At 36.9% G+C, this 72,089-nt stretch overlaps 1 protein-coding gene and 2 non-coding genes across 10 annotated transcripts; all 3 read right to left on the bottom strand.

The window, feature by feature from the left end:
- Nucleotides 1–30,136: 30,136 nt before the first annotated feature.
- Nucleotides 30,137–66,942, bottom strand: LOC131154038 (nicotinate-nucleotide pyrophosphorylase [carboxylating], chloroplastic). 8 transcript variants are annotated; one of them, XM_058106506.1, is made up of 13 exons: nucleotides 65,410–66,928; nucleotides 62,328–62,394; nucleotides 59,493–59,621; nucleotides 56,868–57,002; nucleotides 56,648–56,790; nucleotides 56,259–56,392; nucleotides 56,114–56,177; nucleotides 55,943–56,025; nucleotides 55,361–55,444; nucleotides 55,108–55,260; nucleotides 32,226–32,402; nucleotides 31,674–31,741; nucleotides 30,137–30,409 (listed from the first exon to the last, which is right to left on the bottom strand). In XM_058106506.1, the coding sequence occupies exons 4-13, from the start codon at nucleotides 56,924–56,926 to the stop codon at nucleotides 30,313–30,315; spliced, it is 1,062 nt and encodes a 353-aa protein (XP_057962489.1). In that variant the 5' UTR covers nucleotides 56,927–57,002; nucleotides 59,493–59,621; nucleotides 62,328–62,394; nucleotides 65,410–66,928; the 3' UTR covers nucleotides 30,137–30,312. The 8 variants fall into 8 exon arrangements, with proteins under 8 accessions (XP_057962489.1, XP_057962490.1, XP_057962492.1 ...); XM_058106507.1 differs by lacking the exon at nucleotides 62,328–62,394 and having other exon boundaries at nucleotides 65,410–66,942; XM_058106509.1 differs by lacking the exon at nucleotides 62,328–62,394 and having other exon boundaries at nucleotides 56,868–56,999; nucleotides 65,410–66,931.
- LOC131154703 (U6atac minor spliceosomal RNA) lies at nucleotides 34,370–34,496 on the bottom strand. The gene has a single exon (XR_009136618.1). It is a non-coding gene; the product is annotated as a U6atac minor spliceosomal RNA (small nuclear RNA).
- Nucleotides 34,539–34,664, bottom strand: LOC131154704 (U6atac minor spliceosomal RNA). Its single transcript, XR_009136619.1, has one exon. It is a non-coding gene; the product is annotated as a U6atac minor spliceosomal RNA (small nuclear RNA).
- Nucleotides 66,943–72,089: the final 5,147 nt, after the last annotated feature.

Here is a 72,089-nt window from a genome sequence, read left to right as displayed (position 1 = left end):
CAGGAGGTAAGCCTCTAAGAATCTTCCTAATCATCTCATATGTGGGATAGGTCTTTCCTAATGCATGCAGTGAGTTTATGATGTGTGTGAATCTGGTGTACATGCTCTGAATGGACTCACCTACATTCATCCTAAATGCCTCATACTCGATGGTTAACATATCTATCCTACTATCCTTCACGTCTCTAGTACCCTCATATGTGACCTCTAACTTATCCCATATTTCTTTTACAGTAGAATATGCCATAATTCTATTAAATTCATTCACATCAAGACTACAGTATAAAATTTTCATAGTAGTGGCAATAAGACTAACAGCTTTCATATCATCATCATCATACTCATCCTCAGTCTTAGAACCTTAACTGCACCCTCAGTTTTCATAGGGATATAGTTTCCCTTCGAGACAATCCTCCACACCTTCCAATCAGTATTCTGAAGGTATATGTGCATCCTTTATTTCCATAAGGTGTAATTAACACCACTAAAAACAGGAGGTCATGTGGAAGATGGTCCCTCAGGGAAATAGGTCACGGAGCTATAAGCCATAAGTGATCTTTTAGCAAAATAATGACTAGTCTATGCTACGAGATTTTGATACCAATTGTCAACTTTACTGTGATCCCAAGAGGGGGGTTGAATTTGTATTTTTTAAAATTTAATCCCTAGGTCAATCTCCTAACACCAGTATATTTACAACCGTACGGTCAATCTAGTGCAAGTAAAGTAAATTTATACTAGAAAGTAAATAAAGCAATTTAATCAATCACACAAGCACTAGAAAGGAGTAAAGAAAGGGTGACACGTAGAAATGTTATCAAGATTCGGCCAATTGCCTACGTCCCTGCCTTGGCTAACAAGCACAAGGATTACTACTATAATGCTCACTTAAATAGGTGGAGCGGTACCTATACAAATCAGGTCAATTCAAGGGGCTGACCTCAACCGATACAACAATCCTTATCAGGCTGGATTACCGCCCCCTCAGGCGACGCCTCGAATCACTAAGATTTACAATCAAATGGTACAGATAAAAGTGCTTTCAAGTAAAGCAAATATGTACCCAAATGCGTTCCCACAAATAATTTAATACGTAAGCTCAGTGTGGTCTAAATAGTTCAACTCTCAAATGTATTTTCTATCAGTGTAATGCGTACGTGAGAGAGTCAGCAATCAATCTTTGTATTTCAAGATATTCCCAATCAAGGTTCTCAAACAAAGATATCACTCAAGTTTCAAATATTCCAATGTGCAGAATATATCAATCACGTGAATAGTGTATATGCTTGGTTTGCAAAAGATATGCAATCTTTGTATTCAAAAAATGATGTATACTTCAATAAATATTACAACAAAGATTAATATTACAAACACAAATATTTTTTCACAAATATGTCGATAAAAATACCATAAGATATTTGAGTAGGTTTTGAAAAACGTCTTGCAACCCAAAACAAATACAAACTTTCTAAGTTATTGCAATAAGAATGCAACACTCGGAAGTTCAACACAAGTCTTCTTAGGATAGACTTATGAGCAAAGCTGATTATGCGTCAAAACTGCGTAATTAGGCAACTTAACCCGAACTTTATGGTTTATATTTTTAATTAAATGTCTAAAATTGTCCAATATTTTAATAAAGTGCCAAAATTATCATTCTTGAAATTTTATTGCATTATTTATTAAGTTTTGGTAATTTTTTGTCGCAAGAAAATTCCCGGAAACTAAAACCGATACCTGTTCGTATTTCATGCATAACTTTTCTGTCCAAGCTCCGATCGAGACGATTCAAATTTCTGGAGAAAGAAAAAAGGATTATCTACAACTTTCATGTTTTGAGTTTTGTAAGATACAGGCTCCAGAAGAGTCAGATTTGCGATGAACAGAAAATGAAAAAAATGAAAAAATAGAGCAATTCGGGTCAACTCCAATTGGGTCAAGTTGTCGGGTCGGGTCTCCTATCCGGGTCTAGGGCTTTCCCCCTTATCCTAGTTAACCCTTCTCTTCCTCTTCCTGCATAGGCAGCCCCCAGGGCTCCCCATTCTCCTCTTCCCCATTCTCCTCTCCTCCTCCTCCTCCTTCTCCTTCTTCTTCTTCTTCTTCTTCTTCTTCTTCTTCTTCTTCTTCTTTAGTTTGTTTTTTTTTTTTTTTTGTTCTTTTAAATTCTGCTTTGCTCTCTTTCTCTTTTCTCTATTCTCTGTTCTCCTTCCCTTTATCCCTCTCTCTCTCGCTCAAACCTATTTTTCCCATTGTTTCCGCAGCACAAAAAGCTCCTGCTGCACTTTGTTGCTCTCTCCGACGGCCGCCAACAGCACCAGCAGATCCGTGAGCCACTCTCCTGCTGTTCCTTGCTCCATGCCATAGCCGCAAACCAACCCACACACAGCCGCAGCTGCTGCCATGGCTCCGTGGATTTGTTTCTCTCTCTCTCTCTTTTCCTTTCTTTCTTTCTTTTATTTACTTTTCTTTGAATCTTGGAATATTGAAGAAAGTTTAGTTTTTTTTTTTAATGTTATTGGAGTTTTCTTTCTTTTTTTTTAAGTTGAGTAATGTTAGGTATTTCATTATTGTTAAATTAATCTCTTTTTTTTATCTAATTGATAGTTATTTTAATTTAGCATTCTTAATTAAATTCAGATATTTTTTTTTTTCGAAATTCGATTTAGTTAGGGTCTATGATTAGTAAAGGTTGTGTTTTTATTGTGTTCCGTTATTGTTTACGTTTTTTAAATTTCCGTTGAATTCATGTTTGCATTTAAATTGTGAGTCTTGATTTGATCTCTTAATTGTGCTAAAGGTTCAATTTTTAGTAGGTTCGATTTTTTTTAGTATGAGTCTAGTTTAGTTTCCATTGTGTGTTTTTAATTCCATGTTCTAGGTTGCCATTTTTAATTAACGCGTGTCCCAGTGTTTCCTTAAGTAGACTAGGGTTTCCATTATTGTTATTTTAATTCCATGTTTAAAGTTTCCATTTTTAGTTAGTATGATCTAGTGTTTCCTTAAGTAGACTTAGGGTTTCTATTCTTGTTTTCTTTTATTTAGTGCATGTTAGTTTAGGATTTTAAATTATGTGTCATTTAATTCATCAAAAGTGAAATTGAACCATCTTGAAAACCCGAATCTGAACTGAGTTCAGTACCTTTTTAATTTCAATTGGAAGAAAGTAAAATCTGAGATTAAAACGCATTCCCTAAGGAGACGATCTAGCCCGTGGGCTTAATATTACACGATAGAACTCCTATACTTGGGATAGCTTCCGAGCTACTCATTTTTCGAGTGAGTCAAGTTTTTGGCGTCGTTGCCGGGGAATGTCGGTCTTAGTCTCAAATTTGCATTTTTCCCGTCATTTTTGTTAGTTTTATGAAAAATAAAAAAAATAGAAAACAAAAACAAAAAAAAAATTTTGAGTTTTGAAAAATGGCTGCGCCTGCATCGCGCACAATAATGGATTTTTTGCAGCTTGAATATGCCACTGCATCCTCTTCCACTGTTTTGCCTTATAACGAGCTTAATTTCATGATGCAGCGCGGGAGGACGTCGTTGCTACCCAAGTTCTACAGGACAGAATCTGAGTGCCCATATCAGCACTTAGCAGAGTTTGAATTAACCTACAATATGTTTTTCTCTCATGCTAAAACTGATGAATCTATTCGACTAAATTTATTTCTTGCTACTTTGCAGGATAGGGCACTGATTTGGTTTCATTCCTTGAGACCTCACTCTATCATTAATTAGATTGATATGGAGCATGAATTTCTGCATGCATTTTGTCCCTCACAGAAAACTCAATTTCTGCAGGAACAGATTCTTAATTTTGTGCAACAAGATGACGAGACATTTCGGGCTTGCTGGGAGCGATTCAAGGATTTACTAAGAACTTGTCCACATCATGGGTTTGACTCATGGAGGTTAGCTGATTGTTTTTATACTGCTCTTACCCCTGATTGCGAGTGTTTTGTCCAAACTATGTCTAATGGAGAGCCCGTCAGCGAGGATCCAGATCAGGTATTATCATTCTTTGATTACTTAGCTGAAAATGTCCCACAGTGCAACACACGATGCACTCAGGCACCCATAACTGCACACCCTATCAGCACAATTTGTGGTGGAGATGTATACGATCCACCAAGCTGCCCAAACAACCCTCCGCCTCAATATCAGCCACAACAGATCTCTCCGAGTTGTACGTCATCAGACCTTTTCGAGGATAGCATAACACAGATGACAACCATGCTCCAACAATTCATGCAAACTCAAGTCGATCATAATAATGAATTGCGGGATACCATTAATACGATAAGCACGCAGTTGGACATCTTAGAAAACGATGAATTGGCCGTGGAACCTCAGCCTAGTCCTCAAGAGTACTAGAAGCCACACCAACAAATACACGATGTTTCTCTTGAGACAGTAGCGGCCACCACTAATTCGAGAAGCGAGAAAGAATTTCCCCAACTTGAGATGCTCATCGTCGGACAACCAGTTGTCCCAGAACTAGAAGTCACGGCTGAACCAGAAGAGGTCAAAGAAAAATCAGAGGAAACAGGGCTAGAAGTGGAGCAGTTAGTTGATAAGGAGACTGATACTCATATGGAGTACCAAACTGTGGTACCTCATACTCCGAGCTCAGAAACCATGAAACCGTCACTCCCGCCTGAATCAGATGTTAAGGAGCCTAGTGTGGAGGCAGACTCTTGCAGTGGTATGAAGATATGTACACCCGATAAAGAGGGTGACCAGTCTGGTGAGCATATAATTTTCATAGAACCAGGTAAAACCTTTAATGTTAATGCTTCTGAAGAACTGCAGGTAATTATTCCAATAACTTCCTATCACACATTAGTTCGTAAAGAAGCAAATTTCCTAGAAACGATGTTGAATAAAGATCCTTTCTTGTCAACACAAGAGGGTCGACCTGCACACAAATTGTTTGGTATTTTGACACGTATTAATTTATCTAAGGTTGATTTTTGTGCAGGTATAAAGACTGTTCCACTGTCGCGGCTCAAATTTGGAGACCCACCGATGCAATTTATAGACCTGCGGCCACCAGACAAAATTCCTCCTGAGCCTCCGCCAGACAATTGTGATGTTTTTCTTTCCCTTATTTTCTTTTTATTTTATCTTATTTTATTTTTAGTTAGTTTTCAGGACCATTTTCTCGTAGTTCGATTTTTGTTATTTCGCCACTCAGGTACGCTTTACTTTTCCCGTGCACAATATTTTCTATTTCCCATATGCTTTCACATTAAGGACAATGTTCCACTTTAGTTTGGGGGGGGGGGGGATGAGCGTTCACATGTGACACTATGCACGTACACGTACTGGGTTTTAAAAAAAAAAAGATCAAAAAAAAAAGAGAGAGAGAAATAAAGGAGGAGCACTGAGGAATTACACTGTACTATGTCATGTTTAACACTTTGTATACCCTTCGCATACTTGCATATAACATATGAATGACACACTTGAGTCAATCATGCGTAGTTTCTCTCTATATGATCTTATGACTCCATGAAGAATTGATTGGTAGTACATTCATGTTAATTTGACTATATAATTTCCTGTATTTATACAGCATCTCACGAGGCTGAATAAACACATTCACGTGATTCATTGCACTTAGGGTTTCCTGTGAGCACTGAGAGAGCACCGTGGCGACTATGACACCTTGTGAGATATCCTTGAGCTATTTATCGTCCTTTTGAGCGTTAATATCAAATCAGAGTTCATGGAACTCAATTCTCTTTTTCTAGATGATTCCTTTGTACACTAGTCTATGTTTTGATTTGCTAGCCTAGAGGTGACACCTAGTGGGGAGATAGAAACCTAAGTCTTGTAACCTACTCAAGATGTGAAGGCTGAGCCACCCCTAGAGATAAACTTAGTTCATAGACCACTATTCAAGCTTAATTCTCATTGATAGTATGAAGATTACATAAAAAGTGTTATGATTGTCCTAATTGATCAAGAAAAGAAAAAAAATGAAGAATGAGCAGAAGAAAGAATAAGCAACACACATGGGCATGAAATGAAAAGTCAATGCCGGCCCAAATACATATCACAAAAAGTCAAGGACGACACATATTTTCCACGTATGAAGATGCTTCAACCGGTTAATGCCTCAGATGTATTCACGGCAAGTTTGTGAGTAAGTTGATCTAGGGTGGTCTCGGTTGGATATGGCGAGTAGGTGAGAAGATGCTAGGGTGAAGGACCCGACACCTCATAGATAGGCTAGATCCTTTCCAGACTAGTCCACTCCATATACTTAGCGTTTGTTCCTTTTTAATATATGGGATGTTTGATCGCGACACTCCTCCTCACATATAATGAGTGAACCCATTTTCTTTGAGTGTTCTCGAGGGTATACCAGTTAGGCCGAGTTAAAGCGACCGTTCTGTAGGTATCCACTGGCGTCCTAGGTGTACTGAGTCACACACATCACACACACCTCGAGAGTTTACCTGTTTATATTCGAACTTATATGATTGCATCAACTCTGAATGTGCCACTGATTAACTTCATGTGAGTATACTGCTCTCAAATCACATATAAACGATGAAACTTGCATGAGTAACGTGCTTCAGAGTCGTGTGCATTGAATATGAACGAGCTTGTGTGAAATTCAGTTATTTTCTTGTATGTGAAGTCGTATAGTTATATCGCATGTGCATTGATTTCATGATTACTGGAGTATGTAGTTATAGGCACCACCCTGAGAATCATTCACGTCATTTGCTAGAGACTAGCAAAACATTAGTTGGGGGGTGTGATTACTTGTCAAAACTGCGTAATTGGGCAACTTAACCCGAACTTTACAGTTTATATTTTTAATTAAATGTCTAAAATTATCCAATATTTTAATAAAGTGCCAAAATTATCGTTCTTGAAATTTTATTGCATTATTTATTAAGTTTTGGTAATTTTTTGTCGCAGGACAATTCCCGGGAACCAAAACCGACACCTGTTCATATTTCATGCATAACTTTTCCATCCGAGCTCCGATTGAGACGATTCAAATTTCTAGAGAAAAAGGAAAGGATTATCTACAATTTTTGTGTTTTGAGTTTTGTGAGATACGAGCTCCAGAAGAGTCATATTTGTGATGAATAGAGAATGAAAAAAATAAAAAAATATAGCAATTCGGGTCAACTCCAATTGGGTCAAGTTGCCGGGTCGGGTCTCCTATCCGGGTCTAGGGCTTTCCCCCTTATCCTATTTAACCCTTCTCTTCCTTTTCCTGCATAGGCAGCCCCCAGGCTCCCCATTCTCCTCTTCCCCATTCTCCTCTTCTCCTTCTTCTTCTTCTTCTTCTTCTTCTTCTTCTTCTTTTTTAGTTTGTTTTTTTTTTTTTGTTCTTTTAAATTCTGCTTTGCTCTCTTTCTCTTTTCTCTATTCTCTGTTCTCCTTCCCTTTATCCCTCTCTCTCTCTCACTCAAACCTCTTTTGCCCATTGTTGCCGCAGTACAAAAAGCTCTTGCTGCACTTTGTTGCTCTCTCCGGCGGCCGCCAACAGCACCAGCAGATCCGTGAGCCACTCTCCCGCTATTCCTTGCTCCATGCCACAACCGCGAACCAACCCACACACAGCCGTAGCTGCTGCCACGGCTCCGTGGATTTGTTTCTCTCTCTCTTTCTCTCTTTTCCTTTCTTTCTTTCTTTTATTTACTTTTCTTTGAATCTTGGAATATTGAAGAAAGTTTAGTTTTTTTTTTTTAATGTTATTGGAGTTTTCTTTCTTTTTGTTTAAGTTGAGTAATGTTGGGTATTTCATTATTGTTAAATTAATCTCTTTGTTTATCTAATTGATAGTTATTTTAATTTAGCATTCTTAATTAAATTCAGATATTTTTTTTTTTTGTCGAAATTTGATTTAGTTAGGGTCTATGATTAGTAAAAGTTGTGTTTTTATTGTGTTCCGTTATTGTTTACGTTTTTTAAATTTCCATTGAATTCATGTTTGCATTTAAATTGTGAGTCTTGATTTGATCTCTTAATTGTGCTAAAGGTTCGATTTTTAGTAGGTTCGATTTTTTTTAGTATGAGTCTAGTTTAGTTTTCATTGTGTGTTTTTAATTTCATGTTCTCTGTTGCCATTTTTAATTAACGCGTGTCCCAGTATTTCCTTAAGTAGACTAGGGTTTTCATTATTGTTATTTTAATTCCATGTTTAAAGTTTCCATTTTTAGTTAGTATGATCTAGTGTTTCCTTAAGTAGACGTAGGGTTTCTATTCTTGTTTTCTTTTATTTAGTGCATGTTAGTTTAGAATTTTAAATTATGTGTCATTTAATTCATCAAAAGTGAAATTGAACCATCTTGAAAACCCAAATCTGAACTAAGTTCAGTACCTTTTTAATTTCGATTGGAAAAAAGTAAAATCTGATATTAAAACGCATTCCCTGAGACGATCTAGCCCTTGGACTTAATATTACATGATAGAACTCCTATACTTGGGATAGCTTCCGAGCTGCTCATTTTTCAAGTGAGTCAAAAGCCTCCTAAGAACACTTAGGTTATGCTCTCGTAAAAATCGATTCAAACACTCAACAATAGGAAAGCAAACCTATGAAGAAAGACACTCAATCAACTTATAGAGAATATGAGCAATAGGAGAAAGTAAGTATGAGTGATTTTAGTATGAAAAATGAGTAGTAGGATATTTTTGGTTGAGAGAAAATTTTTGGATTTTGTATGCTCATCAAGTTACTAATTTTCCCAAATAAAGGGATATTTATAGACACCCCAAGAATTATAACCATTGGGGACAAGATTGGGATTATTAGAAAAGATTAATGATATTTTCATTATTTTAACCCTGTTTAAAAAATTTAGCCACAATAAAAAATTCACAGCAACCCGATAGGTTCGGTCGACCAGAACACTTTCGATCGATCGAAGTTCATATGCCTCGGTTGATCGGAACATTTTGAACTAGGGACTCGATCGACCAGACGTACATGTCCAAGGCAATTTTATAATTTTACAGAGGTTCAGTCGACTAGGCTATTTTGAACTGGATGATTTGGTCGACCAGACAGTTGGGATTTCTCCCAAGGACCCTCGATCGACCAAAAAGTTGCAATGTAATTTGGGCTCAGCCAACCAAGTGGTCAAAATGTTAACCTCATGAGGTTTCGATCGACCGGGGGGTTTGAACTATAATGGTTCGGTCGACCAGGTTGAGGTCAAATTGTTGACCCAGACCAGATTCGGTCAACCGGGGCAGAATGAACTATAAAGGTCGGTCGACTTAAAGTACACAAAGTGTGCATTTCGGTCCTGATTCAATACATTTTAACCCTATTCAAGTGCCTATCAATTATGAGTGCAAATGTGAGTATCCTAGGGTCATTTCTGGGTCCTTTTGAAGACACCAAAAAAATCTGGTGGTAGTCGACCTAAACCCTAAGGTCATTTGTATTATGAACTTACGTATTTTACCATGCATGTGATGTGTGTGATTATTACATACAAAAAGCCCTAATTACTATTACAGACCCTTTACATGAATGAATTATATTACAAAAAAAGAAATTTGGTCTTCAAGCTTCACTCTGACCATGTGCATTATGATTTATCAATTTAAGTTCCTGCACAAAGTCTTAAACACTCATTAGATACAATAAGTATTTGTCAAAATCAAAACCGGGCGTGACCTATAAGGTCAACATATGCTGAGTGCAGGTTGCAGGGCTTAAAATCAAAATTCAAAGAAGACACTTGATTTTATAAAGTACGTTTCAATTAACCATTTGTGGAAACCCGCAAGGGAGTATGTTGGTTAATTTTCAGAAATCTTAATCAAGAGAAACGCAATAAAATTCCATCTAAAGCAGGGTTTGCAAATAAATACAGGGCTGCTACCAAAAAAGCATAAAATTCTTGAATGATTGATTGATTTTCATTTTTTTGGTTGATTGGATTGTGTTTTTAAATTTTTAGTACTTTGAGGTGTGATTTGGTTGTGATCATAAGTTGATTGATTTACTTACATTCTTGTTGTTGCATTACAACAAATAAGAAGTTGACAAAGAAATTAAATTTTTTTAATTAATCCAATTCAACCCCCCCCCCCTCTTGGGAATACTATTCTAGTTTCATCTATCTTGTTGTCTAATTCATCCACTCTTTGGCCCATTGACCTAGGAGCCTCTGGCCATATGACAAGTTCTTCGCATTTATTTGAATCTTATTTCCTATGTCCTAGAAGTGAAAATGTTAGAATTGCATAAGGTAGTTTTTCATCTACTGCAAGTAAAGGCTTAATAAAAATATCAAACAAAATAGATCTTAAATATGTTCTTCATGTTCCTAAACTTGCTGCAATCTCTTATCCATAAGAAAATTATCCAAAGATTCTAATCTATCGAGGAGGATGATTGGAAGTGCTAGGATGAGAAATGGTATTTACTATTTTGATGATAATTTATCTAGTAATAAAAAAAATCAAGGCTTAAGTAGTATCCGTTTTATCTCTGTTTGTGAACAAATAATGGATTGGCATTGCAGATTAGGCCATCCTAGTTCTTCCAACCTAAAACATCTATTTCCACAATTATTTAAGAATATAGTGTAATGACCCAAAAATTACACCATTTATATATACCCCCGTAATACCTGCTATAACATCTTAGGCCCCAAATAGGCACTGAGGTATTCCTGTATACAAATTGACACACCTAAGAAGCGTAAAATATAAAGTCATAAACCCTTATCTAGAATACTAGAATTCAGTGTTTCCAATCCATACATACATATTTACACATCACCCCAGTATCGTCTACTTAAAAATACAATCCCCTGAATACACTTACCCTATAAACAGGGCAATACAGAAGATCTCTCTATCTACGAGCCTAATTTGCTCGCCTAACTGGATAACCTAAAAAATGTTAAATCACTAGGATGAGACAATGCGCAGTAAGAGGAAATATGCTATTACTAGTGTGTAGCGACTGAGTTTCGTAAATACTATACTGACAATATCTGAAACTATAACAGCTGGTAAATCAATATACAGTATAATTTGCATCTATCATAGTTTAAAGTATAATTGTAATATCTGAGTTTTATGCTTTTTCATACTTCTAGTATCATACTATATCTACTGATATTCTGTAAATCTGTGTATATATATGTATATACATAACTGAGATGTTTACCCTAGAAAACTGTACGTCATGATTTAACCCCTCATGATAGGGTTGTGCGGTCCGTAGGCGGGAATTAATTCTAGTTGGCCTACTAGGTAAGTCAACTGTAACTTTACCAATCCTCTACCAAGCCAAATTACAACCTCTCCTAGGCACGGAACTGTTAACTACCTTGTCAAACTGGTCACCTCAACCCAGCCTTCTGGGGAGTCTGCAATCCCTCCAAGCACGGTTGATGGAAACCATTCATACACTATCGAAGATGTGTGGTTGCACTATGATCTATACTAGCAATGGTACCATGCTCTGCTAACTAAACATAACTTGATTCATCTGGGTCTGATATTGTATATACTATTTCTATAGATATCCTACTATTTTCATCATAATTCCAAAATAACCATAACAGTATAAATCTGATCTGAAAATACTATAATATCTTACTAAAATAACTATAATATTTGACTGTAATATCTGAATGAAATAACTATAATATCTAACTGAATAATCTATAATGTCTGAGTATTATAATTTTGGAAATCATGGCATTCTGTAAATACTGTAAAATATTTGTCTATATAATATTTGTAAAATATTTTTCTGGTAAATATCTGTCTATAAGATATATCTGTCTATATATACACTATAATTCATAATTCTATAAAATCTAGTAAACCATGTTTCTATGCAAAAACACCGTAAATCACGATATTCTGAAAAACTATATAAACTCTGTACTAAACAAATATCTACTTAGTCCACACAATTAATAAAACTCATGTTCTAGAATCTGTAAAACTGTATAATTTATACCATGTACCTTAATAAACAAATACTATAATTTATTGATAATATTTTTGAATTTACTACCATAGCATATTTCCCTTACCTAACTAACTGGGAGGCTTGCCTCCAATTCCACTCTCATACCCTCAATGTACTATCCTCAAAATCTTGAATATATATATATATACCAATTCCTCAGTAAATCACTAAATTCCCAGAAGATCATCTCACTCACGTTTTTTGAACCTGCATACCCGTAATTTTCTAAACTATACTTTACCTAGCCTCGTGGAAAATATCTACTGGGATCCTCAACCCATGCTTGCAGGGTCCCAAAAACACCCTAACCCTAAAAACATAACACCCTAATTTTACTCCACAAAACACTAGTATACTCTCATATAATACAAAATCTGAACTCAAATAAGCCTGATAATACTGAAAATACCTAAATAATCTACTTACCAAAATTTTGGGATGGTGCCCAAGTTGCCCAAATCAACAATCTATTTCAGTAGATTTGTAGAGAATCTAGCCAGGATCAACGAGGCGACTTCTGATCGTCGAAATGGGGAAAAATGGGGCAAGAATCACAGAGAGAAGGAGAGAGAACTGAGTTAAAGAGAGAAAGAAAAGAGAAAATGAATTTCTCTTGCTGAAACCTGAATTTGGCTATATATAGAGTGCTCTCCATGTGGACTCGTCGAAGAGACCAAGAAGGAGGTTCGTCAATGAACACATGACTCTTGTCGACGAAATTCAGGTTTTGAAATCAACCATTCGGTAAATTCTCATCGACGAGACACGCGTCCACGTCGACAAGCCCAAGAAGACTATTAGTCAACTAACGCTCTGCGTTTGTCGACGAGACCCTGCTGAGTCCCCCTTAAAATTTCCTTTTCTTCCTCCTTTTTTATTATTTATGTTCTATAATTAGCCGAGTTACTACATTCTCCACTCCTTAAAAAATTTCGTCCTCGAAATTTACTATCTATATTTAACATCATCCTTTGAGGAAAATAGGCTACTTATTTTATTACTTACCCTCACTTATGGTGGAGGAATACCATGGTTACAACTACGGTTCCAAGAGATTACAAATATACTCATAAAAGAAAATTCTCCCAAAACCAAAACACTAACTATTACTATATCTCGTAAAACAGGTGGGAGTATTTCTGTCTAATCTCTTCCTCGGCCTTTATTTGTTGGCATGTCAAACACTGCTTTATGAATTCAACAATCTCCTTCTTCATGCCGCTCCACCAGAAGGATTCTCGTAGATCCCGATACATTTTAGTACTACCTGGATGCACGGTATATAGAGATCTTTGTGCCTCCTCTAAGATAATCCTCCTGATCATAGCATTTGCAGGAACACATAATCTAGTACAGAACCGCAGGGCTCTATCATCTGATATAATGAACTCCTCCTCCTACTCGTCTTACACTTTCTCGATCAACTTTGCTAACTTTGGATCAGTTCTCTGGGCAGCTTTAATCCTCTCTTGCAATGTAGATTGTAAAACTAGGTTGGAAATAAGTGCCTAGTGATCACCCTCTATCAGCTCCACGCCTAGCCTCTCCAAATCCATCTGAATAGGGTGCTGAACCTCCACTACTGACACCATTGCTCCTGCCATTTTCTTGCTGAATGCATTAGCCACTACGTTTGCCTTCCTTGGATGGTAGCTAATAGTACAATCATAGTCCTTGATGAGCTCCAACCATCTTCTCTACCGCATGTTTAAATCTTTTTGGGTGGATAAATACTTTAATCTTTTATTATCAGTGAAAATCTCACATTTCCCACCATAAAGATAATGCCTTCATATTTTCAGAGCATACACCACTGCTATTAATTCTATATCGTGCACAGGGTAGTTCTTTTCATATTCTTTAGGCTGTCTAGATGCGTAGGCAATGACTCTTCCATGTTGCATTAGCACACAACCGAGTCCCTTTAAAGATGCATCACTGTATATCACAAATTCATCCTCTTTTGATGGAATAGCCAGTACCGGTGTTGAGACCAACCGCTGCTTTAGCTCCTGGAAGCTCTGCTCACAATCATTGGTCCAATCAAACTTCATATTTTTCCTCGTGAGTCATGTTAGTGGACCCGATAATCTGGAGAAACCATCTACGAAGCATCGGTAGTAGCCTGCCAAACCCAGAAAACTCCTGACCTCCTAGACATTTCTAACCCTTACCCAACTCACCACTGCCTCTATCTTACTTGGGTCAACCGATATACCGTCCTCGAAGATCACTTGCTCGAGGAAAGTAACCTGCCATAACCAGAATTCACATTTCTTGAATTTTGTGTGCAATTTTCTTTCTCTCAATATTTGCAACACCAGCCTCAGATGATGCTCGTGCTCCTCCAAATTCCTCGAGTAGACCAGTATATCATTAATGAATACCACAACAAACTGGTCCAGGTACTAATCCATAAATACTGCTGGTGCATTGGTCAACCCAAACGGCATCACCAAAAATTTGTAATGCTCATATCTGGTTCGGAATGCTATTTCTGAAATGTCCTCTGCTCTAACTTTTACCTGATGATAACCCGATAGCAGATCAATTTTAGTGTAGACCCAGGTCCCCTGGAGCTGATCAAATAAGTCGTCAATCCTAGGAAGAGGATATTTATTCTTGAGTGTTAATTTGTTTATCTCCCTATAATCTATACACATCCTCATATCCCATCTTTATTTTTAACGAACAGGACTGGGCCCCCCCACAACGACACATTGGGCCTGATAAATCCTTTATCCAGCAACTCTTGCAATTGATCTTTCAATTCCTTCAATTCAGCTGGAGCCATACGTTATGGTGCTTTAGATACCAATGCCGACCCTGGTAGTAGATCCACGGTAAATTCAATCTCTCAGTCTGGTGGTAAGCTAGGCAATTCTTCTAGAAAAACATTTGGAAATTCTTTAACTACTAAAATATCAGCCTGTTTTAGTTCTTATTTTGGAAATTCCTTTATGTAGGCAACATAACCCTAACAACAATCCTGTAGCAGTCTCCTCACCTGAATAACTGACACTAGATGTGGCGAGGCACGCACACGTGAACCCACAAATCTATATTTTTGCTTACCCAGGGGTTTGAAAATCACTTCTTTTTTATGGCAATCTATGTTGGCATGATTAGCCGCCAGCTAATTCGTACTCAGTATTACATCAAACCCCTGCATATCAAATACCACGAGATCAATTGGTATTACTTTCTTCTGAATGCTCACTGGAAAGTTTGGAAGTACCTTCCTACACCTCACCATAGATCTCGTCAGCGTGACTACAAACAATTCAACATCTAATAATTGTGCCTCTACCCCAGTTACTTTAACATACCCCGCCGATACGAAGGAATGGGTGGCACCTGTGTCAAATAAAATAACAACTTTATATGGTAAAATAGTAAGTATACCTATAACAACATTCCAGTGGCCTTGGCATCTCTCGGTGTCAAAGCATAAACTCTCGTTGGTGTTGTATTCCTCTACTGGCCTCCACGGGGCGCCTGGTAACCACCCCGAAATGGTGTGAGAGCTGGCGCATAGTTCAATAGTCCCCAACATGATCGAGCCATATGGCCAAGTCTCCCACATCGGTAACAAATATTCTCACCCAACCGGCACTCGCCCGGATGTCACCAACCACACCTGGGGCAAGTGGGATAAGTATGCCCACCCTGATACCCACTGTGTCTTGTCATCTTCCTCTAACCCTTACCAGCTCTACCTCCTCTCCATGGACCCCGACTAAGCCCGGTCTAAAAACTCAGAGGCATGGGCCTCTTCCTCTGACTCAATACTCCCACATCTGCCTGCTCACTCTCCTCTGCTACCATGGCCCTATCTACTAACTCCAAGAAGTCCTGTATCTTAAAAACTACCACCTATTTATAAACGTCCTACCTCAAATTCCTCTCAAACATCCAGACCTTCTTAGCTTATCTGGGACAATATATGGGCAGAAACGCAACAACTTAATGAATTTCGCTGCGTACTATTGGACTGTCATCCATCCCTGGGACAAGCTCAGAAATTCCTATACTTTAGCCTCTTTGACCGAGACAAGATAGTATCTATCAAATAATATGTCCTTGAACCGGGCCCAGGTCATCTGCATCGAAATGGATCTCTACTCCTCCAGTAATCTAGTGGCCATCCACCATCTCTCGGCCTCCCCTGTCAACTTATACGTGGCATAGAGGACCCTCTGTTCATCAATGCGGTAGAGCACCGTCAAAATCTTCTCTATCCCCTACATCCAGTTCTCCGCAACTGCAGGATTAGCCACTCCTGAAAATGCTGGCGGGTTCATCTTCATAAATTTTTCTATTGTGTACCGTTGAGCTGTAAATGGACCTCCCTGCTCCTTGGACCTCCAGGCAATCTCAACCATGACCTGCTGAGCCATATTGCGTAACACAACATCTAAATCCTCTCCTCCTACACCAGAAGACCTTGCTCCGTCGTCACCACTAGCGTGAGTGCTACTACATCATGGGTCCATCCTGCAATATTACCAAATTATTCTGAGAATTTGAACCTTACAATGCTACACCAACTAAAATACCCCTTACTTCCTATAACTAATTTAAGGTCTTGCCCTACCATATGGAAATAGAAATTGAGGATAGTTTATTATGGTTTTCCTAAAATCGTCACCCTAGGAAAATCATAAAAACTACCACGAAATTTCTACTTCCAAACTGCAAAACAAAACCCTAGATTCTCATCCTAGTTTTTCCAACATTAATTCACTGATACTCTGTTCTATTTTTCTCCAAACTCTATTCTTATATTCTAGTATTATTTTTCACTGCACTCGAGAGTCTAAAGAACCTAGCAACCTAGGCTCTGATACCAAACTGTAACGATCCAAAAAGTACACCATTTATATATTACTTTGATACCCTTGTAATACCTACTATAACATCTCGGGCCCCAGATGGGCATTGAGGTATCCCTGTATACAAATTGACACACCTAAGCAGCGAAAAACATAAAGTCATATACCTATATTTAGAATACCAGAATTCAGTATTTCCAACCCATACATACATATTTACACATCACCCCAGTATCATCTACTCAAAAATACAGTCCCCTGAATACACTTACCCTATAAATAGGGTAGTACAAAAGATCTCTCTATCTGCGAGCCTGATATGCTCGCCTAGTCGGATCACTTAAAAAATGTTAAATCACTAGGATGAGACAACGCTCAGTAAGAGGAAATATGCTATTACTAGTGTATGGCTACTCAGTTTTGTAAATCCTATACTGACAATATCTGAAAGTGTAAAAGCTGGTAAATCAATATATAGTATAGTTTGCATTTATCATAGTTTAAAGTATAACTGTAATATCTGAGTTTTCTACTTTTTCATACTTCTAGTATCATACTACATCTACTAATATTCTGTAAATCTGTATAAATATACATAACTGAGATGTTTACCCTGAAAAACTGTATATCATGATTTAACCCCTCATGACAGGGTTGTGTAGCTCGTAGGCAGGACTTAATCCTGGTTGGCCTACCAGATAAGTCAACTATAACTCTACCAATCCTCTGCCTAGCCAAACTACAACCTCTCCTAGGCACAGAACTGGTAACTACCTCGTCAAATTGGTCAGCTTAACCTAGTCTTGTGGGGAGTCTACAATCCCTCCAGGCACAGTTGACAGAAACTATCCAAATACTATCTAAGATGTGTGGTTTCACTCTGATCTATACAAGCAACGGTACCGTACTCTGCTAACTAAACATAACTTGATTCATCAGGGTCTGATACTGTATATACTATTTCTATAGATATCCTACTATTTTCATCATGATTCCAAAATAACCATAACAATATAAATCTGATCTGAAAATACTATAATATCTTACTAAAATAACTGTAATATCTGATTGAAATAACTGTAATATCTGACTACAATTTCTAAATGAAATAACTATAATATCTGACTAAATAATCTATAATGTCCGAGTGTTATGGTTTTGGAAATCATGACATTCCATAAATACTGTAAAATATTTGTCTGTATAATATTTGTAAAATATCTGTGTAGAAAATATTTGCCTGTAAGATATATCTGTCTAAATATACACTATAATTCATAATTCTGTAAACCATATTTTTATGCAGAAACACTGTAAATCATGATATTCTGAAAAACTATATAAACTTTGTACTAAACAAATATCTACTCAGGTCACACAATTAATAAAACTCATGTTCTAAAATCTATAAAATTGTATAATTTATACCCTGTACCTTAATAAACAAATACTATAATTTAGTGATAATATTTTTGAATTTACTAGCATAGCATATTTCCCGTACCTAACTGACTGTGAGGCTTGCCTCCAATTCCACTCTCACGCCCTCAACGTACTATCTTCAAAATCCTATATATATATATATATACCAATTCCTCAGTAAATCCCTGAATTTCCCTAGAAGATCATCTCACTCATGTTTCCTGAACCTGCATACCCGTAATTTTCTAAACTATAATTTACCTGAACTCCTGGAAAATATCTGCTGGGGTCTTCAACCCATGCTTGCAAGGTCCCAAAAACACCCTAACCCTGAAAACATAACACCCTAATTTTACTCCACAAAACACCAGTATACTCTTATATAATACAAAATCTGAACTCAAATAAGCCTGCTAATACTGAAAATACCTAAATAATTTACTTACCAAAATTTTGGGATGGTGCCCAAGTTGCCCAAATTGACAATCTGTTCTAGCGGACTTATAGAGAATCTCCCCAAGATCAACGTGGTGTCTTTTGATCGTTGAAAAGGGGAAAAATGTGGCAAGAATAGTGTAGAGAAGGAGAGAGAACTGAGTTAGAGAGAGAAAGAAAATAGAGAAAATGAATTTCTCTCCCTGAAACCCGAATTTGGCTATATATAGAGTGCTCTCCACGTGGACTCGTCGACAAGCCACTACACCTCATTGTCAAGACCAAGAAGAAGGTTCGTCGATGAACACATGACTCTCGTCGACGAAATTCAGGTCTTGAAATCAACCCCTTGGTAAATTCTAGTCAACGAGACACGCGTCCACGTTGACGAGACCAAAAATACTATTCGTCAACGAACGCTCTGCATTCATCAACAAGACCTTGTTGAGTCCCCCTTAAAATTTCCTTTTCTTCCTCCTTTCTTTATTATTTAATTTCTATAATTAGTCAGGTTACTACATATAGACCCTACATCTTTTCATTGTGAAAGTTGTTCTTTGTCCAAATTTCATCGTGCAACTTATATTCCTAAACCTTATCGTGCATCAAAACCATTCTACTTATTTCACAGTGATGTGTGGGGACCTTCAAAGGTTACTACTATGTCAGGAAAAAGGTGGTTTGTGACATTTATAGACGACCATACTCGTCTTTGCTGGATTTATCTAATGCGTGAGAAATCTAAGGTTGCAAAGTTGTTCAAAGATTTCTACAATATGATTGAAAATCACTTTCAAACAAAAAGTAGTATACTTCGATCTGACAATGGAGCCAAGTATTTAAATAAAGCTTTGGAAATATTTTTTTACAAGAAAAGGGTATTTCTCATTAATCTTCATGTCATGATACCCCTCAACAAAATGGAATAGCCAAAAGAAAAAATAAACATTTGCTTGAAGTAGCTCATGCTATGATGTTTTATATGAATATTCCAAAATATTTATGGGGAGATGTTATCTTGACTGCATCCTATTTGATTAACCAGATTCCTACACGTGTTCTTCAGTATATCACTCCATTAGATTGCTTAAAAAAGGAATTTCCAAAACCTCACATTCATTTAAAATTACTGTTAAAAATTTTTGGCTGCACAATTTTTGTTCACATGCCACATAAATCTCGGTCCAAATTAGATCTATGAGCTAAAAAATGTGTCTTTTTAGGATATGCTCCTAACCACAAAGGGTATAAATGCTTTAACCCTTAAACCAAAAAATTTCATATTACTATGGATGTCTCTTTTTTTTTTGGAAAATACTCCATTCTTTACCAAAACATTTCTTCAGGGGAAGAAAATAGGTGAAGAAGATTGGAAAAAATCTGCACCTTTACCCAATACAATTGTTGACTTTCCTTCTCAAGACACCGCAATTCAAGTTGATGGTATTGACAGAACCAGTTTTTTACAAACAGAGAAGGAAATACTATAAAAGGATACATTTAATCCAAATTTTGAGCTTATGGTTTATACTATAAAGTGGATCCCTCAAAGAAATAAAGACTTGTCTATCATTCCATACAAAATCAATCAGAATCCCTAAACAATGGCTCCTAGAATATTTCAAGTAACTCTTATCCTATTCCTATTTTATCTAATAATATTCTTATTTTATCGTCTACTCCTATTTTGGATTCAGATCCTATAGTATCTCCAAAATATAAAACCTCAGATCTTGACATTCCAATTGCCATAAGAAAAGGAACCCGAACATGCACTAAATATCCCATTTCCAAATATATTTACTACCAAATAATTTCCAATAATCATAGAGCTTTTAGGGCATATCTGGAGGATTTTCCTCCGGGGGATCACTATAGATGTAGTTTAGGTTTATTAGAACTCTTTTATAGACATTGGGTTCATACTTAAAAACTATTGTAACCCAAAGATGTAAGCTTTGACATTGTTCATAGTGGAAAACTGAAGTGTTGCTCCCATGGACGTAGGCTATTGCCGAATCACATAAATCTTGTGCGTTCTAATTGTGTTTTGCTTGTTCGTATTATTATTTGATTGCTTCTCAAGTATATTTAATCATTGAGTGTTTGCATTAGTGATTGTTAAGTGATTCGTGATTGATTGTGTACTTTTGCTATGCATGTTCAAGTCGAACGAACACCAACAAGTAGTATTAGAGCTATTGGTTATACAATGGCTAGGGTCTCTTCGGTGAAATTCAATGTGAATAAGTTTGATGGAACAAGTAATTTTGGGCTTTGGCAACGAAGCGTGAACGATTTTCTAGTGTAACAAGGGATGGTGAAGGCGTTATATGGGAAGAAGCCAAACGACATGAACGAGGCAAGTGGATAGGAGCTTGAGCAAAGGCGGTTTCCACTATCCGGCATTGTCTGGTCGATGACATTATATACAATGTCATGGATGAGGAATCACCAATGGCGATATGATTGAAGCTTGAAAGCCAGTTCATGTCCAAGTCATTTACGAACAAGTTGTATCTTAAGCAAAAACTTTATTGGCGTAATATGGAGGAGAGTTCAGACTTGACTCAACTCATCAACACTCAATCAGATCATTAGTGATTTAAAGCACATCGATGTGAATTTTGAGGAAGAGGATAAGGCATTGACGCTACTGAATTCCCTACTAACATCTCTGAATACGAAAACTAGGTTACGACACTAACTTGGGGAAAAACCTTGGAGTTGGAGGATATCACAAGTGCGTTGCTGGGGTTCTACCAAAGGAAGAAGGTCAATGATGATGGTTCCAATGCTAAAGGACTCGTGGATAAGTTTAATCAGGATCACGGGAGGAGCGGTTCCCGAAGTGGATCAAGCGGCCATAGGGCTCGATCTAAGTCCAGGAAGAAGAAGGAAGTTTGGTGTTTTAAGTGTGGAAAAAGAGGACACATACCTAAGCATCTAGAGAGGAGGAAGGGAGGTGCTAAGAATAAAGAAGGTTCATCAACAATGGTGAATGAAGTTGAAGAAGGAAACTTTGGGAGCAATGACGGTGATATGCTCTTGGTTTCATCGGGGTCAGATGCATTTAAAGATTCTTGGATTTTGGACTTTGTATGTTCGTATCATATGATGCCCAATAAGGACTGGTTCACGATGTACATATTTGTTAGTTCTAGTTCCGTTCTAATGGGGAATGATGCTGCGTACAAAGTGATCGAGATGGTGAATATTAGAATTAGGATGTATGACGGTGTAGCGCAAACATTGTGTGATGTCAGACATATACCTAAGTTGAGGAAGAATCTGATTTCATTAGGCAACTTGGATTGTAACAGTTTTAGTTACAAGTCCAAATGTGGAGTTATGAAGGTGATGAAGGGGTAGAGAGTGTCGGGTAATATTTATACACTGTTGGATACCACAATTGTAGGTGGAGCTACAACCATAGAGTGTGAGTCTAATAGTACTCTATTGAGGCATATGCATTTAGGACATATGGGAAAGCGTGGGATGCAGGAACTTCACAAGAGATATCTTCTGAAGGGGGTAAAATCATGTAATCTGAAGTTCTACAAGTATTGTGTGCTTAGGAAGAAGAATAGGATTCAGATCATGATGGCCACACACAAGACGGAGGGAGTACTAGACTACATTCATTTAGATGTTTAGGGATTAGTGAGAGTGGCATCACGAAGGGAACATGTGTATTCCATGAATTTTATCGACGAATACTCACGAAAGGCCTAGGTTTACTTTATACGTCACAATTCGGAAACGTTTTCCAAGTTTAAAGTGTGGAAAGTTAAAGTGGAAAATCAGACTGGGAGAAAGATAAAATTCCTTAGGACAAACAAAAGGTCTGAGTACACAAATTCGAAATTCAGAGACTGTGAACAGCAAGGCATAAGGAGGTATTTTACCTTGCACCAGACACATTAGAAAAACGGTGTGGCAGAGAGGATGAACCGAAGCCTGGCTGAAAGGGCTTGATGCCTAAGGTTCCATGCTAGGCTCGCCATGAATTTCTGGGCCGAAGCAGTGAGCATGCTAGGCTCACAGAATACGAAAGTTGCTTAGGAGCTGTGGATAGGAGATAAGGTTGACTACTGGTCTTAGAGTTTTTAGGTGTCCGACCTATGCGAACATCCCAAGTGAAGAGAGATCTAAGCTTGAGACGAAGTCTAGATAGTGCATCTTTTTGGGATATCAAAAAGGCGTGAAAAGGTTCAAGTTGTGGGATCCAGTGCCAAACAAGATGGTGATCAATAGGGATGTGGTTTTTGATGAGAAAACCATGTTGTGGCATACTCAAGATGAAATAGAGAAACAGTTTCCAGAAAATCGTAGTAGCAATGAGCGTGCGATTCAGGTGGACTTAGAGACTCGGCGAAGGCATGCAGGGAGTCCTAGTTTGAGATATCAACCAACGGTGCAGTTGGAGTCGGAAACTCATGGTGGAGATGACGTGAGGAGTTCTAGCTCAAATGATCAACAACCGCATCGAAGCATAGCTGTAGACAGACCCAAACACGTTGTCAACCACCCGCAAGGTACGATTTTGTTGATCTGGTATCTTATGTACTTATCACTAGTAGTGAGGATGCTAATACCTATTAGGAGGCGATGCATAGCCAAGATAAGGGTAGCTGAATAGGCACTATGATGGAGGAGATATAGTCATTACATAAGAACCAAACATGGGACTTGGTGGAGCTTCCAGCTGGGAAGCGGACAATTGGATGCAAGTGGGTATACAGGAAAAAGGAGTCAATTTTAAAAAGGGAAAGAGAGAAGTACAAGGCTTGCTTGGTAGCGAGGGGTTACTCGTAAAGGAAGTGAGTAGATTATGATGAAATCTTCTCCCCAATGGTCAGACACACTTCCATCAGGGTAGCGTTGGGGCTAGTGGTGCAACATGATCTACATCTGGAGTAGATGGATGTAAAGATGGCGTTCCTCCATGGTGACCTCGAGGAGCTGATTTACATGACACAACCGAAAGGTTTGGCCAACCTACATATGAGCATTTAGTCTGCAAACTAAACAAGTCATTGTACGGGTTAAAACAATCTCTGAGGCAGTGATACAAGAGGTTCGACACTTATATGACCCAAATTGACTACAAGAGGTATGAGTACGAATGCTGCGTCTATATAAGGGAACTTGTGGACGAGTCTCTTATTTTTCTGCTACTATACATAAACGATATGCTAATTGCTGCTAAAGACATAACCAAGGTAGATCAGTTGAAGACTCTGTTGGGAAAGGAGTTCGACATGAAAGACTTGAGTGTAGCCAAAAGAATACTTGGCATGGAGATTCGTAGGGATAAAGCTGCAGGGATACTATGGTTATCTCAAGGCGACTAGATGGAGAAGGTATGGGTGAGGTTTAGCATGGCTAATGCTAAGTCGATGAGCAAGCCTTTGGAAAGTCATTTCAAGCTGTCTACCGCCCAATGCCCAAGGATGGACGATGAAGTTCGGGATATATCGAGGGTCCCCTATGTTAGCGCAGTGGGGTGTCTGATGTATGACATGGTGTGCACAAGACTAAAACTGAAACATGTTGTTAGCAAGATGAGCAAGTTCTTCTCGAATCCGGGCAGACAGTACTGGGATACTATGAAGTGGATTCTTAGGTACTTAAAGGGTACGACCGGATATGACATTATATTCAATGCACAATATAGTAATCCATCAGTGGTGGGGTACGTGGATGCTGATTACGCAAGAAACCTGGATGACAGGAGATCTACCATGGGGTATGTCTTTACCCTTGTGGGAGGACATATTTGTCAGAGGTCTATGGTGAAGTCACTCATGGCGTTGTCTACTACTAAGTCGGAATACATGACAGTGGCTGAGGCTGCCAAGGATGCATTGTGGCTTATGAGGTTAGTCAAAGAGCTAGGTGTCCAGCAAAGTGGAGTTCAGTTGCAGTGTGACAGTTAGAGTGTCATTTACTTGACGTGGAATCAGGTGTACCATGCAAGGACGAAGCACATTGATGTGTGTTATCATAGGGTCAAGGAACTAATTACTTCCGGGAACTTCTCCTTAAGAAGGTCCATACATCTGACAATGTGGCAGATATGCTGACAGAGCCGATCACAATAGAGAAGTTTAAGCATTACTTGAACTTGATCAACGTCTCCAAGTGCTAGACGAGAAACGGACCCAATCTATAGACTTGGGTGGAGCAGTAGTTTTGCTTTTAGATTTCCAAGGTGGTGCATATTCGCCAAGATGGAGATTGTTGGAGATGTGGCTCATATTCTGAGTGGATCACATGTACTAAAGAAAGCTACTTAAGAAAGAGACAATTCCATGAAAGGAGTCTATAGCACTGAGGGTAAACCATCGACAGATTAGGCCTAAAGCGTCGACGGTTTCAGGCAGTACGTAGGAAGTTATTTTCTCAGCACCATACCGTTGACGGTTTGGGCTAAACCATTGACGGTTACTGTCAACGCAAATTACGTGATTTCAAATCAGGCACTTGTAGATTGGGCTTATCAAGGAGATTTTCCTCCGAGGGATCACTATAGATGTAGTTTAGGTTTACTAGAACTCTTCTATAGGCATTGTGTTCATACTTGAACACTATTGTAACCCAAAGATGTAAGTTTTTACATTGTTCATAGTGGAAAACTGAAGTGCTGCTCCCGTGGACGTAGGCTATTGCCAAACCACGTAAATCTTGTGTGTTCTAGTTGTGTTTTGCTTATTCTTATTATTGTTTGATTGTTTCTTAAGTATATTTCATCATTGAATGTTTGCATTAGTGACTGTTGAGTGATTTGTGATTGATTGTGTGCTTTCGTTGTGCGTGTTCAAGTCAAACGAACACCAACACAGATCATATCATTCTTTATAAACACTTAAAAGAAGGTAAAATTGCAATTTTTATTGTTTATGTGGATGATATTATCTTGACTGGAGATGATAGTACTTAATTGAAAAGACTAAAAGAAAGGCTTGCAGATGAATTTGAGATCACAAACTTGGGTTTGTTAAAGTATTTCTTCAAAATGGAGTTTTCTAGATCTAAGGGAGGTATATTTGTCAATCAACGCAAGTATGTACTGGACATGCTTGGAGAAACGAGTATGCTTGGCTATAAAATAGCTAAAACACCAACGGAACCCAACACAAAATTACAACCTACTAAGACTGAAAGCATAGTGAACAAGGAACAATATGAATGACTTGTTGGAAGGTTGGTTTATTTGTCTCACACACAACCAGATATAGCATTTTATGTAAGTATGGTTAGTCAATTCATGCATTCGCTTGGACCGGAGCATTTTGAAGCAGTTTACATGATTCTGACAAATTTGAAGGGGACTTGTGGAAAAGGTTTACTTTTTTAAAAAATGTTGACATCTACAAATTAAACAACATCGTAACCAGGTTCTCATATGTAGGAGATGTTAATAAGGAATTCAACAACATCAATACTTTATCCTCTTTCTTGAACTTCTCATAAACTCGCTTCACATAACTAATGATCTGATTGAATGTGTTGATGTGCTAAGTCAGGTATGAACCCTTTGCCATCTTAAGCCAATAAAACTTTTTCTTAAGATACAACTTGTTCATCAATGACTTGGACATGTACTGGCTTTCTAGTTTCAGCCAAATCACTACCGAAAATTCCTCATCCATGATGTGATACATCACGTCATCGATCAAACAATGCCAGATAGTGGACACAACTTTTGCTTCCAGCTCCTTCCAACTTGTGTCATTCATAACGTCTGGCTTCTTTCCGTATAAAGCCTTCGCCATACCTTACTACACTAACAAGTCCTTAACCCTCCTCTGCCAAAGTCTGAAGTTCTCCGTTCCTTCGAACTTATTAACATCGAACTTCATCAAAGAAATCCTAGCCATTGTGAACCAATAGCTCTGATACCAATTGTTTGGGTACAATTGGCGCTCTGATACCAATCATTGTTCGCGAATGCACAGCGGAAGCCCTCACACAAACTCACGAATCAATCAACAAACAAGTAGCTCAATCACTTAATGATGAACTATACTAAAGAAGCAATCACTCAACAATGAGAATAAACAAAAACAATGATCAAAGGCACAAGATTTACGTGGTTTGACAATTTGTCTATGTTCATGGGAACAACAACTAAATTTTCATTATCACCAATGTCAAGCTTACAATTTGGGTTACAAAATATGATTATATACGAACCCTATGCATATATGAACCTTAGAACCTATCTAAATCATCCCTATAGCAATCTTTGGAGGAAAATCCTCTAATACCCCCAATCTACTGATCTCCAAACTCAAATTCCGTAACTTGCGTCGAACGAAACCATTGACGGTTTAGGCCAAACCGTCGACGATTTGAAGCCAAGAAGTATCCTTCCCTAAACCATCGAAGGTTTCATTTGGTGCAAGATTGTTGGGCACAACTGGCACTCCAATAACAATCATTGTTCATGAATGCGCAGCGAAAGCACTCACACAAACTCATGAATCAATCAACAACCAAGTAATGCAATCACTCGATGATGAACTAAACTAAAGAAACAATCACTCAACAATGAGAATAAATGAAAACAACGATCAAAGGCACAATATTTACATGGTTTGACAATTCGTCTACGTCCATGGGAGCAACAATTGAATTTCACTATGCATGCTTACAATTTGGGTTGCAAAATATGATTATATACGAACCCTATGCATACATGAACCTTAGAACCTATCTAAATCATCCCTGTAGCAATCCATAGATGAAAATCCTCCAATCTTCCCAATATATTGATCTCTAAACTCAAATTCCATAACTTGCGCCGAACGAAACTGTCAACGGTTTGAAGCCAAGAAGTATCCTTCTGCACATTGCCTGAAACCTTCGACAGTTAGAGTGCAAACCGTCGACGGTTACTCCTCAGTTCTGAAACCATTGAGCAAGTCGTCGCCAGTTTCCATCCTGCAGACTTCTCACTTGTTCCTTGCTTCACGAAACTTTGTCGGTGCTTGCATTCCATTCAAAATATGAGCCACAAACCCAACAATAGTTTTGAGGAGAGGCAAAGCACAAAGATCCACCTCTTCCTCCTATGTTGAGTGTTAATCTTTACAAAATGTTTGTGAGTATTTGTAAGTGCCCGTAAGAGTATTGATAAGTATTCATATGCCTTGATTTCTTGTTGTTACGTGGTTTTTACATTTGGTATCAAAGTCATAGCAAGAGTTAAGGATAGATTGTCTCATGTAATGAAGGTATTTTATTATTAATAAAATTTGTCTTTAATTTTATTTTCTTTCCATATTAGTGCCTACATATAATTTCAAGTTTTATTGGTTACTCTTTAAATATCATAATTGCCTAGAAGTCTTGACCACCACTTGTTCCATAGTTCAAGAAGGCCCAAAAGCTATTCTCACAAGACCAGCTATAGCCTCTTCTGTCTCAGCTTTTAGCCCAACAACACCATACAAAGAAGCAATTGAGCTGTGAGGAATAATGGAAATCCTTTTTTAGAAACTACAAGCCTCGTTAATAATTTTGGACAATCTCAACTTCTTTTTTTTTTTTTTTTAAATCCATTTTTAATTTTTCCTCCATCTCCAAATACACTTGCTCAAACAAGAAAAGTTGTAAATGCATTGCAGTTTGACCAGTTGTTGTCCATAATAAATTTTAGAGGCACCACACCTTCTCACACATGTACATTTAAGACTTCAACAACGATGCAAACCAAAATTTCTAGTCCCTTGCAATTTAGAAGACTATGGTTGACATCCTCCTGCTGTCCACGCAACAGACATACCTAATCGTCAAATTTATGACTTTACCATGTCTTTTTCTTTCTTTTTCCCAGTTCGGAGCAAATCAATGATGAGTTTCCAGTAAAAAAAAATCTCACTTCGAGAATACATCTCATCCAGATAATTCTGAAGATTTTCCTTTAAAAAGATCCCTAGAAGTTTGATGATTAAAGAGAAATCTCATTATCAACCAAGAGTTTTATAAGCAAGTTTAATTAAAATATAACAACGTTACATTTTCCATCCCAACATCATACGTACGCCTATCCATCCCCATTATACTTCCAGATTATCCTCCAAATTGACATCAAAGTCATTGAGAGGATAGGGACTTTTAGGATGAATTTTTTTTCTTCTCTAAAATATAAGTGGATACCATTTCATCCAATTCCCAAAGTCTGATTGTGAAGATTCCACACACCACCCTATACAAGAATGGAATGGAGTGTGCTAGAATTAATCATGAATTTATTTTTTTATTATATAAATTTTCGTTCATTCCACTTTCAATCTATTCTATTCTTGCCTGCCAATAATTAGGTTAGGATCTTTTACCTCTCCAAAATGTAAGTTGTATTGGGGAGGAAGCCTCCCACCAAATCAGTGAACCAAGGAAATTTCCAAGCCACCCTTGCCAGCCGCCGACAACATCTCACTACATTCATCCAATATTTTCTAAATTTCTTTTCCAACCCCCAAGAAGCGTTCTTGGATGACTACCTTTCCAAATGGATAAATTTTCAAAATAGAGATTTAAGCGCCCTTGGGTCTTTCAAGATTCTCCATACTGGTTCATTAAAAGAGCTTTATTGAACAGTCAAAATTAGTATTACATAACCCTCCCACGAAGGCAGGCTTACAAGTATTTTTCAGAGCTTTAAAATGGATTTTTGGATCCCCACTTTTCTGGCCACGACAAACACATACTTGCTCTTTCTCCTTTGTGAATTATTATTATTTTGAAGGTGGGGCCTGAGGAGGTGATGGAGAATTCAACCTTGATGGAAATTCAGTTCATTGGGCCACTTCAGTACACCAGTCAGATCCAGATTTAAACAATTACATGGAGGTTCCCAACTTCTCCTTACTAAAAAGACTGGTCTGACGTGCTCCAGACCAAACTCAAATCTAAACATGCGCCATAACCAAACCCAATCTCAAAACCTGGCAGCCACTCTTAGCCAACTTTTTAATGCTGTAGTGGTTATTTTCCTTCACCTCTTTTATCAAAAAGAATGGTTGCTACCTCAGTCCACTCAAGGACAGTTAATTGAAAATCACATTTTTCAGAAACTTCAACCACTCTGGTGTATGTCTCATACCATATATGCAAGGATCATGATTGTGTGCATCATTTAATCAAGATGACGAGAAAGACTAGCATGATATGGGTGTACCGGGTACCTTCCACAAACTGTGGAAGCAGTGACACCCTGGACAAAGCATGGCATGGTTTTAGTGGACGGTACCCGATGTACCTTCCCCCCTGCCCCCCTCCCCTCAGATATGCTGCAATTCAGCCGAATGAGCAATTTTACAGACTGTAATGGTGAACTAAGGAAATAAATTGAAAGAAAATACTAATGGAATGTAGCCTCTGTGCCAATCCTGTGGGCATTCCACCCAAATCCGACTAATTGAATGAGCTACAGAAGAATTTGACCATTCTGTGCACTGAAGGATCTTTAATAACAATTTTTTAAGCATGTGTCCTCTTGTTCTTGATGTGTTACAAGAAAGTCTGACAAAAAGTCTCATGAAATACTTTTTCCTTTCTTGTTGGACGTCAGTTCAACATAACTGATAAATAAGGGGATTAAAAAGCACAACATAAAACAAACCATGATCATGCTCGATTAGTACGCCTTCCCACTTTAAGGGCAAGCTCAGTATCAATTTTGAGAGAGATGTCGAGTGCTTTCACAGAATGGGTGAGTGCTCCACTGCAAAAATCAACCCAGTGACATGTAAGAGTGGTTACCTACATGATGCCAATAACACACTACTTATTTAACTACAAAAGCTACATGAGTCACCTAGATAATAACATGTACATAGACACAAAACTGAAGATAACTGGATACTTGAGAATTGCCAAATGTAACATTCATGGAACTTTTCGATAGCAAGTTCTTACATCATCCTTGAAATGATTGCATACCACCATTTATCATGATTGGGCCTCAATAACATACTCCCCACATGTCCAAATCACTCATTCAATCAAATAAAGGGCAAGAGTTTTTTGCAGTCCAACCCCAATTTGAAACTTAACATATGAAATTAAACACTAATCTTCTATCAGCTGATTCAGCTCAATAACAAAATGAGGTAAAAACATAAAATGAAAGCAGTCACATTTCTACTATCTGCATCTTTCACATATATGTCATTCATGTAATATTCCTCACAATATATAAGGTTTGCCTTATGCATAAACAGTAACAGACCATCATAAACCACAGAAATACTACAACATTACACAAAGTTGTAGTCTTCTTCCTATTTGGCTCCAAAGCCTAAATCCCTCAAACCTTCCTTTCAGTGCCATCTACAGCATAAGTGCATAACAATTCCATAAAAGCGAAAATGTTTCTCTGTGAGTAGAAACTAGTATTGCCCAATTGCACAAATCCCCCCCCCCCCCTCTCCCTCGTCCTCGTCCTCGTCCTCCTAAGGATTTTGTAAATCCATCATCAAGAAGCAGTCACTGCCCTGCTTCTCATGGGGAGCCAACACAACAAACAGATTCTAATTTATGCACAACGCATAGATGTTGTCCCCTCACCCAGCCTTTTTCAATTACTTAAATCTCCAACCAAAAGCAGTCACAGTCCTGCTTCTTGGACTGCACCCATAACTACTCGAGTTTAATTAAGTGCAATACAAACCTATCTTTTAAGTGAAAACAATATATTAGCAACACCCCTCCACCTCGAAAACAAGGAAACAAATTTAAAAATCAAATAATGCAGAATGGCAACCAAAAACAGTAAAAGGACAGCTGTCAGTTGCCATAGTCCATCATTATTTTAAAAGAAAAAAAAAAAAAATCAATATGGGCCGCATATTGAGCTGCACCTGAAATCTTCTATTCAGGTAAAATATCTGCACAAAAAAAAAAAAAAAAAAAAAACGAAACACACTCACACATTTCATTGCTATATAGTCTCTACACGGGGGCAATTGGCAGAGTTCAAATTTTACCTAGATATATAGGTCACCCCTGCTTGTCCAATTTTGTGTACTGTTTCAAGCGTAACATTGCCTGATGCCTGTTGCCAAAAATTGGATAGAATTATAACAACTAAGAACATAAAATAAGCATGGAAAATAAAATTTGCAACTAGAATTTATTAGTAATACTTGAACTTTGCCCTAATTAAAAATGTGAAATGTAACATTAACTATTCTCCAGCAAGGGCTTCCACTAGATGATCCAAAAGGATGAGACATCAAAGGGAATGTAAGGTACGGTCAACAAAAGGCCCAAATGAATATTGATTGAAATATAAAATAAAGTGCATACAGCCGGTTTCACCTATTCTAAGGATCGCAAAACCAACTTAAAAAAAAACCACCTCTCTAATCAGTAGCAAGAGAAAACAAGCATACCCTAGGGCATCAATATGGTATAATGAAGATCGGAATGAGTAATTCAATTCCATGAAAAAATACCGCTGCTGGACATTATTAATAAAAGCCAGGTTCTACAGATAATTAGAACAAAAACAAATATAACTAAAGATTCGGATGCACCTCAGTCTCAAATCTCCCATTGATTAGATCCACAGCTTCTTTAAGCATAGATATATCAATATCCCCATTTGGTTGTGGGACAACCATATTATCCAACATTATCCGGGTCAAGGACGTTTTTTTTTCAGATGCATAATGCAATACCTCCTTTACTTCCTCAAGTGTCCTGGTTTCAATCTGCACACAGGTTAAAAGAAATGAAGAAACTTCCATTAACCATATGTAACTGTGAGAGCCACTGGATTTTTAGATTGCTGAAACATTGAAGTCCTTACTATTCATTCAGTGAGAAACCAGAATACATGGTAGTTCAATAAAATAAAGCATAGAATACCCAAAGATAAATATTATTACAGATGCTAAAAATTATATAAAATGACTATATATACAACTCTCGCCCGAAAAGCCTCAAGGAACAAAAGAAGAAAGTAAAAAGGGCATAGGTAGTTTCAAGTATGGTGTGCATGTGTCAGGAGCCAAGCTTGTCCATGTTCTTGCTTATATCTGCTTGTCTTGCGCTAATTCACCTTACATCAATCACACAAATAATAGTGTAGGGATTGAAGTGGCATTCTAATAAATAAGTGGAGTACGATTCCATGGAGAACATGAAGATTCCTTGCACTCGAATGAGAACTCATATAAAGCTCTTTAGGGCAGGTTGTGTATCATCAATCTTGTACGATTCACGAGCATTGTATATGTGTCTTGCCTACTTGCCTCCCAAACATCGCTCAACATGAACACTGCTTACAAATGTGTAATGAAACGAGCGACAGTGCTTTGCTCTCCATTATATGATTCAATTTTTCACTTTATGCTTACTGCTTACCGGTTAATTTGTGTTTGATGCTTATAAATGTGTTCATGTGACCAATCTACAGTTAACTTTCAGCAATCACAGTTGACTTTCAGCTGACCAGTAAAAGCTCATGTGCCACAACTAGTGCTTCTCAAACTCAGTAGAGAAGCGTTCAGTTTGTGACAGCATTGTTCTATTCCACCGGGTTTTTTATACCTTTTTACTAAAATTAAACAAACCAAAATTTTAAGTAGAAACCAAACTCAACCAGTCCAAAATATTACAGCTTGATTCCACTTGTTTGGTTTATTTAACAATTCCATATAATAAGTAAATATATGTAACATAATTTTATAAATATGTTTCAAAGGTTGTGGTTCCTTGGAAGCACAAAGTGGAATAGACCTCTGGAAGGTTCTTGTAACTTGCCTTTGTTGAGTTTGATGGACTTCTAATCTTGGTTAGAAGTGGTAATCTTCTTGAGCCTGGTTTGTGGCTAATATCTTGGTTAGAATTCCTAGAGGAAAAGAAGCCTTGAGTTAGTGGTTCTTTTGATTTGCAGGATCAAAAACATTCTCCTTGATAACATTCCTAAGAACCTCATTCTTGAGAATGAGATGCCTACCCCAAGGTAATACTTATGTTTAGTTCACATTGTGAGATTCCAGGAATATACACAAGATGCCTCGTCAACATGGAATCCTAAAAAGCATTTTGAGATGATAACCAAATACCCTCGACTCAGTATGAAACAATATATGATGAAATCATATTTCAGCAAAAAAAAAACCAAGAATATAAACCAAATTCAATCATTGTCCTAAAAATTTCAACCATAATAAATTTACATTAAAAAAAAAATTCAACACATAATAATCCAATTGATCAAAATAGTGGGGGCACTATGGGCTCAAAAAATCATATGCATGTGGCACACGCATCTAGTTAATTGGATTATAATCAGACAAAATGTTATAATATAATTTAATATTCTATTATTATAACATAATAATACTACTTTCATTTTATTGCTATCTATGTTAATATAATAATATTTTTTTTATTAAAAATATAACAGCAACATGTAATAATACCGTATTATGAGGGCAATAATGTGCAACTAGACAAAATATTACGGGCAATTTAGTCCCAAAATTAGGGTGCCCATAGGAATCCCATTCCTATGGGTAAGCATGGGAATCCCAAAACAAGTGAATGGGAGATTATCACCATGTCACTTTCCGGCCCCAAAACAAGTGTGGAAAAGCAAAGCGATGGGCATCACATTCCTACCAATGTTTTTTTTTTTTTTTAATAACTAAAAATTGGGTAAGATCCGCTGAAAGAGAATAGGTAAGATCCGCTGAAAGAGAATAGCCTTAACCACATGTGTCGGTAACAGGTAAGCCCAAAGGCCGTTCCCATCCCTACCAAGGGAGATGCCAACCGTCTCTCCTTTCTACAGACAATGTTGGAAGGATCCTATGAAGCAAATGGCCCCTCAGAGCTTTGGAAGACCTTGGATAAGATCTGCTGAAAGCGGGTAGCCTTAACCGCATGTGTCGGTAACAGGTAAGACAGAAGGCCGTTCCCGTCCCTGTCAGGGGAGATGCCAACCGTCACATTCCTAGCAATGTTGGAAGGATCCTGTGAAGCAAATGGCTCCTCAGAGCTTCGGAAGACCTTGTGAATGAAACCAATCCTACTAGTCGGGAGGTCATACAGGAAGGCAGACATCTGAAATGCAAATTTCTGTTCTTTCAATCTAATGAAAGAAGATGATCCAAAAGGAACCGCAATTGTGATCCTACTGAGCAGCAGTGCTGGTTTTCCAGATATTTTGACCATAATGAACAAGCTAGAGCAAAACCCATTTTTGGATAATTCCTGTTAAGGCTTGATATACATTGTTGGTCCACAACCTAAGCTATTAGGTAAAGTGGTAATATAACATGGTATGAGGGCTGTGGTTTCCAGGAGGTCCACGTTTCTAATCTTGGCTTGCTATACATTATTGGCCCACAACCTAACAGCTAAAGTTTCTAGGTAAAACCGCAATAGTGGTAAAATAATGAGCACAATTAAAATAATGATTCCAAATTGTGCTCATTATTATTGACAAGCATCTCAGTTAACACCTTTGAATTTTGAACAGGATCATCAGCAGGAAAGAAGCAAAATGGGCAGGTCAATAATCGACTGAAAGAGCAGCTTGGTGGTACCTATTTACAGCTTGAAGGTTTTACTATAAAGCCAACACACCCAGTATTTAGGGCTTATAATAAAACAAGAGCATGGGCTGCCAAAGCTCTGTTTAAAAAATTTAAACCCGCCTCTCTAATGGAGATGGGAAGATGACAGGTGAAGGAAAGGTGGAACATAATTGTGCATCTGTGATTAAGCGAGGGAAGGAAGTCCTTGGTGAGGGCATAGCAGATCATTGGACTTCCAAGACAGCATTGATAGGCAACCTCATTGAGATCAGTCTTGTATTAATCATTTTTTTGAGTGATACAGCGTTTAATCAGAAGCAGGTTGAGGTCCCAGTGATTTCTATGGCAGAAATGGAGAAATATTTGTATACTAAACAGCGTATTAAAGACATTTCATCACCCCACCAAATATTAAGCTGTACTGATGATGACGAACTATTTAGATTTGAGTACAAAGCTCATGGGTAAATGAGATTTGATAGAAAGGCCCAGCACCAGCTCTGGTCAAATAAAACACACAGGATAAATTGGATGAGGATTCCAATATAGATGCATGTAACCGCTTGGTAGGGTCTACAAACCTGTCGAATTGGTTCCTTCCTGAACGTGAACAGGAACTTTAAATTTAGGAAGAGGAGTTTAATTTGCTGCTGGATAAAATTTCAGATCACAAGGATTTAGCTGATTATCACATATTTGATGGAGGGCAGTTGCCCAAGGGATAGGATGTGCAGTGGAAGAGAAAGCAGCTTTAAACAAGGGTACAAGTACGCATGCTGGTTCTGCTAAAAATGGACAGCATGGTACTGATCTACGAGAAAAGTCAGTCTTGCGGCTGAGGGGAATTTAGCTGGCAGCAATTTTATTGTCTTCATGAACTACTATCTTCATCTCCTTTTTCTTGTGCTGCTAATAATGTGAATGAATTATCAGGTACTGACAGGGAGTATATTAATTCTAGAGACGGTACTTCACATATACCTGTTGATGTAACAAATGAAAAGAATTATTAGCTGTGCCAAAAAGGGCGAGGGTCTGGAAGAGCTGTGATCTTAGAAACCCAGGGGGATTAGAGGGATTTTTTCTGGGACTATGGAGTTGGTTGGTTGGATAGGTCAGGCTGTAAGTTAGTCAGTTCTCTAGGTCTGGGTTTTGATGTTGATCGTGAACCCTAGGACCTATGAGGCAAACCCCTTGTACAGCTTCCTTGATTTCTTAAAATAGAGAAATATGACCAACCATTGTTCAAATATATATACAATGAGGAATGTTTTTGATTACGAGATTGATACTATGACAAATTTCTACAGTAGCCTTTACAATATTCAGTGCCAGGCCACCTCCAATAAGCCCAAGTGGTCCTTGAACAAGGATGGAATTTCACCGTCAAATCTTATTATAAACCATGGTTTTTAAATCGCAATAGCAAGTAGCGTAACGTAACAGTAACGGATGTAACAAGAAGCGGCAGTAGCGGATGTTACATAATGGGAAGCACGTGTAACAGCTGTGAATTTTTTTCAGGCATGCACAACCTTGTGCATATTAGCGTACTTGCATATTTTAAGCTTTTAATCTTTCTTAGAAAGAGTTTTAGTATATTTTGGATCCTTTAGTTCGACTAACTAAGTTATTTGGTAAAGGCAACAAGTTTAAATTTGTTTTAAACCGCCATTGATAGAAAAATTACGTGTGTACATATTTATATTTCTCATTGTTCTTACCTGTGATAAATTCTTATGCGCGCTAAATTAATTAATAAAACAAAATACATTATACACTCCATTAATCTATTAGACACATAAGACATACGAATAAGATAAATATAAAATAACTAGAAAAGAAGAAGGTTGAAGTTGAAAAATAAAGAACATAAATATCAAATTACTAATATTATCAAAACAAAATATTTTCCTAACAAGTTAGTATTTTCAAATTGTTAATTAATGCATATCTTGTGAGTATTTAAAGAAATAGTAATTTTTGTATCATTGTCATCCTCATTATAATCTTTTCCCCCTCTCGCCACATGGTATATTGAGAACGATTTATGAAAGAGAGGGAAAAAGTGAGAAGGAAAAGTAAAAAATAAAATAATTTTTTTTGCATAACAATCCTGTAGCAGTTACGTAACGACTGTAGCGGCCTTTACGTAATGGTCGCAGTCCATAACAGCCACTATAGCCGTGATTTTTCTTCCCACCAATTTCGTGGTTTGTAACAGTATCGGTAACTCAACAAGCCTTTACGTAAAGGTGTTATGTAACGGTCGCAGCCGTTATTTAAAATCATGTTATAAACACCTTGGAGTGTGGTAACCATTTTCCTTGGGGAAGCTCAAATGGAAAACAACAGCCCCATGGAAGGATGCTTTTTTTTTTTTTTTTCATATGGGAAGCTACATTTGGCAATATCCTCACTTATGATAATCTTTAGAAAAAGGGCTTGTCTCTAGTGAAAAGTATTTTTTTTTCTTGGTATATCCAGATAATAGGTAAGAGCATAAACTAAACCTCGCCCTTAACTTTTTACTTTAAGGATATGCTATACCCTCCTAAGGTGCTGCCTATGCCTTGAAGAGGCTGAATCGGAGGAGCACATCCTTCTGCACTGCTCTTGGACCAACCTCTAGCACTTGGCCATTTACACGGTCAAACAGAAATGGGTGGCCATAACTTCATCATAGGCCAAGATTTGGGCTTTGGAAAGGAATCCACTCCAATAAGATCAAAGGAGGGTCCTTCTCTCATTCCCTTTGCTATTGGGCTTTGGAAAGGAATCCACTCCAATAAGATCAAAGAGGGTCCTTCTCTCATTCCCTTTGCTATTCTTTGGGTCATTTAAAAGGAAAGGAACAGAAGGGCTTTTGATAGAATGGTTTCATCTTTGCAGGCTATCATGGACAATTGAATATCTTTGATCTCTAATGCACAAATCACTTGGTTTCAGTTCCAAATCTAGAGCCCACAACCCTATCTCTTCAAGTGAGATATTATTTAATTATGATGACCTGATTATTGATGATATCAACCTTCCAACTACATATTAGAAATGGTGTAGTCCCAAGAGCGGGGGTGAATTGGGTGTTTAAAAAATTTAAGCAAATACTTAAACAATTTTAACCACAGTTTGAGCAAGTGATTTCAATACGCAAATGCAATCAATATTCACAACAAATATGAACAAATATAAATATGCTCAAATTAAAGAGATTAGGGAAGAGAGAATAAAACTTGCATTTTTACAAGGTTCGACAATCCTTGCCTACATCCTTGCCTCAAGCAACCCACTTGAGGATTCCACTATGCACTCCTTCAATAGGCAGAGAAACCTCTCTCTTTTAGTAGGCGGAGATGCCTTTTACAAAACTCCTTCAATAAGTGGAGTCGCCTCTCTTCTTTACGTAGGTGAAGTTACCTCTCTCCTTTACTTGGGCGGATCAGCCCACTCTTTCACTAGGCCGAGTCGCCTCTCTCCTTTCAGTAGGTGGAGTTACCTCTCTCTTTCAATAGGCGGAGACGCTTTTACAAATGGGATCAACGAAAATGATGTACAAAGAGTGCTCCTTAATTGAGCGAATAAGTACAATAAGAATACCACACTAATACACTCTCAAAAAATTATGAATGAAGCTCAAGGAGTATCAAAAAGTGAGCACTTGAATAATAAACAAAGAAATTGTGAAGTGCTTGAGAAAGATTTTCAAAAAAAATCAAAAGCTTGGAAATGTATGATGGATGTATATTTCTCTTTTTCTTCTTCCTAAAATAAGTTAGAAACCTTGTATTTATTGGCAAGACAGTCTACTAGCCGCTTTATGACTGTTGGGCTTTGAAAATAATTAATTATTTTGAAAACTAGCTATTTTATGGCCGTTGCGGCATTCTGCTGCGATTTTCAGGTCGACCGAATTGAGATTGGGTCGCCCGAATTACTGGTTCAGTCGCCCGAGTTTCTAGGAAATTTCAGCCGCAAAAACCCTTCAGTATTTGGGGCATAACTTTTGTTAGAGAACTTCAAATAGGGCGATCTTGGTATCAACAGAAAGCTAAGAAAAAATCCCACAACTTTCGTGTTGAACATTTTTTAAGATGAGAAGTTATTGATCAAGAAAATCACACATCAATGCGGCGGCAGAAAAAAGAAGAGGATTTGAAAAATCTTGTTTTGGGGTTTTTCATTCAAAAATGATTTTAACACTTTGAAATAATTTTTGGACATTTATAAAATGATTTTCAATGAAATATAGAGAGCCTAGGGTCCAACTAAGGTCACCTATGAGCTTATTCACATAATCAATGATAGTGTACTCACATAGGTCCTATTTGCAAAATACATGAAATAAATTCTTTAAATTCTTCAAGCTTGGACTTCATGAGCACCATAAATATCGTCATTGTCTTCAAACTTGGTCTTAAGATGCTCCATGTTTATAGCAAAATAACATCGTCTTGTGTACTTCATGGCTTTCCAATTTGCATCTATTACTGTGTTTAATATCTTAATCCCTGTAAACATACTCAGTAGCAAAATTAGATGTCTTTGTTTGTCATTATCAAAATAGGATGAAACCTAGAAAAGCCAACACTGCAATCAGGAAAGGCAGTCGGTCTAGTACCTAGCAAGATATTTCTAAATTTGTTTCTTAAAATTCCTTCTCTCTTTCATATCATCTTTGTCTTTTGTCTCCATTCCTTGAACCAAACAAAAATCCAAAGAGGATGGAAGCTACAGTAGAAATGAAAGCCTTAAAAATTCTTAGGAGTTAGTCTCTGTCTAGCAGGAAGGAAGCCAATGGATTGTAAAGGGGTGTTCATAATCAAAGACAATGCAAAGTGGATCGATAGAGAGTTACAAAGCAAGACTTGTTGCCAAGGTCTTTACTCAAACCTATGGCATAGATTATGAATAAACTTTTTCTATTGTTGCAAAGATGGATTGTGTCCAGGTACTCCTTTCTTATGCTGCTACTTTGGCATGGAAACTTCAACAATTGGATGTAAAAAAATGCCTTTCTCATGGGGAACTAGAAGAGAAAGTACACATGGGGTTTCTTCCAATTTTTTCACCCTCTAATACTAAAGGAAAAGTCTGTAGGTTGAGTCACTTCATCAGTTGAATTAATGCCCTAGAACTTGCTTTGGAAAATTAAGTTTAATTTCGAGTTTAGAAGTCATGGAGATCATGTTGTGTTCATCAAATAAAGAAACCCATTCACTATTCCAATTGTGTATGTGAATCGCATGGTGACAAGCAACAATGATGCAAAAGGAGCATCTAAACACGAGACTCAATTGACAAATTTGACATCAAAGAGTTGGGCCCACTACATTTGGCCATTGAAGTTCCCAAATCTGAGAAACTCATTTTTAAGTCCCAAAGGGAGTATTCTTTATGTTCTTGAAGAAACAAGTATGTTAGGTGGTAAACCTGCATATTCTCCTATTGAGACTAAAGATGGGCTTAGTAACGGTGTTAGTGCCCCTACTGACAAGGAATATACAATAAAATATGATAAATATAATAAATTAATATACTGTCTTTTATGATTTATAATAAAATAAGTTATATAATATATATTACCTTGAGAAAGCTTATGATAGGATACCTAGGAAAGTTCTATGGTGGGTTTTAGAAAAAAAGGGTGTATGTTGTAGGTATACCGATGTCATTAAGGATATGTACGATAGAGTAATGACTAGTGTAAGGACTATAGATGGAGAAACTAGAGAATTTCCAATTACCATAGGTGTACATCAAGGATCTGCTTTAAGTCCTTATCTCTTTGCTTTAGTGATGGACCAATTGACGAGGAGTATTCAAAAGGAGGTTCCATGGTGTATGTTGTTTGCAGATGATATTGTATTAATTGACGAAACTAAGGATAGAGTAGAGGTTGAGTTAGAATTATGGAGAGAAGCTTTGGAATCTAGAGGCTTTAGGATAAGTAGAAATAAAACAGAATATATGAAATGTAATTTTAGTAATACTAGGAGGAATATTTGAGACAAAGTTAAACTTGATGACGAAGAAATAAATAACACTTATAGATTTTGATACCTTGAATTGAAAATGATGTAATGCATAGAGTTAAAGCAGGTTGTGTAAAATGGAGAAGTGTTTCAAGTGTGCTATGTGATCGTAGAATACCCTTACAATTGAAATGAAGTTTTATAGGACAGTTATAAGACCAGCTATGCTATATGGATCGGAATGTTGGGCGACAAAGAAACATAATATCCAAAAAGTAAAAGTTGTCGAGATGAGAATGCTTAGATGGATGAGTGGTATAACATTGAAAGATAAATTAAGGAATAAAAATATACGTGGTAAGTTAGGTGTAACTCCTATAGAAGATAAGATAAGGGAGGGATGACTCGGAAGGTATGGACACTTGCAACGTAGGCCAAATAGTGCACCTGTGAGGAAGAGTGACTTAGTTACTGTGGGAGACAGTAGAAGGGGTAGGGGTAGACCTAAAATAACTTGGGAGGAGATAATAAGTAAAGATTTAATATCCTTTAAATGGTCCATGATCGCATAAATTGGCAGAAAAGGATTCATATAGCGGACCCCACTTAGTGGGACTAAGGCTTGGTTTTGTTGTTGTTGTGTTGTAATATTTTTTTGATAACTAAAGAATTACATTAAGAGAGAGAAAATAATTACAAGTAGTCAGAAAACTAGTAGTCCTAACAAAAAAGAAAACAGCAAAGAAAAAAAGAAAAAGAACGAAGCAACAAAACCCAAGTCTATGACTTTATCTCACTCAAAAAACCCTTTTTGCATTGCCATCTCTTCCACCATTTTTTGAGCTTCAATATCATTTTCATTTATCTCTAGCACTAGTGAAATAGGTGTACGCAAAATACAATCATACTCTGAACAAAATCTTTCTGGTCATCCTATTCTTTACACAACTCTTCAATAAATAGGAATACTTTCCAGACCTTCAAGGGGCCCTGGTGGAACATAGAAGATATCACCACCTAAATTTGGCAAATTTAAAGCATGCCCATGTTGTTCCTAGACCTCATCCAACAAACAGTGTCACAAGAAAACTTGCTTAAACGTCCCTCTCTTGAAATGCACTATAGGATCTGTCAAAATTAAAATCTGACAAATTAGGGATAATTACAAGGAGATATGGTGACAATGAGAGATCCTCTCACGTGACAATGCAGTGGAGGAGGATATGGAAGGAGCCACTGTGTGAATCCTCAACCCAAACTTCCAAGTTCTCAAGAAAATTTGGAACAGATAAGAATTAATAACCAAACTGGGAGGGGAAACTTCTGTACTGCCTCATTATCTGGGCAAGATAAATATTACATGACAGACTTGCGCACAAAATATGCCCAAGGAAATGACTGTTCCTCACTGTAGCCATTTCTAACTTCTCTAGACTCGAGATGAGAAAACCTTATTAATGAACTCTAAAGATAAAGGGGGACTTGGGAAATGACATATGTTAACTAAACCCTAATAATGATACCTACATAACAAGAAGTTAACTAATAAATATTATAGCAACTAACAAAATTAGCTATTCTTCATTGGTCTGCACCATTGCATTATTCCCTTCTTATAAGAAGAAACTTGCTGCTGTATGAGTGGCCTAGTTTTGCAGTTGCACGCTTTCAGCATAGGCTTTCTTAAATTCCCCTTCATTTATTCACGAGTTTTGGTGCATAGTTTCCTTCCCACTTGAAAAGAAAGCGCTAATATTTCCTTCCTCAGATCCTGACATTTCTAACTTCAATTACATGCTCCACCTGCTCCTTCGAAGAAGTAATCATTGCCTTTCTCTTCAAGTCACCTAAATCTTGGACATCATGGTAAGTGTAAATGTTAGAAAAATCAGAGATTGGACATACTTCAAGCCTATTAGGAAGCTCCACCTCGAGATTTGCCCCAAATTTGCAAAAAAAATTGTATGGTCCAATCTTCTTAGCCTTTTAGCTTGTGATTGAAACTGGTAGGAAATCTCTCTTCCCTGGGACACCATCACCAAATCTCTCTGTTTGTACTCTTTCTGTCTCGATAACAAATAGTAGTTTCTTTATAATGTGGTTAATTAATTTCTTTCAGCTTTCGACTAACCTCTTCTTGGACTGATTTTAGATTTCCAGCATAGGCACCAGCCTCATCATTAAGATGGGAAGGGCTAGGCACTGGCATCATCATTCAGATGGGACCGACTGTTAACATCTACAACTCCACAACCTGATTTGGGCTCCGACCACATGCCACTTGAAAAGGACTCTTCCCTATTGATCTGTTCCTAGTGTTGTTGTAAACAAGGTCAGCCTGCAGTAGGATTAAAGCCCACTACTCAATGTTCTTTAGGACAAGACACCTCAACAGATTGCCCAAACTTCAATTCACAACTTCTGCCCATCCATTAGTTTGGGGATGACAGGCACTGCTGTACTGCAGCTTAGTTGCCAGCAACCTCCAAAGTGTTCATCTGGTGTTATTTTCTTCAGCAAGTCATGTAACCTCACAATCTCTTGGAAAAATAGATGAGCTGCATGAGTAGCATCAAATATATTTTTGCATGCTATGAAATGTGCATTTATGAGAAGCAGTAAACCACCATAAATACAGAATCAATACCACTAGCCGTTTTCAGCAATCCCACCTTAAAATCCATGCTTACCTCAATCCATGGGGCACTTTTGGTAAAGGTGTGTATAGATACCAACATTTTGCCAGTGCCTATAAAAAAAGTATAGCATTTTGGCACTTGCTTTTGGCAAATTGACATGTTCAGCATCTTTCCACATACTTGTAAACATCTAAACCTTTTAGACACCAAATTTAGCATCTTATCAAGACCAATGTGCTCAATATCATGCAATGCAGCAAATAAAAAATCTCAAAAAAAAAAACCACTTGGAACACACAGCTTGTTTCCATTGAATAAGTATCCATCTTATCAGAAAAATTCAGCAAGCACCATGTTGTCCCAGGCTTCATATCGCTACAAGATGCATTTGAAATCGCCATGTATTGCTCCTTGATAGCTTCTATCCCAACACCGTTAGGCATGGTTACCAGCAAAAAATACTCTCTGTTCAACGCATCTGCCACCTTGTTCTGTGATCCAGACTTGTAGTGCAATGTGATAATATATTCTTACGAGAAAACTTATCACGTCTATCATTCAGTATCTTCTGAGAGCTCAAATAACGTAAAGCTGCATGATCTAAAAGTAAAATTAACTCTCTCTGAATCAAGTAATGGTGCCAAATCTAAGGCTTGGACAATAGCATAGAATTTGAGATCATAAGTGCAGTAATTACGCCATGTCCTATTTTCTCACTGAAATAAGAAATTGGACGCCCCTCTTGACACAAAACAGCTCCAATCCCCACTTTAGGCACCACAATCCACTTCCAAAACCATTCCTTAACCAGTTGAAAGTCCCCTTCTGCCTCAGGGGTCCAACAATAAGCCTTGCTTCTAAGACCCTCTGTAATAGCTGCCATGATGGTACTGATATTGCTGTTGAATTTTTTTAAAAGGGCTTCTAATCCATGGAAGCTTCTAATTTCTGTCAACCATAAATACGCACTTTTTCCACATTTGCATGCAACTCATTTTGCTTTAAAACCTGCAAAACAGCTCTCATGTGTTCAATATGAGCCCCAAGATCCTTGCTGTGAAATAGGATATCGCCAAAGTAGACAGCCACAAACCTCCCAATAAAGGATCTAAGCATTTGGTTCACAAACCTCATGAAAGTGCCAGGTGCATTGGAAAACCCAAATGGCATTACAAGCCACACGTAAAGTTCATTCTTCGCTTTGAATGTAGTATTCCATTCATCTCCTTCCCGAATTCAACTTTGGTGGTAGCCACACTTTATATCCAATGTAGAAAACACCTTTGCACAGCTTACAATATCCAGCAAATCATCAAGTCTAGGTATAGGGAACCTACACTTGATTGTTACTTGTAGATTGCTCTGCTATCCATGCACATTTGCTATGTTCCATCCTTCTCTAGGGTAAAGCAGGCACCATGTACAGACAAAACTTTCTTCGAATAAAGCCCTTTCTTAACAGCTACTTGTTTTTATAACTCTTCATGCTCTTTTGAACTCATTCGACCATGTGGCAAATTTGGCAACACTGCTCTTGGCACCAAGTCAATATGGTGTTTTATTTCTCTCAATTGTGACAATCTATTGGGCACCTCAACCTGTATAACATCCATGAATTCTTCCAGAAGCTTGTTCATGCATACATGATACCATGGTTTTAAATCGCGGTAGCAGGTAGCGTAACGTAACGGTAGGGTGTAACAGGAAGCAGGAGTAGCGGATGTTACATAACAGGAAGCGGGTGTAACGGCCGTGAATTTTTTTGAAGTACACACAACCTTGTGCATATTAGCGTACTTGCATGTTTTAAGCTTTTAGCCCTTCTTAGAAAGAGTTTTAGTGTATTTTGAATCCTTTAGTTCGACTAACTAAGTTGTTTGGTAAGGGCAACAAGTTTACATTTGTTTTAAACCACAATTAATAGAAAAATTACGTGTGTGCGCGTATTTATACTTCTCATTGTTCTTATCTATGATAAATTCTTATGTGTGCTAAATTAATTAATAAAACAAGATACATTATACGCTCTATTAATCTATTAGATACATAAGATATATGAATGATACAAATATAAAATAACTAGAAAAGAAAGAAAGTTGAAGTTGAAAAATATAGAGCATAAATATCACATTACTAATATTATCAAAATAAAATATTTTCCTAGCAAGTTAGTATTTTCAAATTGTTAATTAATGCATATCTTGTGAGTATTTAAAGAAATGGTAAATTTTGTATCCGTGTCATCCTCATTATAATCTTTTTGCCCTCTCGTCACATGGTATTTATTGAGAATGATTATGAAAGAGGGAAAAAGTGAGAAGTAAAAAATAAAATATTTTTTTTGGCATAATAATCCTGTAGCAGTTACGTAACGGCCGTAGCGGCCTTTACGTAACGGTCACGGTCCGTAACAGCTGCTTCAGCTGTGATTTTTCTTCCCACCGATTTCTCGGTGTGTAACGGTATCGGTAACCCAAAAAACCATTACGTAACGGTCACGGCCGTTATTTAAAACCAAGCATGAAACAAGAGAACGGATTTCTACCTTCCTGAGCAGGGATAAATAACTGCTCAGTTCTTGCTTGCTTTAATAAATCCTTCGTCCCCAAAAGTGAACAAAAGCATCCAGCCCCTCTTGATTGCAGCATCTTCTTTCATTGATCTAAGTATCATCTTTCGACCATATAGCCATGGCTGACCAACTAAGATGTAGCTAGCATCCATTGGCACTTCATTGCACCAAACTGAATCTTTAAATGAATTGCCTATTGAAAAACTTACCAATCATCTTGAAGGTGCGACCATATCATTTCCTTTGGTATGTGAAAGGGTCCTGGATGTTTCTCAATCTTGAGTTCAACCTGTCCACCATTTATTGCACTACTAGGTTCTCACTGCTGCCACTATCAACTATTAAATTGCAAACTCCCCACCCACCCCCCCCCCCCTTGTACAGTGCATTCAAAAATGCTCTTTTGTAACCAATTTTCATCATTTCTGGCTCAAAGAGTAAGCATGGCCTTCGAATCAGCATTTTGCCAACCTTATCACCTTCAATCCCTTCTTCTTCCAAGTTAGCTTCATGCCCAATCTCATAGTGAGTCTCTTCTGCACCAACACCTTCTAATTCTTCCTGGCTTCTGCAAAATTGACTCGTCCTGTAGGTTTCCCTTTTCAGTGTTCAGTTGATCAATGCCCTGTGCGTTATAAGGCTGATTTCTGTTTGATGCCTTCTTGTTTCTGTTTGAGGCCATGCTACTAGAAGAAACTCCACCTGTGGATAGCATCCCAACTTCTACAATGTATTACTCGTCAATTGAGCTTCAACCTTCAAAGCAAGCTGATGGCATCACTTACTTTGAACAATAGTTGCAAGCTTACTTGATATTGAACTGCCAGTCGAAGACCATTGATGTATTGGCCTATCTTTTGATATTCTGTATCAGCCGGAATACTATTAGTGTCAATTGATGAAACTCCTGCATATACCCTTTCACACTCCTCCCATGATACCTAAGATTTTGCATTTTCTGGTACAGAGTTTACTCATAAGACCAGGGTAGGATTTGTGCCTTGAGCTTCTCCTTCATCTATTCCACTATCTAACCTTCCTTTTGCCTCTAATTTCACAATCATTTTGGTAATGTAACCACCAAGGAGAAGCAATTTCTATGATTTTCTAAAATATCTTTGCACTGAAAGCAACTCTCTATGCTGTCACCCTCAAATTCTGCAATGTGGACCTCAACACCATATTCTTTAGAGTTACAAAGCACTAGTACTATCCAATCCTCCCAGTGTTTGAGACTTTCATTGTTCTGAACATGCCTTCTAAGTCCAGAACTACTTCCACTGCTGAATCACTCCATCACTTGGGTTGGACTTCAACTTTTCTTTCTCATGATCCTGATTCCTGTCTGCTTCCTCTTCCTCGTTTATTTGTGTGAAGAACAAGCTTCATAAGGTTTCGAATTTTCTCTTGTAGTTCACGCAACATCTCAGCAGTACTAGCTCTTTGCCCTCAGATTTCACCCCTAGCAGCCATCCAAAAATATCCAATGAAGAGCCTGCTCTCATACTAATTTGACGCAGCATACATGGTGGAAATGCACTTTAGGATCTGTCATATTAGAAAACTAGAGATATGGTGGCAAAGAGATCCTGTTGTAGAAATGCAGTGATAAGAGTCTATGGAAAGGACCACCAGGTGAATCCTGAACCCACACTCCCAAGTTCTCAGGAAAATTCTAAACAGATAAAATTGGTACCCAAAATAGAAAGGGAAAATTCCATATTGCCTCCTCATTATCTAGGCTACGATAAGTAAATACATGACAAACTTGCACATTAAATGTGCATAATGAAATGACTATTCATTACTATACTTGTTGCTTCTAACCTCTCTAGACACAAGAAACCCTATTAATGAACTCTGTAAATAAAGGTAGACTTAGGCAATGACACACTTTGACAAGACCCTAATAATGACACCTAGATAACAAGAAGTCAACAACTAATAACAAAATTAACATTGCTTCATTGGTGCAGCAGCACTGCATCACTCTCACTCACAGACTCATCAACCTATTTCCCACTTGATTCATTTTCCCAGTGTTTCAATACAACACAATTGCTGCCTAAAATTTCTCCTCAGAGACGTGGATGTCACCGTACCAGAGCTGGTTTGTTTCTCCTCAGTATATTCTCATTTCAAGACCTGCTTACACTGCCATTCAACAAGAATATACCTTACTAACCCCAGCCTTACCAGCTCAATTCCCGTCATTGATAGAGTTATCCCTTTTTATAGCATTAATAGAGTTATCCCTTGCACCATAACATTCCCCTGGATATCTTTCAGAAAACCTCTCTGTTTTAAGGTTGGCTACCTTGGAGCTTGTTTAAAATCCCATGCTCACTGTTCAACAAAGAAACTTTTCTGGCCATCTCCACTTCATGATTGCTATCTTCCCCTACAGAGGATCCAGGTCAGATATTATTTGCAGAAAAATAAAGCCCCTCTGTCTGAGAAACAAGAGCTTCATTTGAAATAGTACCTGACTCAAGCAAATGAGGTTTGATATACCTCCCCACCCCTATCAGCAACCCAACTGTACGAGAAGAAACCAAGCTCCATTCTGCCTTAGAGCTAGCTAAAATGGCTTGTTTGCAATTGGGCCCGTCACTGATATTTGGATCCCTGTAATTAGGCCCTAAAACATGATTCTTATAATCCAAAAACCTTTCTATCTTAAAACATTTGAAACTATTGAATACTCCCAGCGTGAACAATTCCAAGCCCACTCCATTCAAGGGCCTGTGTGCATCAATCCCCTTCATCCCACAAAACCTAGCCACCCACAGACCCCTTAAACCCTCTGTTGCTGTCACTGCACCATGCGGAAACATAGAACTGCTATATTTGTTACAGCGCATCTCACCCTTGTGGTTGTGGATGGCTTGACCTGACCTTCCCAATAGCACATCTTTCCAAATTTGAGTTACACAATCTGAGGAATATATCACAATGCTATTTGAGATTCACTCCTCCTAGCACTTCCCATCGGCTGCAACACCTCAATGAACTACTGACACTGCTTCCCATCAGAATCCCCAGGGATGAAGATAGAATAAGCCTTTCTAGATGAGCGTAACCAACTCCAAGAACCTACCTCAAAACCCAAAAATGTCTCTGGCCAAACTTCCTTCAACGAACAAAACAATGCAATCTTAAGAAATCAAAGGATAAACAACTGCATACCCATCCTGCTGGCGAAATAGTAAATCTGAGTCACCTATTTCCAGGTCACGATTTCTATACTAGAAGAACAAAACCCCCCACCCATTCATTTCCAATTGCATATCGAAGGATTTCTCAATTTGCAGAGATAGGAGGAGATTCCCCTCCATACCTAACCTTGCTCAATTGAATGGAGAAGGAAGAATCAAATGGGAAAAAAACAAGAGACATGGTCATGCTGTTGTTGGAAAACCCTAAGAGAGAGAGAGAGAGAGAGTTTCTTTTTCATGTTCTTCAATTATATACTACATTAATATGCCACAATAACATTATATTTTATTATATAATACTATTTAAATATATATTTATTATGATATTATCTCTAACATTATAAAGGGAATTCCCTAGATAGCATTTATCCTTGATCTTTGAAATCCCTAAAACACCCTAATAACTGTCCAATTCTTTTACCAACTAAAAGAACATAATAGTAAAACTCATAATAAATTATTTTTAAAATTTTAAAAATATAATTTTTGAGAACTAGTATTCTGATAATAAGTATTACATAATAAAATTAATATAATAATATTTATTTATTTTAATGATATTATTACATTAATATTATTTATTGACACTCATCGATTATAAAATACATAGATTATAAATTACTCTTTTTTTGGATACAGAAAAAGGAATTCATTACCAGGAAACAGAAGAATTTGCAAGGGGCTGAGGATGAGAGATCCTCCTAAAAAACAGAGGCAACTGAAACAAATATTACGATAAAGCTCCTCTCCAGTCCCTCCAAAGATTTGACTATAACAGTCACCAGGGGGGAAAAACCCGAAAATGTGAACCCAAAAGGAAGCAAGGAAAACAACTGTGTCTCAAAGAAGATTCGAGGGAGTAACTTTGCCAATAAAACCCTAGCATTCCTATCAGTCCAAAGGATCCAAAAGAGAACATGCATGTATAATTTATAGTATATTATTTATGAGCATGCACATATATAAGTATATTTTTTTGTGAACGTTTATGCAATTATGTATGTAAGTATATTATTTATGAGCATGCACATATATAAGTATATTTTTTTGTGAACATTTATGCAATTATGTATAATTCATATGCATGTACATGAGTATGTGTATGTAAATATATGCATGTGTATGGGTATATGTGTGTGAATATATGCATGTGGATTGATATATGAATAAATGTACATAAGCATGATGTATATATGGAATCATGGATGCAACACACATGCATGTATATATGTATCCATACATGCATGGATAGATTGATGCTTCTATCATGTATAAATGTATGTGTGTACAATTGTATGCATTAGTGTGAGCCACATGTCTTGCATGTGGCATGCACAATTACAAGATACAAAAGAAAAAAACATATATACTTCAAATTGAATTCTTTGTCATCCTTTTGTATCAAGGACTAGATTCTTTACAAACTAGGTCTTGGTGGCTTCATATATTTCACTCTTTTTTTATCAACAAAAGAGAGACTCATTAAAGCGCATCAAGATGTCACAAGCCAAGCTTGTTCAGGGAATTATATTTGCCTGTGACCGCTTGTCTTGTGTACATGAGATGGGTAACCAGCATATAAATAGTAGTATAGGTTTTATTCATTGGGTGTAACAATAATGCCTTGGTGTAAAATGGGAGTATGACTCCTCAGCTAGTCTTATGTTTCCTAGTGCTAGAGCTAGAAAAGCATAGAAAGCTCCTAGGGAAGGGATGAGTGTTTATCAATCATTATAAAAATCAATAGTTCTAGTAATGTGTTCAGCCTACTGGCCTCTAAACACACATTGCCTAAGGAGGCGTTAATAATGAATTGCATTGCTTTACAGTTGACTGCATGGCTCGTCTACTTGAATATTTGTCTGCTGCTTGTGCTTAACTTTGTATTCAATAATTAAGAATTTGTTCATGTAGTGAAACTGCGGTACAGTTTTTGCAGACTAGTTAAGCAAGAGTGCTATAACTAGTGCTCTACAACCCTTCACAAGGGGTGAAGTGTTGAGTTGGTAACAAAGGGGATGCCACCCATGTACAAACATGATAAGACTTACTTGCACAGCAGGGTGTCAAAACAATCAAGAATTACAAATGAGTCAACAAAAGACAAACCACTATGCTATCGGTACTAGTAGTGACCCTGTGGTCATTAAAAACATGTATGGGTGTTGTCGTAACTTGGAAAGCTCTCTTATTTCTTTCCTTCCACACCAACCAAAAGATGGCAAGGGGAATGAGGGAACTAGCTTCCTCTCACAAGCATGGATTCCCTTCCATGCCCACAACCTCTCCTACTGTTCCAGCAATAGCCCATTGATGTCTTATTGCGAACATGGCCAGGTCTAATAGGGTTCTCATCCAAGCACAGTCCAAAAGTATGTAGTCAATGGTTTCCACGGTTTCTAAGCACAAGAAGCACCTGTTGACAAGGGGATAGTCCTTTTTTCTGAAGGTTGTCATCCACAAAAATAATTTTTCCAAGAGTTGCTTCCCACATAAAGAAAGAAACTTCAGTAGGTGCTGCCATTCTCCAGATAAACTTCCAAGGAAAGTTATCAGTAGTTCCTGCCGAGGGATTAAGTTTCCAAAAAAGGATTTGATTGTGAACATTTCGTTACATTCTAGGGTCCATAGGATCCCTTGTGGTGTCACAGCAATGGATTTTGTATAAGCAATCAAAAAAAATCTGTAAGTTGCTGCAATTCTCAATCTAAAGCATTCCTAATTAAAGGAATGTTACAAATATTTCCTTGGTCAAAAAAATTTGGAAATGATTATTAATGACGGTGTCCTTGCCACGAGCCAAATTGAAGGTAGAAGGGAATTTGGTACTAAGGGTAGACTGACTGCACCATATATCATGCGAAAAGAAAATATTATCCCCATTCCCCCACTCAAAAGCTGATGTAAAGGGAAAAAAATCTTCCTAATAATAATAAAATAATTATTTATTTAAATATTCATTTATTTATTATTATTATTTCGAATTTGACAATTTTGGTCTGTCATGGAGCCATAACACACAGTTTAGTTATATTTGGTTCAATGCAAGGGAGATATGAGAGAGAGAGAGAGAGAGAGAGACTCCAAATTAGAAGAGAGGATCAATGTTGACATTTGTAAATAAAGAAGGGTAAATTTTTCCACTTAAAAACTGTAAACACTCCTATTTGTGCTTTTGTATGGATGATGAGAGGCAAAATTGAGCTCCTTATAATCTTGTCAAGAATTGGAATTTGATCCTAGGGTAGAAAGCTGGAATGGAAGTGGGCTACACTGTGAAGCCAAATCCAGCACCAAATGGGAATTGGAATGGGATTCTCACAAACCCAACATTAGAAATCAGAATTGACAATTAAAATCCCAATTCTTAAAACCGATTCCTCATTACTAAATCCCACTTTAACGCATTCTAAGAAGTTATAGTTTTGAAGGCAGCATAGAACTTGAATCTGACAGGTTGCAATTTGAGCAAACTTCGAGATGTTTTAATTGGTGTTGAAGTTAATTTTTGATAACTGACAAAATTGATAGCTGATGACAGTGTTGAGCATATCATAGAGATGCATTGTAAATTATCATCCAAATCAGCGTGCATCTCAATCAACTTGCTGAGCTAATATGATTTGAATTGTTTCCTATTTTATTGATTGATATCTTAGAGACTTAGATTGCTGACTCCTATTGTCAAAGCTGTTAACATCCAAATATAAATTGGAGAATCATGAAGAATCATTCCAAAAGGCTAAGAGTTTCCATCTTTGGATCATGCAACAAAGGTCATTGCCATGTGCAACAATCCTCAAGCTTGATCATGCATTTACTACAAGATCCAGAAGATCCAAGTTGTGATGCAACCTAAACTCTATATATACTGGCCAAAGCAAAACTGAGAAGGATACAACACACAAAGAGAATAGAATTACACACACTAGAGTTTCACACTACCATCTTTTCAATTCTGATTGTATTATTGTTGTAATTCTCATTCTACGGTCTTATTGTTTCATTCTACCTAATAGGTCAAGTCCTTCACAAATGCTTTCTAGACTCACAAATTCTGAATAGTCAGACTGCGTGTGTGAGCTAGAAAATACCTTAAAAGTGTGTTATTTTGTTGTTACTTATGTGGCTATAACCCTGGTGGGACATGTGTCCCAGAGTGCTATGACACTGCATGTTGTTGGGTGTAATCCCAGAAGGACATGTGTTTCTGAGTGCTGCAGCACTGAGACTGGCCAAGGGTCATTAGTTGGGGCTATGTTGACCCTATATGGCTTTGTTGTCCCTGGTACTTCGGAACGGGTGTTGGTAGATGTCCAACAATGGTAGGACGATTTTCCTAGAAGTTGTAATACTATAGATAATAGTGAAAAGCTCGAACTTATTGTTTGGCGAGTGCCAAGTGGACATAGGTCAAAAGACCAAACCACTATAAAATCTGTCACTCCTATTCTTTCTTTACTTTATATTTTTGTTGTGCACTTTATATTAACCATCCTTGATCAATCAATTCAATGATTAGATTGTTGTTATGAGTCTTATATAAAGCATTCTTGATCAATCAACCAAATGATTGGGTAGATTATATTGTGGTTGTGATTCTCATATCAAGCATTCTTGATCAACCACTTAGATATTGGATAAATTGAATCTTGCACTAAATATTTTATTTGATTCATGTCATCAAGAAAGCAAGTTAAGTTTTGAGTATAATTTGTTATAAAATTTCAGAAGTTTAAAACTACCCAATTCACCCCCCACCCTCAGGTGCCTAACCGGACCAACAATTGGGTTATACTCGTTATAGAGTAATAGAGGAGAGAGAAATTTTAGGACAGAAGGTGGACCGCTTATGACAGAAAGCAAACTGCCACTCTGGCAGCAACTGTAATTCGATGCAATAGTGTGCTGCGATCGGCAATTTCAAGACTGTAGAACGGAGTACCGCAAAGAACTCAATAAAGGAAGATTTGCTTAAGTAGCAATCATGAACACAATAGCGGCAGATAATTGCTTTGGTACCATGTTCGACTGCTAAAACATAAAGGCTGCTGCTATTCTTTTGTTGGAGGTGGGAAAAAAAATACTTGATAATTAAAACAGACAGAAGGAGGGAAAAAAAAAAATACCCCACCCATAGTAACAATTACATAAAATATGCATATGCAGAGAATCTGCAGAACTCAACTCTCACATAGGTATGCATACCAGACAATACTTCCAACACAAATAAACATGCAGAAGGAGAAAGAGAGACCTGCTGAAACAATTGCCAGTTCAAAGAAGAATATATGGAATTGATAATCAGAACATACAGCAAAATTCACTCTTCCAAAGATATGAAGTTGATAATAATTATGTGAAAGATTAAATCAACATGTGGCGTTCACAAAGAACAATTTACCTCTGCCATACACTTTACAAGATTTATGGTCTATTTAGAACTATAAAAGTTGAGAAGAATACCTCAACCTCCATCTGAAGACTCCTTTGCTCTAGATATAGGTCAACAGATTTGATAGCATTTATGACACCTCCAGCAACTGATATGTGATTATCTTTTATCAATACCATGTCAAATAAACCCATTCTGTGATTCCGCCCTCCACCAATTAAAACCTGTAAAATAAGAATCACATGAATGGCAGACAAATTAATCTGCATACCAATTACACAAATGTGCAGCCGTCAGAATACAAGGTTGAGAAGAGATCTACACCGCCCACTTATCCACCAAACGTAGACCAGGGGCCGTTTTCCTCGTCTCTAAAATGCATGCAGGATGTGCAGCATCTGCCATTGCCTGCAGGAAGCAAGAATATTCTATCTCAACTTTGAATTCACCTATAAATAGCCTCGAAATAACATATATTTTACAACTGCAATTATAGGCCATCATTGAGCTGGTCGACTCAAATTTCAAAAGACTGGAAATGCATTTGGATAATACAGATCAATCCACAAAAAAGAGTACATGATTAAGGCATTTTACCTTCTGTTTCCTTTTAGGATTCAATTTGGTTTAGTTTGAAACAGAAAAATAAAAAAAATAAAAAATGAAAAGAAAAATTTATTTAATCAACCTGCTCTCTTGCAGTGCAGAGCCATAATGTGACACAGCATTACAGCAATGGAGAGTTGCAAAAGAATTTGTTCCCTTCCGTTTCAAATTCTAATATAGTATATTTCCTTCTTAATCCAACCATGCATGGGAATGACTTATGATAACCTATTTCTCTCTTCGACAGATTCTAATCATTCACAAACTTTTTTAACCCAAAAAAAAAATGCACACACACACCTTAGTTAGAGTTGCTATTCCGCTCATTCTCTGCATGAAATTCAACACAACCCTTTCAGCCACAACAACGTTATGTGCCTGTCCTGCATATATTCCAAAAAATTAAGCATTAAAATAAAATTTCCAAAAGAATTATTAAATGCCAGCAAAGGACCCCCTCTTTTAGATCACCAAACACTTTGCCAAATTGCAGCCCCTTGTGAATATAATCCCCATCCTTTTGAGACCACTCTACCTGATAATGAATGCAAGATAAGTATGATCAAACATTAATAACACGCAAATTATCCAAACAGGAAGTTCTTCATTCCAGTACCTTCAATGAAGGATCAACCTCTTCAAATATCATATCTGCAAGTGCAATTCCAGCAATGATACCATCCTCCTTTGCCAAGAAATGGGCTTCCACTTCCATATCAATTGGGATGGTGGCCAAACATGTCACATCTCCTACATTTAGAAACATGGATACAGATCAATAATATACATGGAAACTTGATAAATAATTAGTAGTTAAAGCCAGTTCAAACGAACATTCAGTTTTAAAATGTATGTCCAAACCTTAAAGTTCCTTCAGAAAGGGAAGGGGAAAAACACTGAATTTGAACTAATCTATGATGAAGTTACACAAGCAGTAAAGCAGTTGAGATGGAAGGGCAGAGACAAGAACCAAAATAAGGATATGACTTAGGAGAGCAATTGAACCTCGATCACCAGCATCTTCAGCAAGGGCCAGCTTAATGATGCCTTTAAAATCATAGGTAGGGTGTGATGGAGGCTTTATGACCATGGACTCAGATGAAAATCTAGGAATTCCAGTATCAATTGCAGCCATTCTAACAATCCTCCTGTAAATACCAGAATTAAAATTAGGGTCATATAATATATTAAACAAAAAAATAGCCCGAGAAAAATGTCAACAAACCTTGAAGCTGTGACTAAATGAGGTAAAACTAAAGGTGAGACAGAAAGGATCCCAGACATGATTGTTTGAGACTGAAGCTCCTATAAATTGTATAGTTTATTGCTTCGCCTTTTAATTCACTCCGTCAAGCTTCTTCTACAATATACACTATGCACAGATCATGATTGGTGAATCAACCTCCACATTTGTGCATTTATTCATGTAAAGAAGAAGATTTCATACAAACTAAACTAGAGTGTGTCTTTCGCAGAATGGTATCAGGATATTGACTAAATGTAAATGTGTAAGTAGATTATGCTCACTCCTTATAACCTATCTCACCTGGAAAAGTTACCATATGCATACATTAGATGTTTTTTTTTTTCAAGGAACAGTTGCCAAATAACTGCCATCTGCTTGAGCTTCTACCCTCATGTAGTGCTCAGCTCAAAAAATGGAATTGCACTCAAAATAAAATCAAAGTTGGAATGGAGTTGATGTTGGAAAGGATTTGGAAAGAATAATGTGATTACTACCTTAGAAAGCAAATGCTAAATGATTGCCAAAATCAAAATTCTTATTCCTTTTCGAATGATTAATTTTCTAGATTGACAACTGGAATGGAATGAAAAATAAAGCCATTTTCCTAAAATATTCAGGAATGAGAATTATTTATGTCTACAATTTTTGGCTTATGCAATATATGAGTACAACAATTAACCCCATTTTTATGCAATATATTCATTAAATGAAAACAAAAACCAGACCTTCATAATATAACTGACTTTAGAAATTATCTTTCTTTAATTTTTTTTATTGAAAAAAAAACTACCAAGCAAGCTAATTTAGAAAGCACTTTGTCCGTCCTCTGAGGAAAAACAATCAAATATATAAACCACATAATCAAAACTATATATAATTGAAACCCAGGTAGAAGAGAAACAGTCCAAAAAGATGAGATGAGAAGAACACCAAAGCTCAACAAATAGAGGGAAAAAACCTGAATGAGGGAATGAAGGGATAAGAATAGGAATTATCTACAAATCCGTGGATGTAAATCAGTGGGGCTGTGTTCTGCAAAGAGGGAAGCCCCCTCACGATCAAGGGTGGATGAAATGGAAGCAAGAATGTCGGCTCAAGTAACACAAACATTGGTGATAATCCAATGCCCCGAAAATCTGAAGGGTTTGTAGCCAAGTCTAAAGTTCCATAGGTGGTGTGCACTACATGAATCTTTTTTTGCCAATTTACACGATCATAGGCAATTTCCTCCAACAATTTAAGGGCTATTAAATTCTTACTATCTCATTCCAAGTTATTTAAGGTCTACCACTATCCCTCTATAAATCACTCCTCATGGGTGCACTATTTGGCCTATGTTGTGAATACTCAAACCACCTTGAGCCACCCCTCCCTTATCTTCTATAGGTGTTATGCCTAGCTTACTATGAATATTCATTCCTTAATTTATCTATTAACATTATACCACTCATCCGCCTTAGCATTCTCATTTCAGCAACTTTTATTTTTCAGATATGTTGTTTCTTAGTTGCCCAGCATTCTTATCTATACAACATAGCTGGTCTTATAACTGTCTAACTTCAAATGCCTACATAGAGAGACCTTGGAGTTTGAATCTAATTCAAGCAATAACCCTATCTTTGGAGAGACCTTGGAGTTTGAATTTGTATTGGATTTGAATAAAATATAATATAAAATTATATTGAATTTGTCCAAATCCACCCAAATCCAAATCCAAAGTCCAAAGTACGTGCTCCCAAATGTACCTTAACTATACATCAACTTGCATGTCCACAACTTAAACCACTACTACAACTGATGTATTTTTACAAAATACAACGAGGTCCTCAACAAACACAATTTCCTAAATGTTCTCAAACCTACCCCTAAAATATGTGTGCCAATGGACGGGCTCTGGGATGTAGGTGGTCCTCCATCAGCTTTACTCATATTCTGATTTCTCTGTTTGTTTGAGTTTTTAGTAGTACCAATTTTGTTAGTTCCTGTAGTGGGTTGTTTGCTGTACTGTTTTTTGTTGCTGCCCCATTTTGTATGCCCCTTTCAGATATCTATTTTGTTAGTTCTCTGTTCGTATGCCCTTTCGAAAAAAGAGAAAGGTGATTCAAAAAACTAACTGAAAAATAAACTATTTTCCACGTTCAAAGGTCATCTAATTCTTTGAAAAACTAAAACAGAAATAAAAGTTGTTTCCCCCTACATACCAGACCAAAGTGTCCTCTTTCAAGTTAAGGCTAATTAGTACATAGAGCGAGGTCAAAAGACATAAAACCAATTACGCAGAAGGAATTGAATCCTTTTGAATCAGAGGGCAAACCCAATTCGATCAGATTCCAAAACAAAAAGCACCCAAAAATAAAAAAGGACTAGCAATTGTCAGAAAACACGAACAACCATTCCGCATGTTCGGAAAATATGAAAAGAGGGAACGGGAGACGCTGAGGCTAGCCTAGATGATGGTGATTGACAGCATTACAGGAGGCCAACGACAGTGCCGCTTCTTCAATTGAGGGCGGCATACAAATATCTTGAATAGAGAGCAGCAGTGGAGTTCAGAACTGGGATACAATTTACAGAAAATATACGAAGAACGAGACGACGGCGTACCTTTTCCAGCAAACTACCCGAAGAGTAATGATGGCATACGCTGGAGACCGATCTCTGATGGAGTCCTAATGTGGAAGAACGTCTTCAGATCATTAAATTGCTCCCTTCGTCCCCCGTCATTCTTTCCTCCTGAACAGCATTTTTTTTGTGAGCGTCTGTCTTTGCTTGTGCGTGTATATTACTTGTTAATATTATTGATTCAAGTTCCTCATATATGCATGGTAGTTTTGGTGTTTATATTGGTTTTTTTGTTTTATAAAATTTGCAAATTTTCTTTCAAGTAATAAAAATAATAATTTAAAAAAATAACTAACATCAAGTCATTCACATTATTGTTGAAAGACAAAAATAATTAACATCAAGTCATTTACATTATTGTTGAAAGACAAATTCTCATTACTAATGCATGCTCCCTCTAATTTCTCCACTCCCCCCCTCATGCGATGTTAATGAAGTAATCACTGATACTACCTAATGACGGAACGGATGAATAGGGAAAAAAGTATAATAAGACTGTTAAATGCAATCAAACAATTCATTCTTATTCCTCATTTCTCTAAAATAATGAAGCATGTTTTTTTTTCCCCTTAAATGTCACTTTAGTAAAAGCTCAGTGGTAACATAAATCACTTTAAAATTCAAGAATGATAACATATGTGCAATAAAATTTAATTGCAACATTCTAAACAATATATAATTTGGTCACACACTATCATTACATCTAAAATAATAAATTGTTGTAATAGAAAATGGAAATCAATAAAAGTTGAAAGTAATACTATTATCATGTTGTAATAATATAATATAATATAATAGTTGAAATATTGGCATCATATTGTTCATTCTTTTGGTTAATTAGATTATTATGTGTTGAATATTTTTTAACCCATGAAGTAAAATTTTAAAACATGGACTACTATAGTTTTTCTACATAACCACGTACACTTATCCATGAATAGGGGTGGCAAAACAGGTTAACGGGCCAGGTTCAGACGGGTCATAAATGGGTCAAGATTTAACGGGTTCGGGTTGACCCATTTATTAATGGGTGATTATTATGTAAATTCAAACCCGTCTGTTTAATAAATGAGTCATACATGGGTCACCCATTTAAAAAAATATAATTTATTTATTTTAAAAATTTTTAAACATTTTACATAAAATGATATTTAAAAAAAAAACACTCATTCATATTATTTTTAAACGGGTGACCCGATCCAAACTCGCCAAACTCGTTTAGTAAATAGGTTGGATCCAGGTTGACCCGTTCATAAACGTGTCAGCTTGTATTAAACTTAAACTCAATTTAAATGAGCAGGTCACGGATCGTCCGTCGGGTTTCAAAACTAATGAGTTAAATACATGTAAAAGAAATTGAATCACAAAAATAGAATGAGCAAACCAATTCTAAAGGTATTGAATCACAAAAATAGAATGAGCAAACCAACTCTAAAGGTGTAGCCGCAGACGGTCCTAAGCTGGCTCTCATGTTGTATTCATGATTCATGAATCTTCTCCTTCTCTATCCTACCTCCTTAACGTTGGGTTATGTCATTGATCTCAATTCTCAGCTAAACTATGAAGTAAAATAACAAAGAAGTAAAGAGTATAATAATGTTTTGGGATAATTGTAAATGTTATTGGATATTTTAAAATAATTTTGAATAGCTATAGGAATAAATTTGACATAACTATAAAGATATTTTGAAATTGTTATAAGTAGTTGAAGGCATATTTTAGGATAAATTATTGTTAGTTATAGGGATAAATTTGTCATTTTGAAAAAAAGACAAAAAATTGAGTTTTCTTTTTCTTGGGAAAAAAAAAAAAAAACCTAAAGGGAAATCTCCTTTATAGTATTAGAGATTAGAGAATAGAGATTAGAAATACACATTTCTTGGCTCAAAGCTTAACTTTAATTTATATATATAATGTATACACACACACACATAACACTACATAAAACTCAAATAGCATAAACTATTTTATGGCCAAAAATATTTTTATCTTTTAAAAAGAACATTAAAATCTCCCAAAAAATGTAATTGTAAATCAATTTATAAATAAAAGTATCTTTATTTGTAAAAGTTAATTTTTATGAGAAAAATGTTCCCAAAAGAAGTAAATTTTCGCACTTATATGTGTGTCTGTCTGTCTGTCTATCTATCTATATGTCACGTCCTGAACCCAGTAGGGTCTAAGGTGTTACCTTCTACAAATGATTTACAGCGAAAGTAAATAAACCTCAAATATTATTATACCAAAGCACTAATTAATTGCATTACAATCGTGTCTCAAAATATTAAAATAAACATTCTTAAAAATTCTAAAAATATACAAACATAATCCAACTGATATTATACAAATTTTTAATCTAATATGTTCTTTCTATTCTCGCTCATGCACTTGTTACGCCTGATTTCTGGTACGCTCTTCAAAATTTTCTGTAATGTAAAATAATATTTGGGGTGAGACAACGCTCACTAAATAAAAGAGATTATTATAAGTGTGTGGCTAAGATGAGCTTTTACAATATTTGTAATGACCCAAAAATCCATACCATTTTTTTTTCATATATATATTAAAGCTATAAATTATGTTACTTTGATACCCTTGGTAAAATCTACTATAACATCCCGATCTCAAAGTGGCACCAAGGAATTCCTATTCATAAGATTAGACACCTATGGAGCGAAAAACATAAAACCATATAACCATAATTATAATACCAAAATTCAGTATTCTCTCAAAACATATATACATACACATCTTCCCAAAAAGCTCCACCAAATCTCCTAGAAACTACTAATAAATACATCCCTAAAAAACACTCACCTTAAGACAGGGCAATACCAATGTCCCTTCTATCTCCGAACCTGATCTGCTCGTCTAACTAGATCACCTGAAATGGTTGATTTACTTGGATGAGATAACTCTCAGTAAAATGAAATATATTATTATCAGTCTATGGCAACTGAGTTTACATAAAAAATATATTTTTAGTCAACTAAAACTGAGATAATATGAAACATAATATATAATAAAACTCACACCTATGTAACTTAAAATTCAACTGTTACTGAACTTTCCATATAATCATACTTTTAGTATCTATAGGTATAACTGCTGTTTTATGTATATATATATACATAATTGTGAAAACTTGTCTGTATGGTTGTATGTCATAATTTAACCTCTCATGACAGGGTTGTACGGCCCGTAAGCGGGACTTAACACTGATTAGCCTACTAGAATAAGTCAACTGAAATCTCCCTAGTCAAATCAACCACCTCAACCCAGACAACCGGGGAGTCTGCAATACCTCCCTAGGCATGATCGACTACTGATAAAATCCACACACTATCTGAGATATGTGATTGCACTTTGAACTGAAATAGCTACAGTACTATACTTTAAAATCTGATCTGATCCATTAGGATCTGATATTATATATAAAACTATTATATATATATATATATATATATATTACTGTTTTACCATGGTTCTATTTCAACTGTAATAACTGAAAAAGTTTATTTGAATAACTATAATATCTTATTTGAATAAATTGTAATATCTGAATATCATGGTATTCTGTAAATTATGATTCTTTGAAAGCTGTGTAAATTTTGTATTGAACTAATATATACTCATGCCACACAATTAAATAAATAAAACTCATATACTTTAACCTATATTTAAATCCATGTACAACCTGTATATTTTTTATAATAAATATAATTTATAATTTGTAGAATTTTCCTGAAAGCACATAATTTCATATCATAAAACATCCAGAATTCATATCCCAAAATAATTATATTTTACTGGTAAAAATTCCTAAAATTACTAACATAGTATATTTCCCTTACTTCACTGACTAGGAGGCCTGACTCCAACTTAATTATTTATCAACGTTACCTGAGTTCCTAAGAAAACACCTACTGGGATCCTCAACCCATGCATGTGGTGTTTGGAACTCAAACCCTAAAATCACAACACCCTAGTTTAATCAACTCAAACTTCAGTATGTTTTCATCTAATACAAGATCTGGGTTTAAAAAAGTCTACTAACTCTATAAATTCTAAAATAACCTACTTACATTGTGTCGTGACGTCCCGGACCCGGCCCGGAGAGAACCGCTCTCTCTGGTGAAAATGTAGGTTCAACTACGAACAGGGAAAAATGGAATGTGTATTTTGAAAAAGATATTTTTGTGCAAAAACAATGTGTGATGGAGTCGTCACTAACCTTTTGAAGTGCGATTAGAACACTTAATTGCTACCCCGTTAGGGGTAGAATCGATCTGCATAACCAAAGTCGGGCTTGAGAGTACGGTTATGTGAGGGGAAGGTATTAACACCCCCTACACACCTGTTCTTACGAACGGAACCAGATTAATCGAAAATTATCCCAAAATAAATCAAATAAGCTTTCTAAAATTGCTCATTTTCAAAAATAAAAAAATGAAAATACTATATAAGTATTCCCTCAGAACTGGGGCAATCCAGTACTCCGAAGAGTTCATGCCCTTTGTTGCAATCATCGGGAAGAAAAATCAAGATAATAGAGTACGAAATACTCTTCTAGGGAATTTTGAAATCTGTAGGTTTTTCTAAATAGGAAAAATACTATTCCGAGAGGTTTTTTTGAAATTTTTTCAGGATGAAAATGGTTTTCTGTGCCTAAAAACATTTCTGTGATTTTTTCCAAAGTGTGAAAATATTTTTTGTGATTTTTGTGATTTTTCCAATATTTTTCTCGAATTTCAAAATAACGTAAATAAAATCAATGGAAATCAAGGTATGAAAATATTTTTTGAGAATTTTGTAATTTTTTGTGAATTTTCTAGATATAATAATAATATACAAGTGAAATAGAGAAAACTAGTGTGAATCGGTTCCGAGAATGATGAACCGATCAAACTTTGAGGAAAACCAGTTTAAGGTCTTGGTCGAGACTAATGATTTTAGGATTTTTCAACATTTTCCAAAGTAATTAAATAACCAAAAAAAAAAAAAGAAATTAGAGCAAAATCCACAAAAATTAAAAGGAATGTGAGAAATAAAATGGAAGACTGAACGGTTTCGTACCGGTTCAAAAGACCCAACTGGTTCGGGAAAGAACCAACCCAAGGAGGGTCGACCAGTTTTAGGCCCGGTCAAGGCCATATCAACCTATAGCACCTATGCGGCACATGTGTGAATGTGAAAAAAATGTGTATGCATGAAATGTGAAACATATGTGAAAAATGAGCATGGATAAGAACAAGCATGCATACATAATGTGTGAATGAACATTAATGGTGCGTGCAATTGGTGATGCATTAATCAATTTGTGAGCAGGTTCGTGCATAGTGTGAGTGCGTGTAAACAGTGTGTGTGCTGTATGTGAACAGTGCGTGTGTGTGTGTGCATCAACAGAACCATATATACTAAAATACTAAAAATCAGTGATACTAAATATATAATATAATACCATGATAATAATACTAAAAACAAATTTAATAAAAATGCCATAATACTACGTACTAAAATACTAAAAATACAAAATATGCCATAATACTAAACTACCAAGATAATAAACACGCATATCATAATATTAAAATACCACACTAAAATAACAAATATTCCACAAGATTAATATACTAACATGATATACATATACTAAACATGACCCAAACAATAAACTACATATGAATATAAAAAACATGCATCATAATAAGTATAATAGTAATATAATAATAAATTAAGGTATTAAATTAGCACAATACATATGTAATTATGCACTGAAATGCTAAACTATAAAAAATACACGATAATAAGAAAAATAACAAACCACAATACATAACAAAAATATAATAATAAACATAATACTTAAAAAAATAATAAAAATAAAAGATAAAGAGTAACTCACCTTCCATCCCTTTCCGTCTGTTCGTCCACTCGAGGCCACTGTGATTCTCTCCCCTCCTTCCTCTGCAAGCTCCAGACATTATCAGAAAAATAGCAGACGATTCATTATCCCGGTCTCAAGCTTGTTCTTGTTGGTGACGGTGGAACAAGGGTCAAGGCGAAGCTCGTATAGGGCTGAATTTGGAATAGCCGAGCAACCACAGATTACAATGAAGAGGCAGTGAGACCCGAACCGATCCTGCTGCCAGAACGAGAGTTTGCTTCTTTATTTGAAGATCCAGACCACCCGAGAAATCCAATCGACGTCATCGACCCTTCGTAATCCATTCAACCCACAGAAGATCAAGAACACGAAGGAGAACTCAACCCCAGTCTCATGCGCCTTCGTCTGTGAACTTGCAGAACATCAGAGCGAACAGGGATGACGGAAAAGCAAGGGGGGAAGACTAGATCAGTGATATGGAGCAGGAAGTTTAAGGGAGGTTTTGCCAGAATTGGTGGCTCACAGCTGAGGGTGGTGGTGACGACGAGGGACAGATATATATGGGAGAGCACGGGTCTTCCTGGAGCTGCTGGAGACAGAGGTGGAGATGGTAAAGGTGTTGGATGGAGCTGCAGATGGAGACGTTAGGTGGCGATGGTGGGAGAACCAAGTAGAGTCCTTAAGGGTCTGTAGTTGAAGGTGGTCTCAGTAAGGAGTAGAGGCTGTGAGGTGAACAGAGGTCGCGGGTTGAGCTGGGTTGCATGTAGGTGACGAGTGACTAGTGGAGAATGGAGCTCCAGAATGGAGCTGGTGATATTTGCCGGATCTCCGTATGGATCTGAAAGAGAAGGAGAATGGAGTTTGGGGTGCTCGCAGCCGAGAGTGGTGTGCTGGACTGGGGCCGGAGCAAACTGAGAAAGATGAGGGAATCTGGGAGCGTGAGCGGAGAAGAGAGGACGAGAAGGAAGGGAGAATGGAGAGTCTGTGCGAGTGAGCCTACTGGCGGTGTGGACCTGGATGATGAGTGAGAGATGAGAGAGTGGTGAGGAGATGAATGAACCACATACTGGTTGTGAAGATGATGGTGGAGCTGCGGGTGAGCGGTGAGGGTTGGCGAACAGAGTGAAGCACTTGACTGGTTTGAGCAAGCTTGACAATGGTGAGAAGCAGATGCCGAATGAGATGGGAGAGCCCGAGGGTGGTCTGCGATGGATTGGGGTGACAGATGGTGAGGTGGATCTGCAGAGTGTGAGAGCGAGGAGATGACAGAGCCAGAGATGGAGAAAATGGGAGAGGGTGGTGGAGAGATCTGAGAGCCGGGAGATGGGGAAAATGGGTGAGGGTGGCTGCTCGGCGATGATGGCTGCATGGCAGTGGGGTTGGGCGTGCTCGTGGCCAGAGCTGGTGGAGTCTGGAGGTCTAAGCTTCTCGCGATGATGGTTGTATGGCAGTGGGGTTGGGCGTGCTCGCGGCCGAAGCTGGTGGAGGTTGGAGGTCTAAGCTGCTGGTGAGGTTGAGGTAAAAAACGGCTTGAGGTGAGAATGGGAGTCTGAGGGGAGTCAGGGAAAAGGAGGGAAAAATTCAGACCTCCTTTGCGTGAAAAATCAGATCAGCTACCCGTCCCCCCCGCCCTGCCACACGTGGTTTGTTAGGAGAATCTTTTCTCACGCACATGCTTCTCTTTTCGACTTTTTTTCCGTTTTAACTTTTTAAAAAAATATATATATATTAAATAATATCTCATTTTGGGAAATATTTCCCAAAATGACTCTGACGTAATCTCGCTACTTGGAGTAGCGATTTTTAACCAAATCTCGCTACTTGGAGTAGCGAGATTTACTACGTGTCACTGGAGATTATTTTTGTAAAGCACAGATCTCACTACTTGGAGTAGCAAGATTTACCACTTGTCACTGAAGATTATTTTTTGTAAAACACAGATCTAATTATGTGTTGTAAAAAAATATTATTTAATATCTATATTTTAAAAAATGATAAAAAAGGAAAAAACTCGGTTCCTTGTGCTGTGGTGTTTTTTGGTTCGTTGAATGGATTGTCTCGGGTGGACAGCCCCAAAAATGATAAATAAAGATGCAGTCATTGATTCTCCCGAGAGGCTGCAATTACCGCGAGTAAATATTAATGACAAAGGACGCATTTTTTATACTACTACTTGTACTTGCTCCGCTATTCAGCCCAAGCCTGGCTGAGGAAGAGTTACGAGGCGTAAAACAAGAAAAATATGCAGATTGGCCCGTGCATACTATATTGAATATAATGATTCCATCATTCATGATAAGATCAATAATAAGATAAATAAGTGTTGGAATATTGCTTCAAGAATTGAACAGTTGGAACTGAAATCCAAAGCTACGCAAGTTAAATTAGAAGAAGAGAAGATTAGTTAATTAGTTAGCCTGATTAGTTAGTTTTCTTTATTCTTGATTCTTGTATTATATAAATACAAACATATACTCTGTATTTGAAGCAGATAATAGAGAAGAATTTTTCAGCTTATGTAAAAACTTCACATGGTATCAGAACACTTGCTTCCCTTCCGCAATTTTTTTTAAGTTTCAAGAAACCATGAAAGCTCTATTTTTAGCCACACTGCGCCTCCAAATTCTGAGCAGCACGAATATTCAGAAAAATTCTGACGCTGGTCAAGAGAAGCTGATAGATTAGTATTCTGTATCGGCATTATTCTGGTATCAAATTGCAAAGCCTCAAGTGAATTGCTTTTATCTCTGGTCTTTACAAAGAAAAATTCTTTGATCTGCAAATTTTTTATATTTCTTGGAGAAATTCCAGATATGACTTCTGCTGATAATTCTACCAGTTCTCAAAATTGTCATCGTATGATCAATCTTTCTGATGATTCATCCAGTCCATATTACTTACATCCAAGTGATAATCCTGGTGCATTACTGGTTTCTGAAATTTTTAGTGGTGATAATTACATTGCATGGAGTCGGTCAATCACCATTGCTCTAACAGTTATAAATAAGGTAGCATTCATTGATGGCTCGATTCTTGCTCCTTCTATAAATCATTGTTCTCTCCATACTGCATGGCTGCGTGCAAACAATCTAGTTCTTTCATGGTTAATGAATTCCATTTCCAAGGAAATAAGAAATAGTCTTCTCTATGTTACATCTGCTGTTGATCTTTGGAATGAGCTGAAAACAAGATACTTACGAAGTGATGGTCCCAGAGTTTTTCATCTTGAAAAATCTCTTAGTTCTATTACTCAGGGTTGTTTATCAATTACTGAATATTTTAATTCATTCAAATCATTATGGGATGAATATATTAACTACCGACCATTCCCTACATGTAGCTGTGGTAAAATGGCAACTTGTACCTGCAACCTGTTTGATTTTTTGTTGGTTAGACAGCAATCTGATTATGTGTTGAAATTTTTGATTGGTCTGAATGATTTCTATGCTCCAATTCGAAGTCAATTGCTTATGATTTCGCCATTACCAAGTATGGTCAAAGTATTTTCTTTACTACTTCAAGAGGAAAGTCAAAGACAACTAAATAATGTTGTCAGCAGTGAAACTCATGCTTTGATTGCCAAACAAAACATTCAGCCATCTGGTTTTTTGAAATTCTCAAAGGATAAACAAAAGAGATTTTCTCTATACTGTACACATTATGGATACAATGGGCATACAATAGAAAAATGTTTTCATCTTCATGGTTTTCCTCCTGGCTGGACTGGACTAAAAGGAAAAAGGAAGCCACCTACTGCACATGCTGCCATGACAACTCCTGAGCTTTCTCTTTAATAGAGTAATGAGGATCCAAAGTTTTCTTTTACTTCTAAGGAATTCAATAAATTGCTAGCACTTGCAAATTCTACTTCATCTCCAATATCTCATCAAACATCTTCTCCGGCTGTTAACATTGTTACTTCTTAATTTTCTGGTAACCCTTCAAATTTTTGTTATTTAGTTTCTTCATCTCTGCAGAATGTACATTCATGGATTCTAGATACAGGTGCAACAGATCACATGATATGTTCACCTTCATTATATTCTTCTCCACCTACACCAATCAACACTTCCATAAATTTGCCAAATGGAAACTCTTTTCCAGCTTCACACATTGGCAGTATTTGCATTTCAAATATACTGTCTTTACATAATGTGTTGTGTGTTCCCAGTTTTTCATTCAATCTATTGTCTGTTTCTAAACTAACAAAACAATCTAACATTTGTGTTTCTTTCTTTAACTCATATTGCCTTCTACAGGACCAATTAACAAAGAAGATGATTGGGATTGCATTTGAGAAACATGGACTGTACCATTTATCTCAAGTTCCTTCAAAGGCTGTACTCACAATCAAGCCAAGCTTTCATTCTTATCTTTGGAATTCAAAAACATTACCAAAATCAATTAGATATCTGGCATACAGACTTGGTCTGTTGCAAATCAGGTTACCTTATCTTAAACAGCTGGAGTTATCCATATCTTTTATCCACACATGTTGTGATGTAAGTCATATAGCCAAACAAAGCAAACTTCTATTTCCTGTATCTAGTCTAGTTCAAAGACCAATTTGATTTTGAATCCATTGGTGATATAGGGGGACCATCATCGTTGTTTCTATTCTGGTTCAAGTAATTGTCTTCCTATAGTTGTGATCATACGCGTTGTACTAGGGTAACCCTGCCAGATGAAATATGAAGTTATTCTAAAATCGTTAAAAATTTTGCACATGGTAGTGAAACCAATTTCAATGTTCCTGTTAAAATAGTGAGATCAGATAGTGGTCCTGAATTTTCTTTTAACTCCACTTCTATAATAGACAATGGCATTATACATCAAAGATGTTGGCTAGAACAACTCCCACACAAATGGAATGTGGAAAAGAAAAACTCAAAACATTTTGTTAAACACTGCAGGGCCTTATGTTTCAAGCACATATGCCTTTACTTCTGGAGTGGACTGTGTATTAATGCAACTCAATTTTAAACAGGAATTCCAAATCCAAGTCTTAACAACCAAAACACCCATCTGAACTGCTTTTGATTAAACCTCCTAATCTTTCTCATCTTAAAGTATTGGTTGCTTTGTTTGCATCAAAAACACTTACAACCCCATTAGACATAAATTTGATCAAAGATATACAAATGTTATCTTGGGTTATCCTTCTACACATAAAAGGTTACAAATAATGGACCTTCATACTAATTAAAGTTTTCATTCAAGAAATATAGTTTTTCTGAAAATATTTTCCTTTTAAGGTTTTTTTCACCTAATCCTGAATCATATGCTTTTTATTCTCTCCATTAGCTTACATTGATTTTTTTTATTCTTCTAATCAAACTTCTCCATCCTCTTCAAATTCAACCAACAACTCATCTACATCTTTGATCAATATTAACATCCAGATATTATTTCACACAACACCGAAAATATTCAAGATTACACGACGGCCAAGTATTGCAGGACGTTTTTACGTGTAAAGCTTCCAAGGTTTCTCTGCCACTTTCTTCATCTGATAGTGCTAATTGTTTTTCTAATAAAATGTATTCTACATCCTATCTCTGAGATCTCTTATGAAAAACAATTATCTCCTCTTAAAGCTTTTTCTAGTCTCCATTTAGCTTCTAAAGAAACCAAAAACTTACAAATTAGCTGCTCCAACTACCGAATGGCAAGTGCAAGCAAAATGAATTAAATGCCTTGGAATTAAATAAAACGTGGGAACTTGTAAACTCTTCCTCACATAAACAGACCTATTGGTTGTAAGTGGGTATTTCGAATTAAGTATAAGGCAGATGGAACTATTGAAAGGTACAAAGCTCGATAGTAGCTAAAGGTTACACTACACAAAGAACGGGTTAGATTTTTCGACACTTCTCCCGAGACAAAAATAAACTTCTTTCAGGTTATTACATGCTATAGCTGCTATTCAAAAATTGGCATCTCACCCAGTTGGATATTAACAATGAATTCTTACATGGTGGACTTGAATGAAGAAGTTACTGACTTGCCCCTGGTTCGGGGTCACAGGAGAACAAATAAGTTGGTCCAAATTTTAAAGAGTTATTCTGGTTTGAGCAAGCATCTAGGCAGGGGTTGCTAAATATCCAAGCATTGCTTGACTTTGGGCTTTACTCATCAGGTACTTCGGATTGTTCTTGTTTTATCAATGAGTCATACATCATCTTTGTCATAGCTTTATTAGTCTGTGTAGATGATATTCTTTTGGCCCGAGTGATAGTTAAATGACATATAGTTGCGTAAAATTATTTTCTCCATGACAGTTACAATAAAGACTTGGGGAACTCAAATACTTCACCGGTTTGGAAATTAGAAGAAGAGAATTGGTATATATGTTGTGAAAGGAAATTTATTCTGGATACACTTGAACAAGCTAGCAGTTATGGTGATAACTAGGGCTATACCGTGGATTCAAATTTAAAACGTACTACTGAAGTGCGGATTCTATGAGGATCCTCAGCCTAGAGAAGATTAACTGGCAAAATGTAATTCACCTTTTTAGTAAGTCATTCTGAAAAAAAAAAACAGTTTCTTTAATAGGGCGGCCTAGGGTGGTTATCGTTAATAATAATAAGAAGTGAAGAGGAGGTCATCTGTAACACAATTCCTTGTCCCAATTTTAAGTCTCGTTACTTTTAAAAATAAAAATAAAAAATTAACTTAAAATTTTGTTTAATTAA

The sequence above is a fragment of the Malania oleifera genome, chromosome 4 (genome assembly GCF_029873635.1).
Source record: "Malania oleifera isolate guangnan ecotype guangnan chromosome 4, ASM2987363v1, whole genome shotgun sequence".
Taxonomy (NCBI): domain Eukaryota; kingdom Viridiplantae; phylum Streptophyta; class Magnoliopsida; order Santalales; family Ximeniaceae; genus Malania; species Malania oleifera.
This window is presented reverse-complemented; position numbering and strand designations above follow the sequence as displayed.

Bases quoted from the DNA above. Each gene is read 5' to 3' on its own strand.
- LOC131154038 (XM_058106507.1), bottom strand. From the start codon at position 56,926: ATGTCTGGGATCCTTTCTGTCTCACCTTTAGTTTTACCTCATTTAGTC. The intron at 56,393-56,647 runs GTTCAATTGCTC...TTCTAAATGTAG, and splicing joins TGAAGATGCTGGTGATCGAG to GAGATGTGACATGTTTGGCC. The intron at 30,410-31,673 runs GTAAAATTTGAA...TGATTTTTGCAG, and splicing joins GGGGTGACCTATATATCTAG to TGGAGCACTCACCCATTCTG.